Source organism: Aegilops tauschii, chromosome 7, assembly GCF_002575655.3.
Source record: "Aegilops tauschii subsp. strangulata cultivar AL8/78 chromosome 7, Aet v6.0, whole genome shotgun sequence".
NCBI classification, from domain to species: domain Eukaryota; kingdom Viridiplantae; phylum Streptophyta; class Magnoliopsida; order Poales; family Poaceae; genus Aegilops; species Aegilops tauschii.
Genome location: NC_053041.3, coordinates 564047776 through 564114919, shown reverse-complemented (window position 1 = coordinate 564114919; position 67144 = coordinate 564047776). Strand labels below are relative to the sequence as shown.

At 42.7% G+C, this 67144-nt stretch overlaps 2 long non-coding RNA genes across 2 annotated transcripts; one reads left to right on the top strand and one right to left on the bottom strand.

The window, feature by feature from the left end:
* Positions 1-47333: 47333 nt before the first annotated feature.
* LOC120968175 (uncharacterized) lies at positions 47334-49812 on the bottom strand. The gene is made up of 2 exons (XR_012189693.1): positions 47801-49812; positions 47334-47477 (listed from the first exon to the last, which is right to left on the bottom strand). It is a non-coding gene; the product is annotated as an uncharacterized lncRNA (long non-coding RNA).
* Positions 49813-55771: 5959 nt separating this feature from the next.
* Positions 55772-58442, top strand: LOC141027782 (uncharacterized). Its single transcript, XR_012189692.1, has 4 exons — positions 55772-56234; positions 56435-56515; positions 57467-57590; positions 58216-58442. It is a non-coding gene; the product is annotated as an uncharacterized lncRNA (long non-coding RNA).
* Positions 58443-67144: the final 8702 nt, after the last annotated feature.

Genomic DNA, 67144 nt, shown 5'->3' with positions numbered 1-67144 from the left:
CTCGTGAGAGTACTTCCGTTGATGAAGGAAGAAGCCATCCGGACGGCGCACCACCTCGACACCGAGGAAGTAGTGCAAAGGACCCAAGTTTTGATGGCGAACTCAGCGCGAAGACGAGCCGTGAGCTGACTGAGGAGACCAGCCGTACATGCCATCAGGATGATGTCGTCGACATAGAGCAGCAAGTAGGCCATGTTAGAGCCCTGATGATAGACGAAGAGCGAGGCGTCCGAGCGGGCAGAGCGGAACCCAAGCTGGTGGAGAAACGCCACGATGTGCTGGTACCAAGGGTGCGGAGCCTACTTGAGTCCGTACAAGGACCGCGAAAGCAGGCACACGTGGTTGGGAAGCGCCGGGTCAACAAACCCGGTGGGCTACTGGCAGAAGACCTGCTCCTCGAGGTGACCATGGAGGAAGGTGTTGGAGACGTCCATCTGGTGCACCGGCCAAGCACGGGAGACCGCAAGGTGGAGAACCGTGCGTATCGTGCCGGGCTTGACGACCGTAGCGAAGGTGTCCGTGAAGTCGATGCCAGCACGTTGTCGGAAGCCACGAACAACCCAGCGCGCTTTATAGCGATCAAGGGTACCATCAGGATGGAGCTTGGGTTTGAAGATCCACTTCCCGGTAATCACGTTGGCGTGCCGGGGACGGGGAACAAGCTGCCACGTCCAGTTGCGCAACAGGGCATCAAACTCCTTTTGCATCGCAGCCATCCAGAGCGGTTCACAAAGAGCGACTCGAACGGAGGACGGCAACGGCGACGGCTCAGAGGTGGACGCCGCATGGACGTAGTCATCTGAGGCGTAGCGCGAGCTCCGGTGAAAAACGCGCGTACGGGCACGGGTGACCGGACCGGCCATAGTCGCAGGGGGCCGCGGGCGCCGGGGGAGGGGGCGAGGGCACCGGGGGCGCCAGCGCCGCGGCTGTAGGAGGCGCCGCATGTGGGGGGCGCGCCTCAAAGCCAGGGGCAGGCCAAGAGAGGCGCGCGAACGCCCTGGGAGAGGCGTCGAGGAGCCTGCGTCGTCGGTGGCGGGAGGAACAGCCGGGGGTACCTGCTGAAACGGAAACACATGCTCATCAAAGTAAACATGCCGGGAAGTGAACACACGGTGGGAGACAGGATCGTAGCACCGATATCCCTTGGAGTTAGAGGGGTAGCCAATGAAGATGCAAGCGACAGAACGAGGTGCGAGTTTGTGAGGTGCGGAGTCGGTAGTGCATAGTTAGATGGGGGCGTACCGAAGAGAAGATGATGAGGTGCATAGTTCCACCGTGGGCGGCAGGGGCCAGGGTTAAGGAGAAGTGAAGGAGTAGCGAGTGCGTCTGGCCAGAAACGAGGCGGCACATTAGCATGGAATAGGAGCGTGCGTACGCAGCCGTTCAGAGTGCGACGGACGCGTTCAGTTCGACCGTTCTGCGGTGAAGTATACGGGCATGTGAGACGAAAAACTGTGTCGTGGTGCGACAGGAAAGTGCGGAAAGCAAGGTTGTCGAACTCTTTTTCATTGTCAGTCTGAAGAGCAAGGATGGGATGTCCAAACTGCGTGCTGACATAGGAGTAAAAAGCCTTCAAAGTGGAGAGTGCATCCGACATTCATCGTAACGGAAACATCCACACATGGTGAGAATAATCATCAAGGATAACCAGATAATATAAATAGCCCGAATTACTAGGAACCGGAGAGGTCCACATATCGCTATGAATCAACTGAAAAGGAAAACAAGCTATGGTGGTGGATGATGACCCACAAGTATAGGGGATCTATCGTAGTCCTTTTGATAAGTAAGAGTGTCGAACCCAACGAGGAGCAGAAGGAAATAATAAGCGGTTTTCAGCAAGGTATTCTCTGCAAGTACTGAAATTAGTGGTAACAGATAGTTTTGTGATAGGATAATTTGTAACGAGCAACAAGTAACAAAAGTAAATAAAGTGCAGCAAGGTGTCCCAATCCTTTTTGTAGCAAAGGACAAGCCTGGACAAACTCTTATATAAAGGAAAACGCTCCCGAGGACACATGGGAATTATCGTCAAGCTAGTTTTCATCACGTTCATATGATTCGCGTTCGGTACTTTGATAATTTGATATGTGGGTGGACCGGTGCTTGGGTGCTGTTCTTACTTGAACTAGCATCCCACTTATGATTAACCTCTATTGCAAGCATCCACAAGTACAACAAAAGTATTAAGGTAAACCTAACCATAGCATGAAACATATGGATCCAAATCAGCCCCTTACGAAGCAACGCATAAACTAGGGTTTAAGCTTCTGTCACTCTAGCAACCCATCATCTACCTATTACTTCCCAATGCATTCCTCTAGGCCCAAATAATGGTGAAGTGTTATGTAGTCGACGTTCACATAACACCACTAGAGGATAGACAACATACATCTCATCAAAATATCGAACGAATACCAAATTCACATGACTACTAATAGCAAGACTTCTCCCATGTCCTCAGGAACAAACGTAACTACTCACAAAGCATATTCATGTTCATAATCAGAGGGGTATTAATATGCATATAGGATCTGAACATATGATCTTCCACCAAATAAACCAACTAGCATCAACTACAAGGAGTAATCAACACTACTAGCAACCTACAAGTACCAATCCCAGACTTAGAGACAAGAATTGGATACAAGAGATGAACTAGGGTTTGAGAGGAGATGGTGCTGGTGAAGATGTTCATGGAGATTGGCCCCCTCCCGATGAGAGGAGCGTTGGTGATGACGATGGCGATGATTTCCCCCTCCCGGAGGGAAGTGTCCCCGGCAGAACAGCTCTGCCGGAGCCCTAGATTGGTTCCGCCAAGGTTCCTCCTCGTGGCGGCGGAGTCTCGTCCCGAAAGGTTGCTTATGATTTTTTCCTCGACGAAAGACTTCATATAGCAGAAGATGGCCACCGGAGAGCCAACAGGGTGCCCACGAGGCAGGGGAGCACGCCCTGGGGGGTAGGGGGAAATGTCAAGGGTAATGTCAACAATAATAACTCATGATGACTTACATCCAATTAGATATATCTATCAAGATCTTTCCAACATCCCGTGCTTGCCACAGGATAAAATGTAAAAAGGAAAGGTGAAGATCACCATGACTCTTGCATAAGGTAGAAGATAATAGTAACAGATAGGCCCTTCGCAGAGGGAACCAGAGGTTGCCATGCGCTTTCAGGGTTGGATGCACAAAATCTTAATGCGAAAGAACTTCACTTTATATTGCCCCTTGTGATATGAACCTTTATTATGCAGTCTCTCGCTTTTATTTCTTCCACATCACAAGATCGTATAAAGCTTATTTCCTCCACGCCAATCAATCATACATATTTAGAGAGCAATTTTTATTGCTTGCACCGATGACAACTTACTTGAAGGATCTTACTCAATCCGCAGGTAGATATGGTGGACTCTCATGGAAAAACTGGTTTAAGGGTTTTTGTAAGCACAAGTAGTATCTCTACTTGGTGCAAAGAATTTGGCTAGCATGAGCGGGAAAGGCAAGCTCAACATGTTGGATGATCCATGACAATATACTTTATCTCAGATATAAGAAAACATAACCCATTACGTTGTCTTCCTTCTCCAACATCAACTCTTTAGCATGTCATATTTTAATGAGTGATCCCAATCATAAAAGACGTCCATGATAATATATTTATATGTGAAACCTCTCTTTATTTATTACTTCCTATTAATTGCAACGATGACCAAAGCTATGTTTGCCAACTCCCAACAACTTTTTATCATCATACCCTTTATATGTGAAGTCATTACTCTCAATAAGATCAATATGATCTCTTTATTTCTTTTTATTCTTTTTCTCTTATTCACTCAAGATCATAGCAAAATAATCAAGACCTTGACTCAACACTAATCTTTATTATATATAGCTCACGGACTCGATTACATAGGGAGATCATAAAGCAAAATTCAAAACTAGATCATACCATAAACTTTATTCTACTAGATCAAGACACTACTAATAGGATCGAACTAACAAAAACGGTAAAGATAGGAGTGTGAGGGTGATACGATACCGGGGTATCTCCCCCAAGCTTGGCAGTTGCCAAGGGGAGTGCCCATACCCATGTGATTCTGTCTCCTCTGCTGGTGAAGAAGGTGGTGGTGTTGTTGATGATGCGGGCTTGTCGTCCATCTTCCAAGGCATATGCTCACCATCATAGAAGGATGATCGAGTCTCCGCGATCCTCAAATCTGCAGCCAAACTCATCCTTTTGAATCTATATTCATACTCACAGTTTTGGTTTTGCAGGTCATAGATTTGGGCTTGAAGGTGTTCGATCTTCTCGTGAAGCTTGAAGATGGTCTCCCCGATGTTGTCGGCATCCAACTTGTGGTTGTTGGTGAACTCCGCGATCATCATGTGGTTGGAGTTGAGTCCACGTTCCACCATCCCCTGGCACTTGAAAACTTGTTGCTCCATTGCTTCGAGCCTCGTCTCCACTCTTCCGGTCCCCTTCGGTCCCTCAACATCACGTATCTGCAGCAACCCATCACGCATCTCAATGGTTTGAGGGTGTCGCAGCACCTCCGCGAGGTAAGCGTTGATGACCTTCTCAAAGAACATGTCCTTGGGGGCACTTGGAGACGTCATGATAATCTAGATCTGTCAGAAAAACAGCTCGAAACAAGAACAGAGAATATTTGTGTGATACATGAGTCAAAACTTTTGGGAGAATATATAATGATTTTTTACCGACCAAAATACGTAACGTGCAAGAAAACGGAGTCCGGAGAGCACACGAGGTGCCCACGAGGTAGGGGGGCGCGCCCAGTAGGGTAGGGCGCGCCCTCCACCCTCGTGGAGGCCACGTGTCCTTCCCGGACTGCTTCCTATTTTTCTATTTTTCTAAATATTCCAAAACGGAGAAATATTGCCATAAAGTTTTGAAGTCGGTTTACTTACCGTACCACATACCTATTCCTTTTCGGAGTCTGAAATGTTCCGGAAAGTGTCCCTTATGTATTCATCCGGGGTTACGGTTTCAATAACATTGGTTTCAACATTTATGGGATTACGTGAGATATAATGTTTGATTCTTTGACCATTCACCACCTTCGGATTTGTGCCTTCGAAATTGTTGATTTTTATGGCACCGGAACGATAGACCTCCTCGATAACGTAAGGGCCTTCCCATTTAGAGAGAAGTTTTCCTGCAAAAAATCTTAAATGAGAGTTGTATAGTAATACATAATCACCTACGTTAAACTCACGCTTTTGTATCCTTTTGTCATGCCATATTTTAACTTTTTCTTTAAACAACTTGGCATTTTCATAGGCTTGGGTTCTCGATTCATCGAGTGAGCTAATGTCAAATAACCTATTCTCACCGGCAAGTTTGAAATCATAGTTGAGCTCTTTAATAGCCCAATAAGCCTTATGTTCTAGTTCGAGAGGTAAGTGACATGCTTTTCCATAAACCATTTTATACGGAGACATACCCATAGGATTTTTATATGCAGTTCTATAGGCCCATAATGCATCATCAAGTTTCTTGGACCAATTCTTTCTAGATCTATTAACAGTCTTTTGCAAAATTAATTTGAGCTCTCTATTACTCAATTCTACTTGACCACTAGACTGCGGGTGATAAGGAGATGCAATTCTATGATTAACATCATACTTAGCAAGCATTTTTTGGAAAGCACCATGAATAAAATGTGAACCACCATCAGTCATCAAATATCTAGGGACTCCAAACCTCGGAAAATAACTTCCTTAAGCATCTTAATAGAAGTGTTATGATCAGCACTACTAGTTGGAATAGCTTCTACCCACTTAGTAACGTAATCAACAGCAACTAAAATATGTGTATAGCCATTAGAGGCAGGAAAAGGTCCCATATAATCAAAGCCCCAAACATCAAATGGTTCAATAATGAGTGAATAGTTCATAGGCATTTCTTGACGTTTACTAATATTACCAATTCTTTGACATTCATCACAAGATAAGACAAACTTACGGGCATCCTTGAAGAGAGTAGGCCAATAAAAACCGGATTGCAATACCTTATGTGCAGTTCTGTCTCCAGCGTGGTGTCCTCCATATGCCTCGGAGTGACACTTGCGTAGGATCCGTTCCTGTTCATGCTCAGGTACACAACGTCTAATAACACCATCTACTCCTTCTTTATAAATATGTGGGTCATCCCAAAAGTAATGTCTCAAATCATAGAAACCCTTTTTTCTTTTGCTGGTATGTGATACTAGGTGGTATAAATTTAGCAACAATGTAATTAGCATAATCAGCATACCATGGAGTACTACGAGAAGCATTTATGACATTTAATTGCTCACCAGGAAAGCTATCATCAATAGGTAGTGGGTCATGAAGAACATTTTCTAACCTAGACAAGTTGTCTGCAACGGGGTTCTCAGCTCCCTTTCTATCAACAATATGCAAATCAAATTCTTGTAGCAAGAGAACCCATCTAATAAGTCTAGGTTTAGCATCTTTCTTTTCCATAAGATATTTAACAGCAGCATGATCCGTGTGAATAGTTACTTTAGAATCAACAATATAAGGTCTGAACTTATCAGAAGCAAATACAACTACTAAAAATTCTTTTTCAGTAGTAGCATAATTTCTCTGAGCATTATCTAGAGTCTTACTAGCATATTGAATAACATTTAATTTCTTATCAACTCTTTGCACTAGAACAGCACCTACAGCATAATCACTAGCATCACACATAATTTCAAAGGGTAAATTCCAATCAGGTGGCTGAACAATAGGTGCAGAGATCAATGCTTTCTTAAGTATTTCAAATGCTTCTACACAATCATCATCAAAGACAAATGGTATATCTTTTTGTAATAAATTAGTCAGAGGCCGAGAAATTTTTGAGAAGTCCTTAATGAACCTCCTATAAAAACTGGCGTGACCAAGGAAACTTCTTATACCTTTGATGTCCTTGGGACATGGCATCTTCTCAATAGCATCAACCTTCACTTTGTAACCCTCAATACCTCTTTCAGAAACTTTATGCCCCAAGACAATACCTTCATTAACCATAAAGTGGCACTTATCCCAATTCAAGACAAGGTTAGTTTCTTCACATCTCTGCAAAACTCGATCAAGGTTGCTCAATCAATCATCAAAAGAGGATCCATAGACGGAAAAGTTGTGCATGAAAACCTCACAAATCTTTTCACAAAAGTCAGAGAATATAGCCATCATGCATCTTTGAAAGGTAGCAGGTGCATTACATAAACCAAAAGGCATACGTCTATAAGCAAAAGTACCAAAAGGGCAAGTAAAAGTAGTTTTTGATTGATCATTGGCTGACACAGGTATTTGAGAGAAACCAGAATAACCATCTAGAAAGCAAAAATGTGTATGTTTGGATAATCTTTCTAGCATTTGATCGATAAAAGGTAAGGGGTAATGATCTTTCTTAGTAGCCTTATTTAATTTGCGGAAATCAATTACCATCCTATAACCTGTAATAATTCTTTGCGGAATCAATTCATCTTTATCATTCGGAACGACAGTAATACCTCCCTTCTTAGGGACATAATGGACAGGACTTACCCACTGACTATTAGCAACGGGATAAATTATACCTGCCTCCAGGAGCTTTAGTATTTCTTTTCTTACCACTTCTTTCATCTTAGGATTCAGTCGTCGTTGATGATCACGAACTGGTTTGGCATCTTCTTCCAAATTTATTTTATGTTGACATAGAGTGGGACTAATGCCCTTAAGATCATCAAGAGTATCTCCAATAGCAGCACGGTGCTTCTTCAGAGTTTTCAATAATCTCTCTTCTTCATGCTCTGAAAGGTTAGCACTAATAATAACAGGATATATCTTTTTCTCATCAAGATAAGCATATTTAAGAGTATCAGGCAACGGTTTAAGCTCAAACACGGGATCATCCTTGGGTGGAGGAGGATCCCCTAGGATTTCAACAAGCAAATTGTGTTTCAGGATAGGTTCCTGTTTAAAGAATACTTCATCTATTTCCCTTCTTTCATTCATAAACATATCATTTTCATGGTCTAGCAAATATTGTTCTAAAGGATCACTAGGAGGTACGACAATAGAAGCAATACCAATAATTTCATCCTTACTAGGCAATTCTTCTTCATGGTGTTGTCTACTAAATTTAGAGAAATTAAACTCATTAGACATATCACCCAAGCCAATAGTAACAACACTCTTTTCGCAGTCTATCCTAGCATTAACTGTGTGCAAGAAGGGTCTACCAAATATAATGGGACAGAAGCTATCTTGTGGGGAACCAAGAACAAGAAAATCAGCAGGGTATTTCGTTTTCCCACACAAGACATCAACATCTCTAACAATTCCAATGGGTGATATTGTATCTCTATTAGCAAGTTTGAAGGTAACATCAATACCTTCTATCTCAGCAGGTGCAATTTCATGCATAATTTCTTTGTATAAGTCATGAGGTATAGAACTAACACTAGCACCCATATCACACAAGCCATGATAACAATGATCTCCTATTTTAACAGAAATAACAGGCATGCCTACCACAAGTCTATGTTTATCTTTAGCACAAGGTTTGGCAATTCTAGAAGTTTCACCACAGAAATAAATAACATGCCCATCAATATTATCAGCCAAGAGATCTTTAACAATAGCAATATTAGGTTCAACTTTAACTTGCTCAGGAGGTGTATAAGTTCTAATATTGCTTTTACGAACCACAGTTGAAGCTTTAGCATGATCCTTTATCCTAACAGGGAAAGGTGGTTTCTCAACATAAGAAGTAGGAACAATAGGATCATTATAAGTGATAGTCTTTTCTTCAACTTTAGTAGGTGCAGCTACTTTTACTTCTATGGGAGGATGATATTTAAACCACTTCTCCTTGGGGAGATCAACATAAGTAGCAAAAGATTCACAGAAAGAGGCTACTATCTCGGAGTCAAGTCCATATTTGGTGCTAAACTTACGGAAAACATCGGTATCCATAAAAGATTTAACACAATCAAACTTAGGTGTCATACCTGACTCCTTACCTTCGTCGAGATCCCAATCTTCTGAGTTGTGTTTAATTCTATCCAATAAATTCCATTTGAATTCAATAGTCTTCATCATAAAAGAGCCAGCACAAGAAGTATCGAGCATGGTGCGATTGTTATCAGAAAGCCGAGCATAAAAACTTTGAAGAATTATTTCACTTGAGAGCTCATGATTGGGGCATGAATATAACATTGATTTAAGCCCCCCCCCCCCAAGCTTGAGCAATTCTTTCTCCTTCGTGAGGCCAAAAATTATATATATAATTGCGATCACAATGAACAAGATGCATAGGATAAAATTTCTGATGAAATTCCAATTTCAATCGTTTGTAGTTCCATGATCACGTATCATCACATAGCCTATACCATGTCGATGCATATCCCTTCAAAGATAAAGGGAAGACCTTCTTCTTAACAACATCACCGGGTATACCTGCAAGCTTAAATAATCCACAAACTTCATCCACATATATTAGGTGCTCATCAGGATGCTTTGTTCCATCTCCTGCAAAAGGATTAGCTAGCAGTTTTTCTAACATACCCGAAGGAACTTCAAAGGGGACATTTTCATTTTCAATAGGTTCAGTAGGTTGAGGAGCAACTCTTTGCTCTACTGGTCGGGGTGAAGATACACCAAACAAGCCCCTCAGAGGATTACTTTCCATAGTAACAAGTGGCAGTAAATTTCAGCACACTATATAAATTTTTCCTTACCAAATTCCACCTACCAAAGGCGCTTCACTCCCCGGCAACGGCGCCAGAAAAGAGTCTTGATGACCCACAAGTATAGGGGATCTATCGTAGTCCTTTCGATAAGTAAGAGTGTCAAACCCAACGAGGAGCAGAAGGAAATGATAAGTGGTTTTCAGCAAGGTATTCTCTGCAAGTACTGAAATAAGTGGTAACATATAGTTTTGTGATAGGATAATTTGTAACGAGCAACAAGTAACAAAAGTAAATAAAGTGCAGCAAGGTGGCCCAATCCTTTTTGTAGCAAAGGACAAGCCTGGACAAACTCTTTTATAAAGGAAAATGCTCCCGAGGACACATGGGAATTATCGTCAAGCTAGTTTTCATCACGTTCATATGATTCGCGTTCGGTACTTTGATAATTTGATATGTGGGTGGACCGGTGCTTGGGTGCTGTTCTTACTTGAACTAGCATCCCACTTATGATTAACCTCTATTGCAAGCATCCGCAACTACAACAAAAGTATTAAGGTAAACCTAAGCATAGCATGAAACATATGGATCCAAATCAGCCCCTTACGAAGCAACGCATAAACTAGGGTTTAAGCTTCTGTCACTCTAGCAACCCATCATCTACCTGTTACTTCCCAATGCATTCCTCTAGGCCCAAATAATGGTGACGTGTTATGTAGTCGACGTTCACATAACACCACTAGAGGATAGAAAACATACATCTCATCAAAATAACGAACGAATACCAAATTCACATGACTACTAATAGCAAGACTTCTCCCATGTCCCCTGGAACAAACGTAACTACTCACAAAGCATATTCATGTTCATAATCAGAGGGGTATTAATATGCATATAGGATCTGAACATATGATCTTCCACCAAATAAACCAACTAGCATCAACTACAAGGAGTAATCAACACTACTAGCAACCTCCAAGTACCAATCCCAGACTTAGAGACAAGAATTGGATACAAGAGATGAACTAGGGTTTGAGAGGAGATGGTGCTGGTGAATATGTTGATGGAGATTGGCCCCCTCCCGAAGAGAGGAGCGTTGGTGATGACGATGGCGATGATTTCCCCCTCCCGGAGGGAAGTGTCCTCGGCAGAACAGCTCTGCCGGAGCCCTAGATTGGTTCCGCCAAGGTTCCTCCTCGTGGCGGCGGAGTCTCATCCCGAAAGGTTGCTTACGATTTTTTCCTCGACGAAAGACTTCATATAGCAGAAGATGGACACCGGAGAGCCAACAGGGGGCCCACGAGGCAGGGGGGCGCGCCCTGGGGGGTAGGGCGCGCCCCCACCCTCGTGGACAGGTGGTGGCCCCTCTGATGTATTTCTTCCGCTCAGTATTTTTTGTTATTTCCAAAAATGACTTTCGTGGAGTTTCAGGACTTTTGGAGTTGTGTAGAATAGGTCTCTAATATTTGCTCCTTTTCCAGCCTAGAATTCCAGCTGCCGGCATTCGCCCTCCTTATGCAAACCTTGTAAAATAAGAGAGAATAGGCATAAGTATTGTGACATAACGTGTAATAACAGCCCATAATGCAATAAATATCGATATAAAAACATGATGCAAAATGGACGTATCAGTGGAGTTATTAAACGGGAGGCAAACATGTTTGCCGACACGACAGGCATGACATGTGTGATCCTCTATCTTATTACAACTGAAACTGAAACTCCTAAGAATATGACGAAGTGTGACGGGGTTTGGATGACCCAAACGAGCGTGCCAGAGATCGACGCCGGCGGAGAGAGCAACCGGTGCGGTGGTGGAGGTGGACGGCGGATGCACAGGATAGAGCTCGTCGAGGCTGTCACATCGGTGAAGTACCTGAAGGAAATATGCCCTAGAGGCAATAATAAAGTTATTATTTATTTCCTCATATCAGGATAAATGTTTATTATTCATGCTAGAATTGTATTAACCGGAAACATAATACATGTGTGGATACATAGACAAACATAGTGTCACTAGTATGCCTCTACTTGACTAGCTGGTTGATCAAAGATGGTTGAGTTTCCTAACCATAGACATGAGTTGTCATTTGATTAACGGGATCACATCATTAGGAGAATGATGTGATTGACTTGACCCATTTCGTTTTCTTAGCACTTGAATGTTTAGTTTACTGCTATTGCTTTCTCCATGACTTATACATGTTCCTACAACTATGAGATTATGCAACTCCCGAATACCGGAGGAACACTTTGTGTGCTACCAAACGTCACAACGTAACTGGGTGATTATAAACGTGCTCTACAGGTGTCTCAGATGGTGTTCATTGATTTGGCATAGATCGAGAATAGGATTTGTCACTCTGATTGTCGGAGAGGTATCTCTGGGCCCTCTCGGTAATGCACATCACTATAAGCCTTGCAAGCAATGCAACTAATGAGTTAGTTGCGGGATGATGTATTACGGAATGAGTAAAGAGACTTGCCGGTAACGAGATTGAGCTAGGTATGAGGATACCGACGATCGAATCTCAGGGAAGTGACATACCGATGACAAAGGGAACAACGTATGTTGTTATGCGGTTTGACCGATAAAGATCTTCGTAGAATATGTAGGAACCAATATGAGCATCCAGGTTCCGCTATTGGTTATTGACCGGAGACGTGTCTCGGTCATGTGTACATAGTTCTCGAACCCGTAGGGTCCGCACGCTTAAAGTTCTGTGATGATCGGTATTACGAGTTTTTGTGTTTCGATGTACCGAAGGTAGTTCGAAGTCCCGGATATGATCACGGACATGACGAGGAGTCTCTAAATGGTCGAGACATACAGATCGATATATTGGAAGCCTATATTTGGACATCGGAATAGTTCCGGGTGAAATCGGGATTTTACCGGAGTGCCGGAGGGGTTACCGGAACCCCACAGGGATTAATGGGCCTTGTTGGGCCCTAGTGGAGAGAGAGAGGGGCCGGCCAAGGCAGGCCACGCGCCCCCTCCGCTTGAGTCCGAATAGGACAAGGAAGGGGGGCAGCGCCCCCCTTGCCTTCCCCCTCTCCCACTCCTTCCTTCCCCCTCCTAGTGGGACTAGGAAAGGGGAGCCCTACTCCCACTAGGAGGAGGAATCCTCCTGGCGTGCCCTGCTAGGGCCGGCCGGCCTCCCCCCTTGCTCCTTTAAATACGGGGGCAGGGGGCACCCCAGGACAAACAAGTTGATCATTGATCTCTCTTAGCCGTGTGCGGTGCCCCCCTCCACCATAGTCCACCTCGGTCATATTGTAGCGGTGCTTAGGGGAAGCCCTGCGTGGGTAACTTCATCAACACCGTAACCACGCCGTCGTGCTCATGAAGCTCTTCCCCGAAGCTCTACCGGATCGTGAGTTCGCGGGACATCACCGAGCTGAACGTGTGCTGAACGTGGAGGTGCCGTACGTTCGGTACTGAGGATCAGTCGATTGTGAAGACGTACGACTACATCAACCGCGTTATCATAACGCTTCCGCTTACGGTTGATAAACCACAAGTATAGGGGATCGCACTAGTTTTCGAGGGAAGAGTAGTCAACCCAAATTTATTGATTCGACACAAGGGGAGCCAAAGAATATTCTCAAGTATTAGTAGTTGAGTTGTCAATTCAGCCACACCTGGATAACTTAATATCTGCAGCAAAGTATTAAGTAACAAAGTAGTATGGAAGTAACGGTAACAGTAGCAAAAGTAATATTTTTGGGTTTTGTAGTGATTGTAACAGTTGCAACGGAAAAGTAAATAAGCGAAGAACAATATGTGAAAAGCTCGTAGGCATTGGATCGGTGATGGAGAATTATGCCGGATGCGATTCATCATGTAACAGTCATAACATAGGGTGACACAGAACTAGCTCCAATTCATCAATGTAATGTAGGCATGTATTCCGAATATAGTCACACGTGCTTATGGAAAAGAACTTGCATGACATCTTTTGTCCTACCCTCCCGTGGCAGCGGGGTCCTATTGGAAACTAAGGGATATTAAGGCCTCCTTTTAAGAGAGTACCGGACCAAAGCATTAACACATAGTGAATACATGAACTCCTCAAACTACGATCATCACCGGGAGTGGTCCCGATTATTGTCACTTCGGGGTTGCCGGAGCATAACACATAGTAGGTGACTATAGACTTGCAAGATAGGATCAAGAACTCACATATATTCATGAAAACATAATAGGTTCAGATTTGAAATCATGGCACTCAGGCCCTAGTGACAAGCATTAAGCATAGCAAAGTCATAGCAACATCAATCTCAGAACATAGTGGATACTAGGGATCAAACCCTAGCAAAACTAACTCGATTACATGATAAATCTCATCCAACCCATCACCGTCCAGCAAGCCTACGATGGAATTACTCACACACGGCGGTGAGCATCATGAAATTGGTGATGGAGGAAGGTTGATGATGACGATGGCGACGGATTCCCCTCTCCGGAGCCCCGAACGGACTCCAGATCAGCCCTCCCGAGAGAGATTAGGGCTTGGCGGCGGCTCCGTATCGTAAAATGCGATGAATCTTTCTCTCTGATTTTTTTCTCCCCGAACACGAATATATGGAGTTGGAGTTGAGGTCGGTTGAGCTCCAGGGGGCCCATGAGGCAGGGGGCGCGCCCAGGGGGGCAGGCACGCCCCCACCCTCGTGAAAGGGTGTGGGCCCCCTGGCCTTGGTTCTTTCGCCAGTATTTTTTATTATTTCCAAAAATAATCTCCGTGAAGTTTCAGGTCATTCCGAGAACTTTTGTTTCTGCACATAAATAACACCATGGCAATTCTGCTGAAAATAGCGTCAGTCCAGGTTAGTTCCATTCAAATCATGCAAGTTAGAGTCCAAAACAAGGGCAAAAGTGTTTGTAAAAGTAGATACGACGGAGACGTATCAACTCCCCCAAGATTAAACCTTTGCTTGTCCTCAAGCAATTCAGTTGATAAACTGAAAGTGATAAAGAAAAACTTTTACAAACTCTTAGGTCTCATGCTTACTCATATCAATGGCATAATCAACTAGCGAGCAATAATAATAAATCTCGGATGACAACACTTTCTCGAAACAATCGTAATATGATATAACGAGATGCTGTCTCGCTAGCCCTTTCTGCAACCGCAAAACATAAATGCAGAGCACCTTTAAAGATCAAGGACTGACTAAACATTGTAATTCATGGTAAAAGAGATCCAGTCATAGTCATACCCAATATAAATTAATAGTAATGGATGCAAATGACAGCGGTGCTCTCCAGCTGGTGCTTTTTAATAAGAGGGTGATGGCTCAACATAAAACTAACTAGATAGGCCCTTCACAGAGGGAAGCAGGGATTTGTAGAGGTGCCAGAGCTCGATTTTGAAATAGAGATAAATAATATTTTGAGCGGCATACTTTCATTGTCAACATAACAACCGAGAGATGGCGATATCTTCCATGCTACACACGTTATAGGCGGTTCCCAAATAGAATGGTAAAGTTTATACTCCCCCTCCACCAACAAACATCAGTCCATGGCTTGTCCGAAACAACGGGTGCCTCCAACTAACAACAGTCCCAGGGGAGTTTTGTTTGCAATTATTTTGATTTGATTTGCATAAAGCATGGGACTGGGCATCTCGATGACCAGCCATTTTCTCATGAGTGAGGAGCGGAGTCCACTCCTCTTGAGAATAACCCGCCTAACATGGAAGATACAGACAGCCCTAGTTGATACATGAGCTATTCGAGCATACAAAACAGAATTTCATTTGAAGGTTTAGAGTTTGGCACACACAAATTTACTTGGAACGGCAGGTAGATACCGCATATAGGAATGTATAGTGGACTCATATGGAATAACTTTGGGGTTTAAGGGATTGGATGCACAAGCAGTATTCCCGCTTAGTACAAGTGAAGGATAGCAAAAGATTGGGAAGCGACCAACTAGAGAGCGAGAACAGTCATGAACATGTATTAAAATTAATAAACATTGAGTGCAAGCATGAGTAGGATATAATCCACCATGAACATAAATATCATGAAGGCTATGTTGATTTGTTTCAACTACATGTGTGAACATGTGCCAAGTCAAGTCACTTGAATCATTCAAAGGAGGATACCACCCTATCATACCACATCACAACCATTTTAATAGCATGTTGGCACGCAAGGTAAACCATTATAAACTCATAGCTAATTAAGCATGGCATAAGCAACTATAATCTCTAATTGTCATTGCAAATATGTTTATTCATAATAGGCTGAATCAGGAACGATGAACTAATCATATTTACAAAAACAAGAGAGGTCGAGTTCATACCAGCTTCTCTCATCTCAACCAGTCCATCATATATCGTCATAATTGCCTTTCACTTGCATGACCGAACGATGTGAATAATAATAATAGTGCACGTGCATTGGACTAAGCTGGAATCTGGGAGCATTCAATAAACAGGAGAAGACAAGGTAATATGGGCTCTTGGTTAATTCAACAATAATGCATATAACACTACTAGGAAAAGGGCTATAGCTAATATGGCCATTAATGACGCACCACATATGTGGTGCGCCCCTGCTATATAGCAGTGGCGCACCATGTGTAGGTACGCCATTAGTGTCCATATCACTAATGGCGCACCACACCCATGATGTGCCACTACTAACAATTTTTTTTATTTTTTCAAAACTAGTAATGGCGCACCAGGGCATAGTGCGCCATTACTAGTTCTAACTAGTAATGGCGCACCACACACTCTGTGCGCCACTACTAACAAATTGTTTTTTACTTTTTTTTTCAAAACTAGTAATGGCGCACCAGGGTATAGTGCGCCATTACTAGTTCAAACTAGTAATGGCGCACCACAACCACGGTGCGCCACTACTAACAATTTTTTTAATTTTTTTTGCAAAACTAGTAATGGCGCGCCATGTAATAGGTGCGCCATTAGTAACCAGGGTTACTAATGGCGCATTGGTAGGTGGTGCGCCATTGGTAGCTTTGACCAAATGCACCCCCCCCCCCCCTCGTGGACCGCCTTTTCAGTTAAAAAAATAAAACAAAATGATGGGAATGTCAAAAAAATAAAAGAAAATAAGTTTCCCACATGATATGTGGTCTAGTTGTTGGGAAAATTTACAAATATGAAATTCGACTTTATTTGCAAAATCTCTCTGGAATTTAGTAAAATGGGCATAACTTTTGCATACGAACTCGGATTAAAAAGTTTTTTATATGAAAAATCATCTACTTGAAATGTTACATCCGAATTCAACCGGGGGAACCTAGTTGAACATTTTCAAAATCCCCAAAAACCTAACAGAATGAAAGATACGGGGCTTTTAAGATCTAGAGGGGGAAAATGGAAAATAATTCAAACTTACTAGTGGCGCACCATTTGCTAGTGGTGCACCATTTGCTAGGTGCGCCACTAGTAACAGAAAAAAAATTGGTTTTGATTTTTTTGGACATGTTTTTCAAAATATGATACGTAATATGACCGGGAAGTTTGAAATATTTTTTCTAAATTTCATCACACTCATGAACATGAACAAAGTCCTAGACATCAACAAGGTTTAATAGGATTGATATGATAGATATACCAACAAGTGTCTGTTAAGTGAGGTGGTGCTGGGGTTGGATAGAATTGCGAAGTTAAGCATGCTCGAGCTGGAGTAGTATGAGGATGGGTAACCTTCCGGGAAGTTTGACCACTAAGTGCGATTTGACTTGAGATTAAGCGTATTGACCCGAGATTAAGAAAAAAGCGAAAAAAATTGAAAACAAAAAATTTGAAAAATTTTGTTAGTAATGGCGCACTTCTATGTGGTGCGCCATTACTAAGTCAGATAGTAATGGCGCACTTCTACGCATACTAATGGCGCACTATAGGTGCGCCATTAGTATTTATTACTAGTGGCGTGATAATAGTGGTGCACCTATAGTGCGCCATTAATGGCAAAAACAGGTGCGCCACTAATTAGCCTTTTCCTAGTAGTGTAAGAGCCACTTTAACCATTTCATCATGGTCCTCTCCTATCGACCCCCAAAGAAAAGAAAAGAAATAAAACTATTTACACGGGAGAGCTCCCAACAAGCAAAAGAAGAACAGGAAATATTTTTGGGTTTTCTTTTAGTTATTACTACTACAAGCAAGAAAGTAAACTAGCTAAATGGTACGTCTCCAACGTATCTATAATTTTTGATTGCTCCATGCTATATTATCTACTGTTTTGGACATTATTGGGCTTTATTATTAACTTTTATATTATTTTTTGGGACTAACCAATTAACCGGAGGCCCAGCCCAGAATTGTTGTTTTTTTGCCTATTTCAGAGTTTCCAAGAAAAGGAATATCAAACGGAGTCCAAACGGAATGAAACCTTCGGGAACGTGATTTTTAGGAAGATTATGATCCAGGAGACATGGACCATACGTCAAGAAACAAAAGAGGAGGCCACGAGGTAGGGGGGCGCGCCCACCCCCCCAGGGCGCGCCCTCCACCCTCGTGGGCCCCATGATGCTCCACCGACGTACTCCTTCCTCCTATATATACCTACGTACCCCCAAACGATCAAATACGGAGCCAAAAACCTAATCCCACCGCCGCAACCTTCTGTACCCACAAGATCCCATCTTGGGGCCTGTTCCGGAGCTCCGCCGGAGGGGGCATCCATCACGGAGGGCTTCTACATCATCATCATAGCCTCTCCGATGAAGTGTGAGTAGTTTACCTCAGACCTTCGGGTCCATAGTTAGTAGCTAGATGGCTTCTTCTCTCTTTTTGGATCTCAATATAATGTTCTCCCCCTCTCTCATGGAGATCTATTCGATGTAATCTTGTTTTGCGGTGTGTTTGTTGAGACCGATGAATTGTGGGTTGATGATCAAGATTATCTATGAACAATATTTGAATCTTCTCTGAATTCTTTTATGTATGATTGGTTATCTTTGCTAGTCTCTTCGAATTATCAGTTTGGTTTGGCCTACTAGATTGATCTTTCTTGCAATGGGAGAAGTGCTTAGCTTTGGGTTCAATCTTGCGGTGTCCTTTCCCAGTGAGAGTAGGGGCAGCAAGGCACGTATTGTATTGTTGCCATCGAGGATAACAAGATGGTTTTTTTTATCATATTGCATGAATTTATCCCTCTACATCATGTCATATTGCTTAAGGCGTTACTCTATTTTCATGAACTTAATACTCTAGATGCATGCTGGATAGCGGTCGATGAGTGGAGTAATAGTAGTAGATGCAGGCAGGAATCGGTCTACTTGTCTCAGACGTGACGCCTATATACATGATCATACCTAGATATTCTCATAACTATGCTCAAATCTGTCAATTGCTGAACAGTAATTCGTTCACCCACCGTAAAATACTTATGCTCTTGAGAGAAGCCACTAGGGAAACCTATGGCCCCCGGGTCTATCTTCATCATATTAATCTTCCAATACTTAGTTATTTCCTTTGCTTTTTACTTTGCTTTTATTTTACTTTGCATCCTTATCACAAAAATACCAAAATATTATCCTATCATATCTAATCAGATCTCACTCTCGTAAGTGACCGTGAAGGGATTGACAACTCCTTATCGCGTTGGTTGCGAGGATTTATTGGTTTTGTGTAGGTGCGAGGGACTCGCGCGTAGCCTCCTACTAGATTGATACCTTGGTTCTCAAAAACTGAGGGAAATACTTACGCTACTTTGCTGCATCAGCCTTTCCTCTTCAAGGGAAAACCAACGCAGTGCTCAAGAGGTAGTAAGATGGATTTCTGGCGCTGTTGCCGGGGAGGTCTACGCAAAAGTCAACATACCAAGTACCCATCACAATCCCTTATCTCCCACATTACATTATTTGCCATTTGCCTCTCGTTTTCCTCTCCCCCACTTCACCCTTGCCGTTTTATTCGCCCTCTCTTTTCCGTTTGCCTTTTTTCGCTTGCTTGTTGTTATGGCTAGTCCTCTATCTTCTCTGTTGTCTCCCGAGAATGAAGTTCTAAATTTTAAACAAAGGGAGGGAGAAAATCTAAAAGACGCTTGGTTTAGAATTTGCAATGCTCAAAAGAGATCTGCCAAGAAGCAATCTACTTCCGTTCTTCTCCGCAATTTTTATGTAGGCGCTAATCCTTGGTATAGATATATTCTTGATACCATTACCGGAGGGAATTTCTTGGGTAGCCACACTTTTGACTCTTATAATGCTATGATAGATTTATTTGGATCACCACCTCTTTTGGTTAATGGAACTATGTTAACTTTGGAGCATGTAATGCAAACACTTGAAATTATTGAAAATAAAGTTCCTACCGTAGAGTTAATTGAAAATCTGGATAAAAAGATCCACAACCAAATTACCCAATATGGATCTAAGCTAGGAGTCACTTTGAAAAATATTAAGGAGAAGGAACCCATAGTTAATGAGAGAATAAATCAAGATTCCACTAGAATCGATAAACTTGAGGGTATCATTACCAACTTGGGAACCGCTTTTTCTTCTGTAAAGAATACTCCAGATCCTCCAACTAAAATTCCCAAGCTTATGTATGTTCCTAAAAATAAGGGTGAATCCTCTAGTAAGGAAACTGCGGATCTCAAATCTATAAGTATTCATCCCAATCTTTTTGCCTTCATTAAGGAACCATTTGCTACAAATGAATTTTTCGATCTTGTGCCTAAAAGTTTGAAAATTACTAAAAATAAAGAAATTCCTAAGGATGATAGATGTCTCATTGAAGAATTGCCTACCAAAGATGGCAATACCTAGATCTATCATTGCTTTTATGCCTAGCTAGGGGCGTTAAACGATAGCGCTTGTTGGGAGGCAACCCAATTTTATTTTTGGTTTTTTGCTTTTTGCTTCTGTTTAGGAATAAATATTTGATCTAGCCTCTGGTTAGATGTGTTTTTGTGTTTTAATTAGTGTTTCTGCCAAGTTAAACCTATAGGATCTTCTTGGATGATAGTTATTTGATCTTGCAGAATTTTCCAGAAACTTTCTGTTCACGAAAATAATTGTTAAAAATCACCAGAACGTGATAAAATAGTGATTCCAATTGCTTCTGATCAATAGACAAATTGCCTACGTCTTCCTATTTTGGCTGATTTTTTGGAGTTCCAGAAGTTTGCGTTAGTTACAAATTACTACAGACTGTTTTATTTTTGACAGATTCTGTTTTTCGTGTGTTGTTTGCTTATTTTGATGAATCTATGGCTAGTAAAATAGTTTATAAACCATAGAGAAGTTGGAATACAGTAGGTTTAACACCAATATAAATAAAGAATGAGTTAATTACAGTACCTTGAAGTGGTCTTTTGTTTTCTTTTGCTAACGGAGCTCACGAGATTTTCTGTTGAGTTTTGTGTTGTGAAGTTTTCAAATTTTGGGTGAAAGATTTTGATGGATTATGGAACAAGGAGTGGCAAGAGCCTAAGCTTGGGGATGCCCATGGCACCCCCAAGATAATCTAAGGACACCATAAAGCCAAAGCTTGGGGATGCCCCGGAAGGCATCCCCTCTTTCGTCTACTTCCATCGGTAACTTTACTTGGAGCTATATTTTTATTCACCACATGATATGTGTTTTGCTTGGAGCGTCTTGTATGATTTGAGTCTTTGCTTTTTAGTTTACCACAATCATCCTTCCTGTACACACCTTTTGAGAGAGCCATACATGATTTGGAATTTGTTAGAATACTCTATGTGCTTCACTTATATCTTTTGAGTTATATAGTTTTGCTCTAGTACTTCACTTATATCTTTTAGAGCACGGTGGTGGATTTCTTTTATAGAAACTATTGATCTCTCATGCTTCACTTAGATTATTTTGAGAGTCTTAAATAGCATGGTAATTTGCTTAAATAATCCTAATATGCTTGGTATTCAAGATTTGTAAAAACTTTCTTAAGAGTGTGTTGAAAGCTAAGAAAAGTTTGATGCTTGATAATTGTTTTGAGATATAAAGATGGTGATATTAGAGTCATGCTAGTTGAGTAGTTGTGAATTTGAGAAACACTTGTCTTAAAGTTTGTGATTCCCGTAGCATGCACGTATGGTGAACCGTTATGTGATGAAGTCGGAGCATAATTTATTTATTGATTGTCTTCCTTATGAGTGGCGGTCGGGGACGAGCGATGGTCTTTTCCTACCAATCTATCCCCCTAGGACCATGCGCGTAATACTTTACTTTGATAACTTGTAGATTTTTGCAATAAGTATATGAGTTCTTTATGACTAATGTTGAGTCCATGGATTATACGCACTTTCTACCTTCCACCATTGCTAGCCTCTCTAATACCGTGCACTTTTCGCCGGTATCTTACACCCACCATATACCTTCCTCAAAACAGCCACCATACCTACCTATTATGGCATTCCCATAGCCATTCCGAGATATATTGCCATGCAACTTTCCAACGTTCCGTTTATTATGACACGCTCCATCATTGTCATATTGCTTTGCATGATCATGTAGTTGACATCGTATTTGTGGCAAAGCCACTGTTCATAATTCTTTCTAACATGTCACTCTTGATTCATTGCATATCCCGGTACACCGCCGGAGGCATTCATATAGAGTCATATTTTGTTCTAAGTATCGAGTTGTAATTGTTGAGTTGTAAGAAAATAAAAGTGTGATGATCTTCATTTTTAGAGCATTGTCCCAAGTGAGGAAAAGGATGATGGAGACTATGATTTCCCCACAAGTCGGGATGAGACTCCGAACGAAAAGAAAGAGGCCATAAAAAAAGAGAAAAGGCCCAAATAAAAAAATGATGAGAGAAAAAGAGAGAAGGGACAATGTTACTATCCTTTTACCACACTTGTGCTTCAAAGTAGCACCATGATCTTCATGATAGAGAGTCTCTCATTTTGTCACTTTCATTTACTAGTGGGAAATTTTCAATATAGAACTTGGCTTGTATATTCCAATGATGGGCTTCCTCAAAATGCCCTAGGTCTTCGTGAGCAAGCGAGTTGGATGCACACCCACTTAGTTTCTTTTGTTGAGCTTTCATACACTTATAGCTCTAGTGCATCCGTTGCATGGCAATCCCTACTCACTCACATTGATATCTATTGATGGGCATCTCCATAGCCCGTTGATACGCCTAGTTGATGTGAGACTATCTTCTCCTTTTTTTTGTCTTCTCCACAACCACCATTCTATTCCACATATTGTGCTATAATCATGGCTCACGCTCATGTATTGTGTGAAGATGGAAAAAGTTTCAAAATGTCAAAAGTATGAAACAATTGCTTGGCTTGTCATCGGGGTTGTGTATGATTTAAATATTTTGTGTGCTGAAGATAGAGCATAGCCAGACTATATGATTTTGTAGGGATAACTTTCTTTGGCCATGTTATTTTGAGAAGACATAATTGCTTTGTTAGTATGCTTGAAGTATTATTATTTTTTATGTCAATATTAAACTTTAGTCTTGAATCTTTCGGATCTGAATATTCATACCACAATTAAGAAGAATTACATTGAAATTATGCCACGTAGCACTCCGCATCAAAAATTATGTTTTTATCATTTACCTACTCGAGGACGAGCAGGAATTAAGCTTGGGGATGCCTGATACGTCTCCAACGTATCTATAATTTTTGATTGCTCAATGCTATATTATCTACTGTTTTGGACATTATCGGGCTTTATTATTCACCTTTATATTATTTTTGGGACTAACCTATTAACCGGAGACCTAGCCCAGAATTGTTGTTTTTTGCCTATTTCAGAGTTCCGCAGAAAAGGAATATCAAACGTAGTCCAAACGGAATGAAACCTTTGGGAACGTGATTTTTAGGAAGATTATGATCCAGGAGACTTGGACCCTACGTCAAGAAACAAAAGAGGAGGCCACGAGGTAGGGGGCGCGCCCACCCCCCAGGGCGCGCCCTCCACCCTCGTGGGCCCCCTGTTGCTCCACCGACGTACTCCTTCCTCCTATCTATACCTATGTACCCCCAAACGATCAGATACGGAGCCAAAAACCTCATTCCACCGCCGCAACCTTCTATACCCATGAGATCCCATCTTGGGGCCTATTCCGGAGCTCCGCCAGAGGGGGCATCCATCACGGAGGGCTTCTACATCATCATCATACCCTCTCCGATGAAGATTGAGTAGTTTACCTCAGACCTTCGGGTCCATAGTTAGTAGCTAGATGGCTTCTTCTCTCTTTTTGGATCTCAATACAATGTTCTCCCCCTCTCTCGTGGAGATCTATTCGATGTAATCTTCTTTTGCGGTGTGTTTGTTGAGACCGATGAATTGTGGATTTATGATCAAGATTATCTATGAACAATATTTGAATCTTCTCTGAATTCTTTTATGTATGATTGGTTATCTTTGCAAGTCTCTTTGAATTATCAGTTTGGTTTGGCCTACTAGATTGATCTTTCTTGCAATGGGAGAAGTGCTTAGCTTTGGGTTCAATCTTGCGGTGTCCTTTCCTAGTGACAGTAGGGGCAGCAAGGCACGTATTGTATTGCTGCCATCGAGGATAACAAGATGGGGTTTTATCATATTGCATGAATTTATCCCTCTACATCATGTCATATTGCTTAAGGCGTTACTCTGTTTTCATGAACTTAATACTCTAGATGCATGCTGGATAGCGGTCGATGAGTGGAGTAATAGTAGTAGATGCAGGCAGGAGTCGGTCTACTTGTCTCGGACGTGATGCCTATATATATGATCATACCTAGATATTCTCATAACTATGCTCAATTCTGTCAATTGCTCAACAGTAATTCGTTCACCCACCGTAAAATACTTATGCTCTTGAGAGAAGCCACTAGTGAAACCTATCGCCCCTGGGTCTATCTTCATCATATTAATCTTCCAATACTTAGTTATTTCCTTTGCTTTTTTACTTTGCTTTTATTTTACTTTGCACTAAACACTACAACTAATTTTTTTGGTTTTCTTAAGATTTTTTCAAACACACAAGAAGAAAGCAAGAAAAAGAAAATAAACTAGCATGGATATTACAGTGAAAGAGTATGAGCACCGACATCTAGCAATGAGTGTGCGAACATGAATGTAACGTCGGTGAGAAATACGTACTCCCCCAAGCTTAGGCATTTGGCCTAAGTTGGTCTATTGCCACGGCTGGCCTGGCGGATATCCAAAGTTGTAGTTGGGGTCGTATTGAGATGCAGCAGTCATTGCATTGTGGGCTGCAGCTTGGAGGCGAGCTATCTCAGCCCTCCTCTCGTACTCGTTCGCCTCCTCCCTGGTTATGAAATATCTCCCCTTTGCATATGCGTTAAATTCTTCCTTGATTCCTGCTTGATCCATGAAGTCCTCTGAAGGCCATTCACAAGCCCACACTGGAGCGTCCCTTGGTGGTTCATCATCAGCATCGCGCATTGCAAGCCTGGCTCCTTGCTTCCTTGAAGAACCACCTACATTTTCCTAAACATATTTCTTCCTCTGAAAAATTTCTGAAATTTTTAGTAACTTCAAATAAAAGTGAACCAAGCTCAACAAAATTGATAGCAACTACTCCTACAAGTGCCTAGAGCCTATATCATGCATTAGAACCACTTGGAACCATATAAATTTGACATGCAAGCTCAAGAACATGATCACCTCGGCAGCAAAAATTTGCAATGAATAAAGCACTAGAACAAAAACTAATTGGACCAATGGAGGAGTCACATACCAAGGAACAATCCCCCAAAGCAGTTTTGTGAAAGGTGCTTTAAGCAAGGAGATCGAAAATCGCAGCAAAATGAGCTAGAACTCGTGCTTGAGCTGGTTGGTGATTTTTTGGGAGGAAGGGGTGTGTGGGTGCCGGAATAAGTGGAGGGGAGCCACCATGGGCCCACGAGGCAGGGGCGCGCCCAGAGGGGTGGGTGCGCCCTGGACCCTCGTGGCTAGGTGCCAGCTCCCCCTACTGTGTTCTCAGTGCCAGATATTCTCAAATATTCCAGAAAAAATCATATTTCAATTTCGGGGCATTTGGAGAACTTTTATGTTCGGGGTATTTTTTTATTGCACGGATAATTCAGAAAACTGACAGAAAATACTATTTTTACTTTATTCGTTCTAAATAACAGAAAGTAAAAGGAGGGTACAGAATGTTGTGCCTTCTAACTTCATCCATCTCATGCTCATCAAAAGGAATCCACTAACAAGGTTGATCAAGTCTTGTTAACAAACTCATTCCGAATAACATGGAACCGGAGAAATTTCGAATAACACTATGTTACCTCAACGGGGATATGCACGTCCCCAATAATAAGAATATCATATTTCTTCTTGACAGTAGGAAGAGGAAATTCAAAACCTCCAAAAATAATCGATGGATTTTTCCAATAGAGTTGATACTGTGGACTTGAGGTTGTTTCCTCGGAAAGTGTACCGTATGCTCATTACCATTAACATGAAATGTGACATTGCCTTTATTGCAATCAACAACAGCTCCTGCTGTATTCAAAAAGGGTCTTCCAAGAATAATAGACATACTATCGTCCTCGGGAATATTAAGAATAACAAAGTCCGTTAAAATAGTAACGTTTGCAACCACAACAGGCACATCCTCACAAATACCGACAGGTATAGCAGTTGATTTATCAACCATTTGCAAAGATATTTCAGTAGGTGTCAACTTATTCAAATCAAGTCTACGATATAAAGAGAGAGGCATAACACTAACACCGGCTCCTAGATCACATAAAGCAGTTCTAACATAATTTCTTTTGATGGAGCATGGTATAGTTGGTACTCCTGGATCTCCTAACTTCTTTGGTATTCCACCCTTCAAAATATAATTAGCAAGCATGGTGGAAATTCCAGCTTCCGGTATCTTTCTTTTATTAGTAACAATTTCTTTCATATACTTAGCATAAGGATTCATTTTGAGCATATCTGTTAAACGCATACGCAAAAAGATAGGTCTAATCATTTCAGCAAAGCGCTCAAAATCCTCATCATTTTTTTCCTTGGTTGGTTTGGGAGGAAAAGGCATGGGTTTTTGGACCCATGGTTCTCTTTCTTTACCGTGCTTCCTAGCAACAAAGTCTCTCTTATCACAATGTTGATTCTTTGATTGTGGGTTATCAAGATCAACAGCAGGTTCAATTTCAACATCATTATCATTGCTAGGTTGAGCATCAACATGAACATGAACATCATCATTAACATTATCACTAGGTTCATGTTCATTTTTGGTATTATTATGATAAAGATGCAAAGTAAAGAAAGCAAAATAAAAACGGCGCCAGAAATAGCTTGTTGTCGGGATATTAAATATGACGGAAAATAGACCCGGGGGCCATAGGTTTCACTGGTGGCTTCTCTCGAGAGCATAAGTATTATGGTGGGTGAACAAATTACTGTTGAGCAATTGATAGAATTGAGCATAGTTATGAGAATATCTAGGTATGATCATGTATATAGGCATCACGTCTGCGACAAGTAGACCGACTCCTGCCTGCATCTACTACTATTACTCCACACATCGACTGCTATCCATCATGCATCTAGAGTATTAAGTTCATAAGAATAGAGTAACGCTTTAAGTAAGATGACATGATGTAGAGTGATAAACTCATGCAATATGATATAAACCCCATCTTGTTATCCTCGATGGCAACAATACAATACGTGCCTTGCTGCCCCTACTGTCACTTGGAAAGGACACCGCAAGATTGAACCCAAAGCTAAGCACTTCTCCCATTGCAAGAAAGATCAATCTAGTAGGCCAAACCAAACTGATAATTCGAAGAGACTTGCAAAGATAACCAATCATACATAAAAGAATTCAGAGAAGATTCAAATATTGTTCATCGATAAACTTGATCACAAACCCACAATTCATCGGTCTCAACAAACAAAACCGCAAAAGAAGATTACATCGAATAGATCTCCATAAGAGAGGGGGAGAACATTGTATTGATATCCAAAAAGAGAGAAGAAGCCATCTAGCTAATAACTATGGACCCAAAGGTCTGAGGTAAACTACTCACACATCATCGGAGAGGCTATGGTGTTGATGTAGAAGCCCTCCGTGATCGATGCCCCCTCCGGCGGAGCTCCGGAAAAGGCCCCAAGATGGGATCTCATGGGTACAGAAGGTTGCGGCGGTGGAATTAGGTTTTTGGCTCCGTATCTTGTAGTTTGGGGGTACGTAGGTATATATAGGAGGAAGAAGTATGTCGGTGGAGCAATGTGGGGCCCACGAGGGTGGAGGGCGCGCCTGGGGGGGTAGGCATCCCCCCCTACCTCGTGCCTTCCTGGTTGATGTCTTGACGTAGGGTCCAAGTCCTCTGGATCACGTTCGTTCTAAAAATCAGGTTCCCGAAGGTTTCATTCCGTTTGGACTCCGTTTGATATTCTTTTTCTGCGAAACTCTGAAATAGGCAAAAAAACAGTAATTCTGGGCTGGGCCTCCGGTTAATAGGTTAGTCCCAAAAATAATATAAAAGTGTATAATAAAGCCCATTAATGTCCAAAACAGAATATAATATAGCATGGAACAATAAAAAATTATAGATACGTTGGAGACGTATCAAGCATCCCCAAGCTTAATTCCTGCTCGTCCTCGAGTAGGTAAATGATAAAAACAGAATTTTTGATGTGGTATGCTACTTGGCATAATTTCAATGTAATTCTCTTAATTGTGGTATGAATATTCAGATCCGAAAGATTCAAGACAAAAGTTTAATATTGAAATAAAAATAATAATACTTCAAGCATACTAACTAAGCAATTATGTCTTCTCAAAATAACATGGCCAAAGAAAGTTATCCCTACAAAATCATATAGTCTGGCAATGCTCTATCTTCACCACACAAAGTATTTAAATCATGCACAACCCCGATGACAAGTCAAGCAATTGTTTCGTAGTTTTGATGTTCTCAAACTTTTTCAATCTTCACGCAATACATGAGCATGAGCCATGGACATAGCACTATATGTGGAATAGAATGGTGGTTGTGGAGAAGACAAAAAAAGGAGAAGATAGTCTCACATCAACTAGGCGTATCAACGGGCTATGGAGATGCCCATTAATAGATATCAATGTGAGTGAGTAGGGATTGCCATTCAACGGATGCACTAGAGCTATAAGTATATGAAGGCTCAACAAAAGGAACTAAGTGGGTGTGCATCCAACTCGCTTGCTCACGAAGACCTAGGGCATTTTGAGGAAGCCCATCATTGGAATATACAAGCCAAGTTCTATAATGAAAATTTCCCACTAGTATATGAAAGTGATATCATAGGAGACTCTCTATCATGAAGATCATGGTGCTATTTTGAAGCAAAAGTGTGGTAAAAGGATAGTAACATTGTCCCTTCTCTCTTTTTCTCTCATCATTTTTTTATTTGGGCCTTTTATCTCTTTTTTAGTTCGGAGTCTCATCCCGACTTGTGGGGGAATCATAGTCTCCATCATCCTTTCCTCACTTGGGACAATGCTCTAAAAAATGATGATCATCACACTTTTATTTACTTACAACTCAACAATTACAACTCAATACTTAGAACAAAATATGACTCTATGTGAATGCCTCCGGCGATGTACCGGGATATGCAATGAATCAAGAGTGACATGTATGAAAGAATTATGAACGGTGGCTTTGCCACAAATACGATGTCAACTACATGATCATGCGAAGCAATATGACAATGATGGAGAGTGTCATAGTAAATGAGACGGTGGTAAGTTGCATGGCAATATATCTCGGAATGGCGATGGAAATGCCATGATAGGTAGGTATGGTGGCTGTTTCGAGGAAGGTATATGGTGGGTGTATGATACCGGCGAAAAGTGCGCGGTATTAGAGAGGCTAGCAATGGTGGAAGAAAGAAAAGTGCGTATAATCCATGGACTCAACATTAGTAATAAAGAACTCATATACTTATTGCAAAAATCTACAAGTTATCAAAGTAAAGTATTACGCGCATGGTCCTAGGGGGATAGATTGGTAGGAAAAGACCATCGCTCGTCCCCGACCGCCACTCATAAGGAAGACAATCAATAAATAAATCATGCTCCGACTTCATCACATAACGGTTCACCATACATGCATGCTACGGGAATCACAAACTTTATCACAAGTATTTCTCAAATTCAAAACTACTCGACTAGCATGACTCTAATATCACCATCTCCATATCTCAAAACAATTATCAAGCATCTAACTTCTCATAGTATTCAACACACTCATAAGAAATTTTTACTAATCTTGAATGCCTATCATAATTAAAGCAAATTACCATGCTGTTTTGTAGGACTCTCAAAATAATCTAAGTGAAGCTTGAGAGAACAATAGTTTCTATGAAACAAATCCAGCACCGTGCTCTGAAGGATATAAGTGAAGCACTAGAGCAAAAACTATAACTCAAAAGATATAAGTGAAGCACATAGAGTATTCTAACAATTTCCGAATCATGTGTGTCTCTCTCAAAAGGTGTTTACAGCAAGGATGATTGTGGCAAACTAAAAAACAAAGACTCAAATAATACACGACGCTCCAAGCAAAACACATATCATGTGGTGAATAAAAATATAGCTCCAAGTAAAGTTACCGATGGAAGTAGACGAAAGAGGGGATGCCTTCCGGGGCATCCCCAAGCTTTGGCTTTTTGGTGTCCTTAGATTATATTGGGGTTCCATGGGCATCCCCAAGCTTAGGCTCTTGCCACTCCTTGTTCCTTAATCCATCAAAGCTTTTACCCAAAACTTGAAAACTTCACAACACAAAACTTAGCAGAAAATCTCGTGAGATTCGTTAGCGAAAGAAAACAAAACACCACTTCAAGGTACTGTAATGAACTCATTCTTTATTTATATTGGTGTTAAACCTACTGTATTACAACTTCTCTATGGTTTATAAACTATTTTATTAGCCATAGATTCTTCAAAATAAGCAAACAACACACGAAAAACAGAATCTGTCAAAAACAGAAAAGTCTGTAGTAATCTGTAACTAACGCAAACTTCCGGGACTCAAAAATTCAGACAAAATAGGAAGACCTAGACAATTTGTTTATTTATCAGCAGCAATTAGAATCAATATTTTATCACGTTCTGGTGATTTTTAACAATTATTTTCGTGAACAGAAAGTTTCTGGAATTTTCAGCATGATCAAATAACTATCATCCAAGAAGATCCTATAGGTTAAACTTGGCACAAACACTAATTAAAACATAAAAACACATCTAACCAGAGGCTAGATCAAATATTTCTTTCTAAACAGAAGCAAAAGCAAAAAAGTAAAAATAAAATTGGGTTGCCTCCCAACAAGCGCTATCGTTTAACGCCCCTAGCTAGGCATACGAGCAAGGATAGATCTAGGTATTGCCATCTTTGGTAGGCAATCCATAAGTGGCCCTCATAATAGATTCATAAGGTAATTTTATTTTCTTTCTAGGGAAGTTTTCCATGCCTTTCCTTAACGGAAATTGGAATCTAATATTCCCTTCCTTCATATCAATAATTGCACCAATCGTTCTAAGAAAGGTCTACCAAGAATAATAGGACATGAAGGACTGCAATCTTTATCAAGAACAATAAAAATCTACGGGCACATAATTCCTATTTGCCACAATAGGAACATCATTAATTCTTCCCATAGGTTTCTTAATGGTGTAATCCGCAAGGTGCAAGTTTAAAGAGCAATCATCAAAATCACGGAAACCTAGCAAATCGCACAAAGTTTTTTGGGATCATGGAAACACTAGCACCCAAATCACACAAAGCATAGCATTCATGATCTTTAATTTTAATTTTAATAGTAGGTTCCCACTCATCATAAAGTTTTCTTGGGATAGAAACTTCCAACTCAAGTTTTTCTTCATAAGATTGCATCAAAGCATCAACGATATGTTTAGTAAAGGCTTTATTTTGACTATAAGCATGTGGAGAATTTAGCACGGATTGCAACAAGGAAATAAAATCTATCAAAGAGAAATTATCATAACTAAATTCCTTGAAATCCAAAATAGTGGGATCATTAATATCTAGAGTTTTGATATCTTCACTCCCACTTTTACCAATTTTTGCATCAAGATCTAAAAACTCCGAATTTTTGGAACGCCTTCTAGGTAAAGGTGGATCATATTAAGCCCCATCATTATGAAGATTCATATTGCTAAAAAAAGATTTAATAGGGGACACATCAATAACTTTTAGATCTTCATCTCTATTTTCATAGAAACTAGAAGAACACGCTCTCACAAAATAATCTTTCTTAGCACGCATCCTAGTGGTTCTTTCTTTGCACTCATCAATGGAAATTCTCATGGCTTTGAGAGACTCATTGATATCATGCTTAGGTGGAATAGATCTAAGTTTCAAAGATCAACATCAAGAGAAATTCTATCAACGTTCCTAGCCAATTCATCAACTTTAAGCAATTTTTCTTCAAGCAAAGCATTGAAATTCTTTTGCGAATTCATAAATTCTTTAACACTAGTCTCAAATTCAGAAGGCATCTTATTAAAATTTCCATAAGAATTGTTGTAGGAATTACCATAATTATTAGAGCAATTACTAGGATACGGCCTAGGATTAAAGTTTCCTCTATACGCGTTGTTACCAAAATTATTCCTACCAACAAAATTCACATCCATAGATTCATTATTATTCTCAATCAAAGTAGACAAAGGCATATCATTAGGATCAGAAGAAACACTTTTATTAGCAAATAATTTCATAAGTTCATCCATCTTTCCACTCAAAACTTAATTTCCTCTATCGCATGCACTTTTTTATTAGTGGATCTTTCAGTGTGCCATTGAGAATAATTAACCATAATATTATCTAGGAGTTTAGTAGCTTATCCTAAAGTGATTTCCATAAAAGTGCCTCCCGCGGCCGAATCTAAAAGATTTCTAGAAGCAAAATTCAATCCGGCATAAATTTTTTGCATAATCATCCACAAATTCAAACCATGTGTAGGGCAATTACGTATCATTAATTTCATCCTCTCCCAAGCTTGTGCAACATGTTCATGATCAAGTTGCTTAAATTTCATCTTAGCGGGAGGAAAATACTTAGAGATAAAAGCATCTTTGCACTTATTCCAAGAATCAATACTATTTTTAGGCAAAGACGAAAACCAAGCTTTAGCACGATCTCTAAGCGAAAAAGGAAAAAAAATTCAATTTAACAATACCATTGTCCACATCTTTCTTCTTTTGCATATCACACAAATCAACGAAGCTATTTAGATGGGTAGCGGCATATTCACTAGGAAGGCCGGCGAATTGATCTTTCATGACAAGATTCAACAAAGCAGCATTAATTTCACAAGATTCAGTATCGGTACGAGGAGCAATCGGAGTGCTAAGGAAATCATTGTTGTTGGTAATGGCAAAGTCACACAATTTGGTATTATCTTGAGCCATCGTGACAAGCAAGCAATCCAACACACGAGCAAGCAAGAAGCAAGCGAAAAAGAGGCGAACGGAAAAGAGAGGGCAAATAAAACGGCAAGGGTGAAGTGGGGGAGAGGAAAACGAGAGGAAAATGGCAAATAATGTAATGCGGGAGATAAGGGTTTGTGATGGGTACTTGGTATGTTGACTTTTGCGTAGACTCCCCCGCAACGGCGCCCGAAATCCTTCTTGCTACCTCTTGAGCACTGCGTTGGTTTTCCCTTGAAGAGGAGAGGGTGATGCAGTAAAGCGGCGTAAGTATTTCCCTCAGTTTTTTGGAACCAAGGTATAAATCCAGTAGGAGGCCACGCACGAGTCCCTCGCACCTACACAAACAAATAAAATCCTCGCAACCAACACAATAAACGGGTTGTCAATCCCTTCACGGTCACTTACGAAAGTGAGATCTGATAGATATGATAAGATACTATTTTTGGTATTTTTATGATAAAGATGAAAAGTAAAGAGAGCAAAATAAAAACGGCGCCAGAAATAGCTTGTTGTCAGGAGATTAAATATGATGGAAAATAGAACCGGGGGCCATAGGTTTCACTAGTGGCTTCTCTCGAGAGCATAAGTATTACGGTGGGTGAACAAATTACTGTTGAGCAATTGATAGAATTGAGCATAGTTATGAGAATATCTAGGTATGATCATGTATATAGGAATCACGTCTGCGACAAGTAGACCGACTCCTGCCTGCATCTACTACTATTACTCCACACGTCGACCGCTATCCAGCATGCATCTAGAGTATTAAGTTCATAAGAACAGAGGAACGCTTTAAGTAAGATGACATGATGTAGAGGGATAAACTCATGCAATATGATATAAACCCCATCTTGTTATCCTCGATGGCAACAATATAATACGTGCCTTGCTGCCCCTACTGTCACTACGAAAGGACACCGCACGATTGAACCCAAAGCTAAGCACTTCTCCCATTGCATGAAAGATCAATCTAGTAGGCCAAACCAAACTAATGATTCGAAGAGACTTGCAAAGATAACCAATCATACATAAAAGAATTCAGAGAAGATTCAAATATGGTTCATAGATAAACTTGGTCATAAACCCACAATTCATCGGTCTCAACAAACACACCGCAAAAGAAGATTACATCGAATAGATCTCCACGAGAGAGGGGGAGAACATTGTATTGAGATCCAAAAAGAGAGAAGAAGCCATGTAGCTAATAACTATGGACCCGATCGAAGGTCTGAGGTAAACTACTCACACATCATCGGAGAGGCTATGGTGTTGATGTAGAAGACCTCCGTGATCGATGCCCCCTCCGGCGGAGCTCTGGAAAAGGCCCCAAGATGGGATCTCACGGGTACAGAAGGTTGCGGCGGTGGAATTTGGTTTTTGGCTCCGTATCTGGTAGTTTGGGGGTACGTAGGTATATATAGGAGGAAGAAGTGCGTCGGTGGAGCAACATGGGGCCCACGAGGGTGGAGGGCGCGCCTGGGGGGGGTAGGCGCACCCCTACCTCGTGCCTTCCTAGTTGATGTCTTGACGTAGGGTTCAACTCCTCTGGATCACGTTCGTTCCGAAAATCACGTTCCCGAAGGTTTCATTCCGTTTGGACTCCGTTTGATATTCTTTTTCTGCGAAACTCTAAAATAGGCAAAAAAACAGCAATTCTGGGCTAGGCCTCCGGTTAATAGGTTAGTCCCAAAAATAATATAAAAGTGTATAATAAAGCCCATTAATGTCCAAAACAGAATATAATATAGCATCGAACAATCAAAAATTATAGACACGTTGGAGACGTATCATGTATTTCTTCAATAGGTGGTAAATGCTTAACATCTTCAGCTTTAATACCCTTTTCTTTCACGGATTTCTTTGCCTCTTGCATATCTTCAGGACTGAGAAATAGAACACCCGTTTTCTTTGGAGTTGGCTTAGGAGTTGGTTCAGGAATTATCCAATTATTTTCATTGGTCAACATATTATTCAATAGAATTTCAGCTTCATCTGGTGTTCTTTCCCTTAAAACAGAACCGGCACAACTATCCAGGTGGTCTCTTGAAGCATCGGTTAGTCCATTATAAAAGATATCAAGTATTTCATTTTTCTTAAGAGGATGATCAGGCAAAGCATTAAGTAATTGGAGAAGCCTCCCCCAAGCTTGTGGGAGACTCTCTTCTTCAATTTGCACAAAATTATATAGTTCCCTTAAAGTAGCTTGTTTCTTATGAGCAGGGAAATATTTAGCAGAGAAGTAATAAATCATATCCTGGGGACTACGCACACAACCAGGATCAAGAGAATTAAACCATATCTTAGTATCACCCTTCAATGAGAACGGAAATATCTTAAGGATATAATAGTAGCGAGTTTTCTCATCATTACTGAATAGGGTGGCTATATCGTTTAATTTAGTAAGATGTGCCACAACAGTTTCAGATTCATAGCCATAAAAAGGATCAGATTCAACCAAAGTAATTATATCAGGATCAACAGAGAATTCATAATCCTTATCAGTAAAAAAGATAGGTGAAGTAGCATAAGCAGGATCATATTTCATTCTAGCATTCAGCGTTTTTTGTTTCAGCTTAGCTAATAATTTCTTAAGATCACTTCTATCATTGCAAGCAAGAAAGTCTCTAGCAGTTTCTTCATCCATAAGATAGCCCTCAGGCACAACAGGCAATTCATATCTAGGGGGAGAATCTTCATCATCACTTTCATCAATATTATCAGTTTCAATAATTTCATTCTCTCTAGCCCTAGCAAGTTGTTCATCAAGAAATTCACCAAGTGGCATAGAAGTATCAAGCATAGAAGTAGTTTCATCATGAGTATCATGCATAGCAGAAGTGGCATCATCAATAACATGCGACATATCAGAATTAATAGCAGAAGCAGGTTTAGGTGTCGCAAGCTTACTCAAAACAGAAGGTGAATCAAGTGCAGAGCTAGATGGCAGTTCCTTACCTCCCCTCGTAGTTGAGGGATAAATTTTGGTTTTCGTGTCTTTCAAGTTCTTCATAGTGACCAGCAGATATAAATCCCAAGTGACTCAAAGAATAGAGCTATGCTCCTCGGCAACGGCACCAAAAAATAGTCTTCATAACCCACAAGTATAGGGGATCGCAATAGTTTTCGAGGGTAGAGTATTCAACCCAAATTTATTGATTCGACACAAGGAGAGCCAAAGAATATTCTCAAGTATTAGCAGTTGAGTTGTCAATTCAACCACACCTGGATAACTTAATATCTGCAGCAAAGTATTTAGTAGCAAAGTAGTATGGAAGTAACGGTAACAGTAGCAAAAGTAATATTTTTGGGTTTTGTAGTGATTGTAACAGTAGCAACGGAAAAGTAAATAAGCGAAGAACAATATGTGAAAAGCTCGTAGGCATTGGATCGGTGATGGAGAATTATGTCGGATGCGGTTCACCATGTAACAGTCATAACATAGGGTGACGCAGAACTAGCTCCAATTCATCAATGTAATGTGGGCATGTATTCCGAATATAGTCATACGTGCTTATGGAAAAGAACTTGCATCACATCTTTTGTCCTACCCTCCCGTAGCAGCGGGGTCCTATTGGAAACTAAGGGATATTAAGGCCTCCTTTTAATAGAGTACCGGACCAAAGCATTAACACATAGTGAATACATGAACTCCTCAAACTATGATCATCACCGGGAGTGGTCCCGATTATTGTCAATTCGGGGTTGCCGGATCATAACACATAGTAGGTGACTATAGACTTGCAAGATAGGATCAAGAACTCACATATATTCATGAAAACATAATAGGTTCAGATCTGAAATCATGGCACTCGGGCCCTAGTGACAAGCATTAAGCATAGCAAAGTCATGGCAACATCAATCTCAGAACATAGTGGATACTAGGGATCAAACCCTAACAAAACTAACTCGATTACATGATAAATCTCATCCAACCCATCACCGTCCAGCAAGCCTATGATGGAATTACTCACGCACGGCGGTGAGCATCATGAAATTGGTGATGGAGGAGGGTTAATGATGACGATGGCGACGGATTCCCCTCTCCGGAGCCCCGAACGGACTCCAGATCAGCCCTCCCGAGAGAGTTTAGGGCTTGGTGGCGGCTCTGTATCGTAAAACGCGATGAATCTTTCTCTCTGATTTTTTTCTCCCCGAACACGAATATATGGAGTTGGAGTTGAGGTCGGTGGAGCTCCAGGGGGTCCACGAGGTAGGGGGCGCGCCCAGGGGGCAAGCACGCCCCCCACCCTCGTGGAAAGGGTGTGGGCCCCTTGGCCTTGATTCTTTTGCCAGTATTTTTTATTATTTCCAAAAATAATCTCCGTGAAGTTTCAGATCATTCCGAGAACTTCTGTTTCTGCACATAAATAACACCATGGCAATTCTGTTGAAAACAGCGTCAGTCCGGGTTAGTTCCACTCAAAGCATGCAAGTTAGAGTCCAAATAGATACGATTGAGACATATTAACGGTCTACGAGGGTACGTAGACGACACTCTCCCCTCTCGTTGCTATGCATCACCATGATCTTGCATGCATGTGCGTAGGAATTTTTTGAAATTACTACGTTCCCCAACAGTGGCATCCGAGCCAGGTTTATGCGTAGATGTTATATGCACGAGTAGAACACAAGTGATTTGTGGGCGATACAAGTCATACTGCTTACCAGCATGTCATACTTTGGTTCGGCGGTATTGTTGGATGAAGCGGCCCGGACCAACATTACGCATACGCTTACGCGAGACTGGTTCTACCGACGTGCTTTGCATACAGGTGGCTGGCGGGTGTCAGTTTCTCCAACTTGAGAAGGTTAAAACAGCACTAACTTGACGAAATATCGTTGTGGTTTTAATGCGTAGGTAAGAACGGTTCTTGCTCAGCCCGTAGCAGCCACGTAAAACATGCAACAACAAAGTAGAGCACGTCTAACTTGTTTTTGCAGGGCATGTTGTGATGTGATATGGTCAAGACATGATGCTATATTTTATTGTATGAGATGATCATGTTTTGTAACAGAGTTATCAGCAACTAGCAGGAGCCATATGGTTGTCGCTTTATTGTATGCAATGCAATCGCCCTGTAATTGCTTTACTTTATCACTTAGCTATAGCGATAGTCGTAGAAGCAATAGTTGGCGACACAACAACGATGCTACGATGGAGATTAAGGTGTCGCACCGGTGATGATGGTGATCATGACGGTGCTTTGGAGATGGAGATCAAAGGCACAAGATGATGATGGCCATATCATATCACTTATATTGATTGCATGTGATGTTTATCCTTTATGCACCTTATTCTGCTTTGTTTGACCGTAGCATTATAAGATGATCTCTCACTTAAAAATTTCAAGGTACAAGTGTTCTCCCTCAGTATGCACCATTGCCAAAGTTCATCGTGCCGAGACACCACGTGATGATCGAGTGTGATAAGCTCAACGTTCTTATACAACGGGTGCAAGCCAGTTTTGCACACGCATAATACTCGGGTTAAACTTGACGAGCCTAGCATATGCAGATATGGCCTCGGAACACTGAGACCGAAAGGTCGAACGTGAATCATATAGTAGATATGATCAACATAGTGATGTTCACCATTGAAAACTACTCCATTTCACGTGATGATTAGTTGATTTCGATCACGTGATCACTTAGATGATAAGAGAGATGTCTATCTAAGTGGGAGTTCTAAAGTAATATGATTAATTGAACTTAAATCTATCATGAACTTAGTACCTGATAGTATTTTGCTTGTCTATGTTGTTGTAGATAGATGGCCCGTGCTGTTGTTCCGTTGAATTTTAACACATTCCTTGAGAAAGCAAAGTTGAAAGATGATGGTAGCAATTACACGGACTGGGTCCGTAACTTGAGGATTATCCTGATTGTTGCACAGAAGAATTACGTCCTGGAAGCACCGCTGGGTGCCAGGCCTGCTGTAGCTGCTACTGATGATGTTAAGAACGTCTGGCAGCGCAAAGCTGATGACTACTCGATAGTTCAGTGTGCCATGCTTTACGGCTTATAACCGGGACTTCAACGACGTTTTGAACGTCATGGAGCATATGAGATGTTCCAGGAGTTGAAGTTAATATTTCAAGCAAATGCCCGGATTAAGAGATATGAAGTCTCCAATAAGTTCTACAGCTGCAAGATGGAGGAGAATAGTTCTGTCAGTGAACATATACTCAAAATGTCTGGGTATAATAATCACTTGATTCAACTGGGAGTTAATCTTTCGGATGATAGTGTGATTGACAGAATTCGTCAATCACTGCCACCAAGCTATAAGAGCTTCGTGATGAACTATAATATGCAAGGGATGGATAAGACAATTCCCGATCTCTTCGCGATGCTAAAAGCTGCGGAGGTAGAAATCAAGAAGGAGCATCAAGTGTTGATGGTCAACAAGACCACCAGTTTCAAGAAAAAGGGTAAAGGGAAGAAGGGGAACTTCGAGAAAAACGGCAAGCAAGTTGCTGCTCAAGTGAAGAAGCCCAAGTCTAGACCTAAGCCTGAGACTGAGTGCTTCTACTGCAAAGGGACTGGTCACTGGAAGCGGAACTGCCCCAAGTATTTGGCGGATAAGAAGGATGGCAAGGTGAACAAAGGTATATGTGATATACATGTTATTGATGTGTACCTTACTGAAGCTCGTAGTACCACCTGGGTATTTGATACTGGTTTTGTTGCTAATATTTGCAACTCGAAACAGGGACTACGGATTGAGCAAAGATTGGCTAAGGACGAGGTGACGATGCGCGTGGGAAATGGTTCCAAAGTCATTGTGATCGCCGTCGGCACGCTACCCCTACAACTACCTTCGGGATTAATTTTAGACCTGAATAATTGTTATTTGGTGCCAGCGTTAAGCATGAGCATTATATCTGGATCTTGTTTGATGCGAGACAGTTATTCATTTAAATCTGAGAATAATGGTTGTTCTATTTATATGAGTAATATCTTTTATGGTCATGCACCCTTGAAGAGTGGTCTATTTGTGTTGAATCTCGATAGTAGTAGTACACATATTCATAATGTTGAAGCCAAAAGATGCAGAGTTGATAATGATAGTGCAACTTATTTGTGGCACTGCCGTTTAGGTCATATTGGTGTAAAGCGCATGAAGAAACACCATACTGATGGACTTCTGGAATCACTTGATTATGAATCACTTGGTACTTGCGAACCATGCCTCATGGGCAAGATGACTAAAATGCCGTTCTCCGGAACAATGGAGTGAGAAACATATTTGTTGGAAATCATACATACTGATGTATGTGTTCCAATGAATGTTGAGGCTCGCGGCGGGTATCGTTATTTTCTCACCTTCACAGATGATTTGAGCAGATATGCGTATATCTACTTAATGAAACATAAGTCTGAAACATTTGAAAAGTTCATAGAATTTCAGAGTGAAGTGGAAAATCATCGTAACAAGAAAATAAAGTTTCTACGATCTAATCGTGGAGGAGAATATTTGAGTTATGAGTTTGGTCTACATTTGAAACAATGCGGAATAGTTTCGCAACTCACGCCACCCGGAACACCACAGCGTAATGGTGTGTCCGAACGTCGTAATCGTACTTTACTAGATATGGTGCGATCTATGATGTCTCTTACTGATTTACCGCTATCATTTTGGGGTTATGCTTTAGAGACGGCTGCATTCACGTTAAATAGGGCACCATCGAAATCCGTTGGGACGACGCCTTATGAACTGTGGTTTGGCAAGAAACCAAAGTTGTCATTTCTTAAAGTTTGGGGCTGCGATGCTTATGTGAAAAAGCTTCAACCTGATAAGCTCAAACCCAAATCGGAGAAATGTGTCTTCATAGGATACCCAACGGAAACTGTTGGGTACACCTTCTATCACAGATCCGAAGGCAAGACATTCGTTGCTAAGAATGGATCCTTTCTAGAGAAGGAGTTTCTCTCGAAAGATGTGAGTGGGAGGAAAGTAGAACTTGATGAGGTAACTGTACCTACTCCCTTATTGGAAAGCAGTTCATCACAGAAATTTGTTCCTGTGACTTCTACACCAATTAGTGAGGAAGCTAATGATGATGATCATGTAACTTCAGATCAAGTTACTACCGAACCTCGTAGGTCAACCAGAGTGGTACGGTAATCCTGTTCTGGAGGTCATGTTACTTGACCATGACGAACCTACGAACTATGAGGAAGCGATGATGAGCCCAGATTCCACGAAATGGCTTGAGGCCATGAAATCTGAGATGGGATCCATGTATGAGAACAAAGTGTGGACTTTTGTTGACTTGCCCGATGATCGTCAGGCCATAGAGAATAAATGGATCTTCAAGAAGGAGACTGACGCTGACAGTAATGTTACTGTCTACAAAGCTCGACTTGTTGCGAAAGGTTTTCGACAAGTTCAAGGGGTTGACTACGATGAGACTATCTCACCCGTAGCGATGCTTAAGTCTGTCCGAATCATGTTAGCAATTGCTGCATTTTATGATTATGAAATTTGGCAAATGGATGTCAAAACTGCATTCCTGAATGGATTTCTGGAAGAAGAGTTGTATATGATGCAACCAGAAGGTTTTGTCTATCCAAAGGGTGCTAACAAAGTGTGCAAGCTCCAGCGATCCATTTATGGACTGGTGCAAGCCTCTCAGAGTTGGAATAAACGTTTTGATAGTGTGATCGAAGCATATGGTTTTATACAGACTTTTGGAGAAGCCTGTATTTACAAGAAAGTGAGTGGGAGCTCTGTAGCATTTCTAATATTATATGTGGATGACATATTGTTGATTGGAAATGATATATAATTTCTGGATAGCATAAAAGAATACTTGAATAAGAGTTTTTCAATGAAAGACCTCGGTGAAGCTGCTTATATATTGGGCATCAAGATCTATAGAGATAGATCAAGATGCTTAATTGGACTTTCACAAAGCACACACCTTGATAAAATTTTGAAAAATTTCAAAATGGATCAAGCAAAGAAAGGGTTCTTGCCTGTGTTACAAGGTGTGAAATTGAGTCAGACTCAATGCCCGACCACTCCAGAAGATAGAGAGAAAATGAAAAGTGTTCCCTATGCTTCAGCCATAGGCTCTATCATGTATGAAATGCTGTGTACCAGACCTGATGTGTGCCTTGCTATTAGTTTAGCAGGGAGGTACCAAAGTAATCCAGGAGTGGATCACTAGATAGCGGTCAAGAACATCCTAAAATACCTGAAAAGGACTAAGGATATGTTTCTCGTTTATGGAGATGACAAAGAGCTCGTCGTAAATGGTTACGTCGATGCAAGCTTTGACACTGATCCGGACGATTCTAAATCGCAAACCGGATACGTGTTTATATTAAACGGTGGAGCTGTTAGTTGGTGCAGTTCTAAACAAAGCGCCATGGCGGGATCTACTTGTGAAGCGGAGTACATAGCTGCTTCGGAAGCAGCAAATGAAGGAGTTCATATCCGATCTAGGTGTCATACCTAGTGCATCGGGTCCAATGAAAATCTTTTGTGACAATACTGGTGCAATTGCCTTGCCAAAGGAATCCAGATTTCACAAGAAAACCAAGCACATCAAGAGACGCTTCAATTCCATCCGGGATCAAGTCTAGGTGGGAGACATAGAGATTTGCAAGATACATACGAATCTGAATGTTGTAGACCCGTTGACTAAGCCTCTTCCACGAGCAAAACATGATCAGCACCAAGACTCCATGGGTGTTAGAATCATTACTGTGTAATCTAGATTATTGACTCTAGTGCAAGTGGGAGACTGAAGGAAATATGCCCTAGAGGCAATAATAAAGTTATTATTTATTTCCTCATATCATGATAAATGTTTATTATTCATGCTAGAATTGTATTAACCGGAAACATAATACATGTGTGAATACATAGACAAAACATAGTGTCACTAGTATGCCTGTACTTGACTAGCTCGTTGATCAAAGATGGTTGAGTTTCCTAACCATAGACATGCGTTGTCATTTGATTAATGGGATCACATCATTAGGAGAATGATGTGATTGACTTGACCCATTTCGTTAGCTTAGCCCTTGATCGTTTAGTTTACTGCTATTGCTTTCTCCATGACTTATACATGTTCCTATAACTATGAGATTATGCAACTCCCGAATACTGGAGGAACACTTTGTGTGCTACCAAATGTCACAACGTAACTCGGTGATTATAAAGGTGCTCTATAGGTGTCTCCGATGGTTTTTATTGAGTTGGCATAGATCGAGATAGGATTTGTCACTCCGATTGTCGGAGAGGTATCTCTGGGCCCTCTCGGTAATGCACATCACTATAAGCCTTGCAAGCAATGCAACTAATGACTTAGTTGCGGGATGATGTATTACGGAACGAGTAAAGAGACTTGCCGGTAATGAGATTGAGCTAGGTATGAGGATACCGACGATCGAATCTCGGGCAAGTAACATACCGATGACAAAGGGAACAACGTATGTTGTTATGCGGTTTGACCGATAAAGATCTTCGTAGAATATGTAGGAACGAATATGAGCATCCAGGTTCCGCTATTGGTTATTGACCGGAGACGATCGCGGTCATGTCTACATAGTTCTCGAACCCGTAGGGTCCGCACGCTTAAAGTTCTGTGACGATCAGTATTATGACTTTTTGTGTTTTGATGTACCGAAGGTAGTTCGGAGTCCCGGATATGATCACGGACATGACGGGGAGTCTCTAAATGGTCGAGACATAAAGATCGATATATTGGAAGCCTATATTTGGACATCGGAATAGTTCCGGGTGAAATCGGGATTTTACCGGGGTGCCGGAGGGGTTACCGGAACCCCCCAGGGGTTAATGGGCCTTGTTGGGCCCTAGTGGAGAGAGAGAGGGGCCGGCCAAGGCAGGCCGCGCACCCCCTCCCCTTGAGTCCGAATAAGACAAGGAAGGGGGGTGACGCTCCCCTTGACTTCCCCCTCTCCCACTCCTTCCTTCCCCCTCCTAGTGGGACTAGGAAAGGGGAGTCCTACTCCCACTAGGAGGAGGAATCCTTCTGGCGCGCCCTGCTAGGGCCGGCCGGCCTCCCCCCTTGCTCCTTTATATACTGGGGCAGGGGGCACCCCAGGACAAACAAGTTGATCATTGATCTCTCTTAGCCGTGTGCGGTGCCCCCCTCCACCATAATCCACCTCGGTCATATCGTGGCGGTGCTTAGGCGAAGCCCTGCGTCGGTAACTTCATCAACACTGTCACCACGCTGTCGTGCTGACGAAGCTCTTCCCCGAAGCTCTACTGGATCCTGAGTTCGCGGGATGTCATCGAGCTGAACGTGTGCTGAACACGGAGGTGTCGTACGTTCGGTACTGAGGATCGGTCGATCGTGAAGACGTACAACTACATCAACGGTGTTGTCATAACGCTTCCGCTTACAGTCTACGAGGGTACGTAGACGACACTCTCCCCTCTCGTTGCTATGCATCACCATGATCTTGCATGTGCGTAGGATTTTTTCTGAAATTACTACGTTCCCCAATAATACCATCCTGGTTCGAGCGTCCTTGACACAAAAACCAAGCTCGTCAAATTCAATAGTAATAGGATTTTCACAAGTTAAACAACGAATGGAAACACGGTTCTTAATAAGATGAGGTGACACAGGTATGTTAGACAAAGTAATAGGCATGGAATTAGAAGGAAACGAAGTGTGTCCAACATGTGTGATAGGGACTGTGGAACCGTTGCTGACACTGATGCGGCGGTCGGTGGTGACGGGAGTGAAGGAGGCAAGATTACATTGATGAGCAAACATGTGAGCCGTAGCCCCGGTGTCCATGTAACAATCACCGCCTCCAGTGTAGTTGTTCGGCGTAGGCGCGGTGTGCAGCACGGCGCGGAGCGCCGGATCCCAAGGCGCCGGTGACAGGGCCGGCGAGCGCGGCGGCGGGGCCGTAGGGAGACCATAGACGCCGCTTAGCTACGACGGTGGGTATCCTCTGTGCTGCTACGGAGCCGCGTAGTACGCCTGATGCGCCGGTGGGCGCAGCACGAGAAGGGTCGGTGCAGGAGCCCGTGGAACCGGCATGGTGTAGGAATGGACAACACTGGTCCATGGGTTGTACCCGGAGGCCCACGGAGGGGGCACTTGGAACGGCTGCTGCTGCTGCTGACGGGGCGGGCCGACGCCCTGCGGCTGGTGCTGCTGACCGCCATGGCGGCCCCCACCGCGCCGGCCCCCGCTACGCCGTCCGGCGGGAGGGGCGGGGGGAGCGGGCGGCCCATAGGGCAGTGGGAGCAGCCCCGGCTGCTGGGTGGCCGGGTACGGCGGTGGCGCCGGGAATGGCGCCTGGTGGCGCTGCGGCGGGGGCGCGGCTGGGGCCGCTGGTGGCGACGAGGGCGGTGTGGATGGCCTGCGCCTTCACCTGCTTCATCCACCGCTCCTCCAAGCTGAGGTACGCAACGAACCTGGCGAAGGACGGGTTGGGGATGAGACTGAGGTTCGCTGCGGCATTGCCGAAGTCCTCGTTGAGCCCGGCGGTGAGCGTGCTGAGGAGGAGGTCATCATCGATCTTCGCGCCAATATCACGGAGCTCGTCAGCGAGAGTCTTCAGGCGGTGACAATAGTCGTCGATGGAGGTGTTGTTCTGGTGACACCTAAAAAACTCTTGCTGCAAAAAAAATGCGACGCTGGAGCTGGTTGTCGGTGAAGAGCCCGTTCAGCTTGGTCCACACGGCGCAGGCATCGTCACCATCCTGCACGATGATGACACACAAGTATAGGAGATCTATCGTAGTCCTTTCGATAAGTAAGAGTGTCGAACCCAATGAGGAGCAGAAGGAAATGATAAGCAGTTTTCAGCAAGGTATTCTCTGCAAGCACTGAAATTATCGGTAACAGATAGTTTTGTGATAAGGTAATTTGCAACAAGTAACAAGTAACGAGTGTAAATAAAGTGCAGCAAGGTGGCCCAATCCTTTTTGTAGCAAAGGACAAGCCTGGACAATTTCTTATATGAAGTAAAACACTCCCGAGGACACATGGGAATTATCGTCAAGCTAGTTTTCATCATGTTCATATGATTCACGTTCGGTACTTTGATAATTTGATATGTTGGTGGACCGGTGCTTGGGTGTTGTCCTTTCTTGGACAAGCATCCCACTTATTATTAACCCCTATTGCAAGCATCCGCAACTACAAAAGAAGTATTAAGGTAAACCTAACCATAGCATGAAACATATGGATCCAAATCAGCCCCTTACGAAGCAACTCATAAACTAGGGTTTAAGCTTCTGTCACTCTAGCAACCCATCATCTACTTATTACTTCCCAATGCCTTCCTCTAGGCCCAAACAATGGTGAAGTGTCATGTAGTCGACGTTCACATAACACCACTAGAGGAGAGACAACATACATCTCATCAAAATATCGAACGAATACCAAATTCACATGACTACTAATAGCAAGACTTCTCCCATGTCCTCGGGAATAAACGTAACTACTCACAAATCATATTCATGTTCATAATCAGAGGGGTATTAATATGCATAATGGATCTGAACATATGATCTTCCACTAAATAAACCAACTAGCATCAACTACAAGGAGTAATCAACACTACTAGCAACCCACAGGTACCAATCTGAGGCTTTGGGACAAAGATTGGATACAAGAGATGAACTAGGGTTTTAGAGGAGATGGTGCTGGTGAAGATGTTGTTGGAGGTTGACCCCCTCCTGATGAGAGGATTGATGGTGATGACGATGGCAATGATTTCCCCCTCCCGGAGGGAAGTTTCCCTGGCAGAACAGCTCTGCCGGAGCCCCAGATTGGTTCTGCCAAGGTTCCGCCTCGTGGCGGCGGTGTTTCGTCCCGCAAGGTTGCTTATGATTTTTTCTCGGATGAAATACTTCATATAGCAGAAGATGGGCACCGGAGGCCTGCCAGGGGGCCCATGAGGCAGGGGGCGCCCCCTGGGGGTAGGGCGTGCCACTACTAGGAAAAGACCTACTAGCGGCGCACCAGTTTTGCCTACTAATTGCGCACTACTGGTGCGCCACTAGTACCACACCACTAGTAATTAATACCAATGGCGCACCTCTGGTGCGCCACTACTAACCCTTAGGTGCTCCACTGGTATTCCCTCTAAGTGCGCCACTAATAGCGTTATAGGTGCGCCACTAGTAATAAAGGAAGGTGCGCCACTAATAAGGGCTGAAATGTGCCACTAGTAATGTATTTGGAAAACAAAAAAAAAATCCAAATTTACAGAAAACAACCTATAAGGAAAAATAATTTAAAAACAAAAAATGAAATAGAATCATAATTTTTATTATAGTAAGAATATTACAATGTCTTTACAAGTATCCAATAAAAGAAAAATTACAAGGAAATAAAAGAAAATTCTAAAACTAATCTTCTAGTAATCTTTTCTTCTTTTTCTTTACTTTATCCCTGCAAAGAATGATAGAAATATGTGAGAATGAACATTGCAGAGAAGTGAAATTGAGTGAAACAAAATTGACATCCATACTTAGCACACACAAGGATTTTATCGACAAATGGCTAAGTCTACTGCCTACTGCCAATGCATAATTTGCACACACAAGGATTTTATTGAGTGAAACAAAATTAACATCCATACTTCCTCTACTGCCTACACATCCAACAGGATAAAAAGAAACATTTTTCAGCAAAATCGAGTTAAATAGATGGATTTCCATCTTGCATACATGTGTGCTTAGCAAATAGATGGAGGGGGAGAAGAGAGAGCTTACCAACAGCATCTGGTTGGGGAGGTGGTCATGAGCAGCATGTCGGAGAGGTTGCCGGCTAATGTTTCAAAATGAAGAATAGTCAAGTTAAGTGTTAACCAACATTGTACAAAATACACTAATTCACCGTTTTGATAACTCACTTAACATTGTGCAAGTTGAGGTAACTAAAGATAAAATGGAGCTTACGGAAACAATATTCAGAGAGTAGGAGAGTAGATCCTAAATTAAAAGGATCCACTAAGTTGCGCCATTGCTACACACAGGACTTGGAGGCGCGGGAGTGACATGCCATGCCATCCAGCAACGCTGACCGTGTCGACCCACAAGTTGATTAAACAAAAACTTGGAAAACCAGCAAGTTGAATATGCATGCATCTTACCTCCCTCGGTTGCTTCCAGTCACTCACTTGCGATCAAGATGTCCCTTCCTCCTTCCATGGAGAAATGGATCTTTCTTTCTTTCTTCCTTTCTTTGTTGACAACCTTCAATCCCTGATTAGATTAGTAAAGGAAGCAGGTCAGCAGGGGGGGTCTGAGTAGGAACGACAAGACGAAGTGCTATAGTTTATCAACATGGTCTGCTCACAAAATCAATTTGGAATTCTCCAAGTATATTACTAAAATAAAGCTTCAGACTACCACAAGTAAATTTCCAAGTACTACAAATTACAGTGAGTGATTCAGATAAACAAAGAATGACTGGAAGATGGCATTGATTGATGACTTTGCTCTGTGCCAGCCAACTTTGAAAACATAGTAAGTGTACCTACACATACATAGGAAACAGGTCGTGCATCCGCCAAGAAAAGGAAACGAATCAAAATCAATACAGATCGTCTTTAAAAAAAAACTAAAATCAATACAGATGGCAGCTAGTACAGATTGTCGCGAGAACGCCAGAGGCAAACTGAAACACACGCGAGAACTCTTGTTGCGAGAACGCCGTCGAGGGTGGGCGTCTTGAGGAAGAACTCAGAATGGTGCTGGTGATGCCCTGTGAGTCGTTCGACCACTCAAACGTGACCCGGAAAAACCGACTCCCCTGCCATCGTTGATTGCATCTCCCTTTTGGAAATATAAAAAATGTATAAATTACAAATATTGTCTCCGGCAAGAAAAGAAAAGGAACCAAATCTGCACTGCTTGTTCTTTTATTTTGGATTGAAATCAACAGTACAGATTGCAATGGCAAAGAGGAAAACTAAAACGCACGCGGTGTAGGGAAGGAGACGGCGTGGTGAGTTCAGAGATGCAGGGCAGGGGTGAGAGGAAGGGAGAGGAGGCGACTGCTTATGGGGGTTGGGTGCGGTGGCGCTGACGAGATGGAAGGAGACGCCATCGTCCTTGGCCGTCGAGGATCTTGTGGACGTCGTCGAGGACGGATGAGTTGAAGTCGCCGAGGTCGAGCACGCCGCTCTTGACCAGCACCGCCGTGCCGCGGATCTTGCCCTCCTTCCACGCCTGCTTGTTCTTCCCCGTCAGCCCGTGCAGCAGCAGCATCTCCGCCTCCTCTCCCCTCCTCTCTGGTTGTGGGGGCGCACGACCAACACGACTGAATTGCCGTCCAGGAGAAGGGAGGTGCTGAAGTCGCCCTGGCCTGCTGCCTGCGTTTTGGTCTTGGAGGAGAGGGTCCTGAGCTCGGTCGACATGGCTGCGGGCGCGAGGAGGGAGGGAGGGACGGAGAGCTGTGGAGGTGAAGGGCGGCTAGGTGGGGTGGAAGGAGTAGGACGCGGTGGCGGTGGTTGCCGCGGCCTGTGGATCTGAGGCCTCACTCCCTCCTAGGAAGAGACGGAGAGGGGAGAGGGTGGGGGCGCCGGCGACGGGATGCAGGGCAGGGCGGGAGGTCGACGGTGAGGCTAGAGGAGACGAGAACGCTGGTGGGGATGGGGATAGGAGGTCCACGCCGGCGGCGGCGGGTTTGGAGGGGATCGATTCGAGGGGAGAGGAGGAGGAAGCGTTGTGTTGTGTTGTGTTGCTTTGGTTGGATTGGATTCTCTCGAATCAGGGCCGGTCGGTGCAGCACATAGCAATGGCGCACCACCTGGTGCGCCATTGCTACAAAAAAAAATGCCCACCTCCCCTGGCTTACCAATGGCGCACCTTTGCTAGATGCGCCGTTGCTATCTAAAATAGCAATGGCGCACCTGGCAAAGGTGCGCCATTGGTAAACCTGGAGAAGGGGGTGGACCCGGGGAAAAAATAGCAATGGCGCATTGGACTAAAGGTGCGCCACTACTAGAAAAATAACAATGGCGCACCTGCTTCTGGTGCGCCACTGCTATATATATATAGCAGTGGCGCACCACCACCATGGTGCGCCACTAATAGGGATATTGGCTATAGCCATTTTTCTAGTAGTGCGCCCCCATTCTCGTGGCTAGGGTGTGGGCCCCCTCTGGTATTCTCTTCGCTCGGTATTTTTTATTATTTCCAAAAATGACTTCCGTGGAGTTTCCGGACTTTTGGAGTTTTGCAGAATAGGTCTCTAATATTTGCTCCTTTTCTAGCCCAGAATTCCAGCTGCTGGCATTCTCCCTCGTCATGTAAACCTTGTAAAATAAGAGAGAATAGGCATAAGTATTGTGGCACAACGTGTAATAACAGCCCATAATGCAATAAATATCGATATAAAAGCATGATGCAAATGGACGTATCAACTCCCCCAAGCTTAGACCTCACTTGTCCTCAAGCGGAAGCCGATAACGATAAATATGTCCACATGTTTAGAGATAGAGGTGTCGCTAAAATAAAATATGGACATGAGGGCATCATGATCATTCTTATAACAGCAACATACACATATAATCATATGATTTCTTATGCTCAAGTAATAATCTATTCACAATGTAAAATATGAATCGGAAACTTCATTGAAAACCAACAAACTATAATCTCATTCATTGAGGCAATTGCAATTTATCATAACATCGGAAAGAGTCAATATAAGATCTTTTCAGCAAGTCCACATACTCAACTATCATTTAGTCTTTCACAATTGCTAACACTCACGCAATACTTATGGGCATGGAGTTCTAATCGGACACAGAAAAATATAGGGGCTCATAGTGTTGCCTCCCAACCTTTTACCTCAAGGGTAATGTCAACAATAATAATTCGTGCTAACTTACATCCAATTGGATATATATATGAGGATCTTTCCAACACAATGTGTTTGCCAAAGGATAAAATGTAAAAAGGTAAGGTGAAGATCACCATGACTCTTGCATAAGGAATAATACAAAAGTAAAAGATAGGCCCTTCGCAGAGGGAAGCAGAGGTTGTCATGCGCTTTCATGGTTGGATGCATGAAATCTTAATGCAAAAGAACGTCACTTTATATTGCCACTTGTGATATGGACCTTTATTATGCAGTCCGTCGCTTTTATTTCTTCCACATCACAAGATCGTATAAAGCGTATTTTCTCCACACTAATAAGTCATACATATTTAGAGAGCAATTTTTATTGCATACACCGATGACAACTTACTTGAAGGATCTTACTCAATCCATAGGTAGGTAAGGTGGACTCTCATGGCAAAACTAGTTTTAAGGGTATTCGGAAGCACAAGTAGTATCTCTACTTGGTGCACAGAATTGGCTAGCATGAGGGGGAAAGGCAAGCTCAACATGTTGGATGATCCATGACAATATACTTTATTTCGGATATTAGAAAACATAACCCATTATGTTGTCTTCCTTGTACAACATCAACTCTTTAACATGTCATATTTTAATGAGTGCTCACAATCATAAAAGATGTCCAAGATAGTGTATTTATATGTGAAAACCTCTCTTTTTCTATTACTTCCTATTAATTGCAACGATGACCAAAACTGGGTTTGTCAACTCTCAATAAATTTTATTCATCATACTCTTTATATGTGAAGTCATTACTCTCCATAAGATCAATATGATCTCTTTATTTCTTTTTATTCTTTCTTTTTATTTTATTCCCTCAAGATCATAGCAAGATAATCAAGCCCTTGACTCAACACTAATCTTTATTATATATAGCTCACGAACTCGATTACATAGAAGGGATCATAAGGCAAAACTCAAAACTAAATCATACTAAAACTTTATTCTACTAGATCAAGATATTGCCAAAAGGATCGAACTAAGAAAAACGGTACACATAAGAGTGTGATGGTGATACGATACCGGGGCACCTCCCCCAAGCTTGGCAGTTGCCAAGGGAAGTGCCCATACCCATGTGATTATGTCTCTTTCTTCGGGGGTGGTGATGTGTATTCTTGGCTATGATACCCCTGAGGATACGATTCTCCTCCTCGAGCTTGTTGAGTTGCCTCTTAAGATCCATTATTTCCTTACGGAGCTTACCCGTGATGGTTAAAGCTCCTTGCACCCATGGATGCTGCATAGCTGCGGGAGAACAAGTAACACTCTTTTTCATATTTTCATAAGAGAGAAATTTAACACTGGAGGGGATGACCGAGTTTGGGATAGCTGAGCTCTGTAGTTCCCCCATCGTGAATCCTGCCCGGAAACGAGAAGTAACCTCTTGATCCTCCTCCATGGCATCTATCCTTTTTAAGTCAGCTTCCATCTCTTCCTCCGTTGAGGGCCCAAAGTGATAGGGATCACTATTTGCCCCTGGACCTAGTGTCGGATGAGACACCCGACTCTCCCCGACTGACTCTTGAGAAGACATCTTGCTCTAATCTGCGGCAGAAATAGCTTGAAACAAAAACAGAGGATATTTGCGTGGTACGGTGGTCAAAACCTTTGGGAGATTATATAATGAATTTTTACCGACCAAAAGAAGTATCGTGCAAGAAAACGGAATCCGGAGAGCACACGAGGTGCCCACGAGGCAGGGGGCGCGCCCAGGGGGGTAGGGCGCGCCCTCCACCCTCGTGGACGCCTCGTGTCCTTCCCGGACTACTTCTTAATTTCCCAAAACGGAGAAAAATTGCCATTAGAACTGTTTTGGAGTCGGTTTACTTACTGTACCACGTACCTATTCCTTTTCGGAGTCTAAAACGTTCCGGAAAGTGTCCCTTATGTATTCCTCCGGGGTTACGGTTTCAATAATATTGGTTTCAACATTTATAGGATTACCTGAAATATAATGTTTGATTCTTTGACCCTTCACCACCTTCGGATTTGTGCCTTCGAAGTGGTTTATGGCACCGTAATGATAGACCTCCTCGATAACGTAAGGACCTTCCCATTTAGAGAGATGTTTTCCTGCAAAAAATCTTAAACGAGAGTTGAATAGCAACACATAATCACCTACATTAAACTCACACTTTTGTATCCTTTTGTCATGCCATCTTTTAACGTTTTCTTTAAACAGTTTGGCATTCTCGTAGGCCTGAGTTCTCCATTCATCAAGTGAGCTAATGTCAAATAGCCTCTTTTCACCGGAAGTTTGAAATCATAATTGAGCTCTTAAATAGCCCAATATCTCTTATGTTCTAGTTCGAGAGGTAAGTGACATGCTTTTCCATAAACCATCTTATACGGAGACATACCCATAGGATTTTTATATGCAGTTCTATAGGCCCATAATGCATCATCAAGTTTCTTGGACCAATTCTTCCTAGATCTATTAACAGTCTTTTGCAAAATTAATTTGAGCTCTCTATTACTCAACTCTACTTGACCACTATACTGTGGGTGATAAGGGGATGCAATTCTATGATTAACATCATATTTAGCAAGCATTTTACGAAAGGCACCATGAATAAAATGTGAACCACCATCAGTCATTAAATATCTAGGGACTCCAAACCTCGGAAAAATAACTTCTTTAAGCATCTTAATAGAGGTGTTATGATCAGCACTACTAGTTGGAATAGCCTCTACCCACTTAGTAACATAATCAGCAGCAACTAAAATATGTGTATATCCATTAGAGAAATGAAACGATCCCATATAATCAAAGCCCCAAACATCAAATGGTTCAATAACAAGTGAATAATTCATAGGGATTTCTTGACGTCTACTAATATTACCAATTCTTTGGCATTCATCACATGATAAGCCAAACTTACAGGCATCCTTGAAGAGAATAGGCCAATAAAAACCGGATTGCAATACCTTATGTGCAGTTCTATCTCCAGCGTGGTGTCCTCCATAAGCTTCGGAGTGACACTTGCGTAGGATCTGTTCCTGTTCATGCTCAGGTATACAACGTCTAATAACACCATCTACTCCTTCTTTATAAAGATGTGGGTCATCCCAAAAGTAATGTCTCAAATCATAGAAAAACGTTTTCTTTTGCTGGTATGTGAAACTAGGTGGTATAAATTTAGCAACAATGTAATTAGCATAATCAGCATACCATGGAGTAGTGCGAGAAGCATTTATGACAGCTAATTGTTCATCAGGAAAGCTATCATAAATAGGTAGTGGGTCATCAAGAACATTCTCTAACCTAGACAAGTTGTCTGCAACGGGGTTCTCAGCTCCCTTTCTATCAATAATATGTAAATTAAATTCTTGTAGCAGGAGAACCCATATAATAAGTCTAGGTTTAGCATCTTTCTTTTCCATAAGATACTTAATAGCAGCATGATCAGTGTGAATAGTTAGTTTAGAATCAACAATATAAGGTCTGAACTTATCACAAGCAAAAACAACTGCTAAAAATTCTTTTTGGGTAGTAGCATAATTTCTCCGGGCATTGTCTAGAGTTTTACTAGCATATTGAATAACATTTAATTTCTTATCAACTCTTTGCCCTAAAACAGCACCTACAGCATAATCAGTAGCATCACACATAATTTCAAAAGGTAAATTCCAATCAGGTGGCTGAACAATAGGTGCAGAAATCAAAACTTTCTTAAGTATTTCAAATGCTTCTACACAATCATCATCAAAGAATAAAGGTATATCTTTTTGTAAGAGATTAGACACAGTCCAAGAAATTTTTGAGAAGTCATTAATGAACCTCCTATAAAAACCGGCATGACCAAGAAAACTTTTTATACCTTTGATGTCCTTAGGACACGACATCTTTTCAATAGCATCAACTTTAGCTTTATCAACTTCAATACCTCTTTCAGAAATTTTATGTCCCAAGACAATGCCTTCATTAACCATAAAGTGGCATTTCTCCCAATTCAAGAAAAGATTAGTTTCTTCACATCTCTGCAAAACTCGATTAAGGTTGCTCAAGCAATCATCAAAAGAGGATCCATAAACGGAGAAATCATCCATGAAAACCTCACAAATCTTTTCACAAAAGTCAAATAATATAGCCATCATGCATCTTTGAAAGGTAGCAGGTGCATTACATAAACCAAAAGGCATACATCTATAAGCAAAAGTACTGAACGGGCAAGTAAAAGTGGTCTTTTCTTGATCCTCAACTGACGCAGGTATTTGAGAGAAACCAGAGTAACTATCTAGAAAGCAAAAATGTGTATGTTTGGATAATCTTTCTAGCATTTGATCAATAAAAGGCAAAGGGTAATGATCTTTTTAGTAGCTTTATTTAGTTTGCGGAAATCAATTATCATCCTATAACCTGTAACAATTCTTTGTGGGATCAATTCATCTTTATCATTAGGAACGATAGTAATACCTCCCTTCTTAGGGACACAATGGACATGACTTACCCACTGACTATCAGCAACGGCATAAATTATACCTGCCTCAAGGAGCTTTAATATTTCCTTTCTTACCACTTCTTTCATCTTAGGATTTAGCCGTCGTTGGTGATCAATAACTGGTTTGGCGTCTTTCTCCAAATTTATATTATGTTGGCATAGGGTCACTACAACAAAAACCCACTTTTAACAACGGATATGTAGCAACGAAAGATAACATGTGTTGTCGGTGGTCCACCTCCCACCTCCTTCGAAGACATAACCTCCCCGTACTCATCTCCACGTTATCTGGAAGTACCACCCCGCCCAAATATCACGCAACAAAAAAGAGTTCTTTTTGCGGGTGACAAAAAAAGAGTTAAATCTCTTATTATATCAACCACCTCTCTCATGAGCTTCGTGACCACAAAGCTGCCGCCACAACCGCGGACTCCGGCTAGATCCAGTGCTCTTCTGCGCCGCCGCTCACCAGCCCATCCCCCCTTACTGTTTTCCTCTGTTCCTTTGCCACGGCGAGTTCCTCCGCGCCGCCGCCCAACCTCCCGGCTGCTCGTTACTGCTCTCCTTCGATCCCCAACTGCCGCAACGTCCTCCGCTCCCCTGCGCACCCACTCATGGTCTCAGGAACCCCTCACTGCTCTCGTCCGATCCATTGCCGCGGCGACATCATCCACGCCCCTGTACGCGCCCCCACAGGAACCCTAGCCGCCACGGTTTGCTAGCGCGGCTCCCACGTCTCCTCCCGTTTGTCTGCCCACTACCCCGCGTATGCGCGCGCGCGCCTGCCGGCTCAGGCTAGACCGTGATGTTCCACATCGAGTCCTCGACTTCTCGACCGATGCCAGATGGTTCAGTAAGGACCTCATCCTTCGAATAATGTTTGTACAATGACGAGATAATGGCAACTGTCCCGGATCGAAAAATCATTTTGAAGCAGCATACATCATTTAGACTTATCGACGACTTCTTTCATTTTCTGCTAGATTTTTTCAGCATATTTTTGACAAATTTACCCTGTTTCCTAAAGATTATAACACGGTAAGTTTTATGTAGGAAGTTCACATTCCAATGGGTTTATCTACAACCTGCAGAGACAACAACGCTTATGTGGTTACAGGCTCAAAATTACCACCTGTAAGATCCCTTGTGTTATTACTATATCTGCTACCTTTATGTTGCACCAGAGTTCTTCTCTAATTGCAGACAATTACAACAATTTGCAATCAATCATCAATGTAACATCTAGAAGCATATTGTCACCCCAGTTTGAGATGTTCATAGGTAGAATTTTTTCTTCTGTGGTTGAGCGATTCACCATTTGCCTGTGCTCTGTACCTGTTCATTCAGGAATAATTTTTGTAGCTTTTCATCAATAGTTCTTTCTTGTGATGCATTAGGCTCTAATTTTATTGATTCTACGTGTGTGGATAATTAATTAATTTTTGTGAGGAGGATCATGGTAGATTAGTTAAATAAGTCGACAGTACCTGCAGATATCCTAGTTAATAGCCTATGACCATGTCATCAGAGAACATTTTTTCAAGTATCAGTTAATAGGTCAGCACTATTATGTATAACATCATGATTTTCAAGAGACAAAAAATCTCCTTACCAGTGTTATGAATCCTTACTGATATCTGCCACACGCTTCTGTAGTACTATAGGAATAAGCCCACATGCATCTATATCTCATAATATTTCTTTTTATTGTATAATCTTTAGTTTCATCTTCCCTCATAGGGTTCCGAAGTTGACTATGTGCTTCAGCCAACATGTGTTTGTTTGTTCTTTATCTTAACAGGTATATCTTCTGGACTTGTGCATACTGCAATTAGGAGATATAAAAATCAACACTTACATAAAGAGCCCCTAAAAAAGAAATTGAAGCCTTTAGGAAATTGAAATATTCAACTATATATAATCAAGATTATTGGTTACCTATTGTCACTCAGTTGGTTCCAGAATTCATATCATTGTTAATATATATAATGTTTGGATAATCATTACTATAGTAAATACATGCTGATGGTTCAAAATTAATAGCCCCATGCAATTGTTCAAAGATCTCAGTGTTTTACTATGCAGATTCTGAGCTGAACGAGCTGTGGGTATTCAGAACTTGTGCAAGCCGCAATTGAGAGAATAGAATGTTGTCAGTTTACAGAAATGTTCAAGACTTGAAGTCTCTATGTTTGTACTTCATAGCATGGTGATGTCCCTTCTGCTAGTGTTTATTATGATGATTCATATAGTAAGTTGATGCAGATGCAAAAAAAATAAAAAATTAGTACACAGATATAGGCTGCATCTGAATTTTTACTAATAAACTCCTATTGAAAAAGTTTTGTATTCACATTATTAGTTAGCCCCACATGTATATATAAATCAATGTCTTGGTAAGTCATATTTGTGAGCATGTATCACAATACCTAATTTAGACACAGCTAAATTTAGCCTAGTGTGAATTACTTTATTTAACTACAGTATTTTTGATTTGTTGAAATCTTGCATCTACTTTTATTTTGTGGAGAACTGTAGATCTTTCTTACCAAACGAAAGATGTGTGGTATGTCATTACATGATTTTATTTCCAAGGGGGTACCTCATGTCTTAGTATGCATTTGAGGTTTATGTTACTCAATCGACACATAGCATTTTGTTCAGATGAAAACAAGGATCAATAGTGATTGTCATATGTAGGCTAGTACTCCCCTTTTCTACATACAGAGCTACTAATGTCATGACCCTCAACCTTTCTTTGGTTCCTCCATAACTTTCTGCTTTGTTGTAATTCTCTATCATAGGTTACTAATCTCATTCCTTTGTTGTTCTAGACTGCCAAGATAAATTCAAGATGCATGGATGTTGATTGCAAGGTCAAGAATGGCGATTTTACTAGATAATTAGAATGTCATTTTGAAGTGTAATGTTTCAAACACTATAGTTGATTGAATGATCAAGAATTAGGCCAGTACTAGATGGTTTCACATATGTAATATTTGTATCGTGTTCTTTGTAATGCAACACATCCTGTTTAATATATTATGAGGATTCCTACTTATTGTATTGTCGCTCCTATCCATTGGCATTGGAATAATATTTTTGGTTCACAGTATATAAAATACCATTAAGTTGTTCATATATGTCAAAGCATCTAGTCGTGGAAATGATATGGTATGTCCATTTGAAACTTGTTTGTGTGTGGTAGCCACCAACGCATATGAAGCGTTGTTACGCTTCAGCTCTATACATTGCTATTTTGCAATACTTCTGCACGTGGTTTACCAACGGATGTATATACGTTGTTGTAGACCCTTGCAACACCACCAACGGCAATGCATGGTAATCCGTTGGTGTAGACCTTAGCAACGCACATATGGACATACGACAATGCATGGATGCATTGCTGAAGGTGGGTTCCTGTTGTAGTGAGTGGGACTAATGCCCTTTAGATCATCAAGAGTATATCCAATAGCAGCTCGGTGCTTCTTCAGAGTTTTCAATAATTTGTCTTTCTCCTTCTCTGAAAGGTTAGCACTAATAATAACATGATATATCTTCTTTTCATCAAGAAGAGTATCAGGTAATGGTTTAAGCTCAAACACGGGATCACCCTTGGGTGGAGGAGGATCCCCTAGAATTTCAACAGGCAAGTTGTGTTTCAGAATAGGTCCCTGTTTAAAGAATACTTCATCTATTTCCCTTGTTTCATTCATAAACATATCATTTTCATGGTCGAGCAAATATTGTTCTAAAGGATCATTGGGAGGCACGGCAATAGAAGCAAGACCAATAATTTCACCTTTACTAGGCAATTCCTCATGAGACATATCACCAAACCAATAGTAACAACATCCTTTTCACAGTCTATCCTAGCATTAACAGTGTTCATGAAGGGTCTACCAAATATGATGGGAAAAAAGCTATCTTGTGGAGAACCAAGAACAAGAAAATCAGCAGGATATTTAACCTTCCCACAGAAGGCTTCAACATCTCTAACAATCCCAGTCGGTGAAATAGTATCTCTATTGGCAAGCTTAATGGTAACATCGATATCTTCTATCTCAGCAGGTGCAATATCATGCATAATTTCTTCGTATAAAGAATGAGGTATTGCATTAGCACTAGCACCCATATATAACACACAAGCCATGATAACAATGATCTCCTATTTTAATAGAAATAACAGGCATTCCTACCACAGGTCTATGTTTATCTTTAGCACAAGGTTTAGCAATTCTAGCAGTCTCATTACAGAAGTAAATAACATGCCCATCGATATTATCAGCCAATAGATCTTTAACCATAGAAATTTTAGGTTCAACTTTAACTTGCTCAGGGGGTTTGTGTGTCCTAATATTACTTTTGTTGACTACAGTTGAAGCTTTAGCATGATCCTTTATTATAACAGGGAAAGGTGGTTTCTCAACATAAGCAGTAGGAACAATAGGATCATTATAAGTGATAGTCTTTTCTTCAACTTTAATAGGTGCAACTACTTTTACTTCAATGGGAGGATTATATTTAAACCACTTCTCCTTAGGGAGATCAACATGAGTAGCAAATGATTCACAGAAAGAAGATACTATCTCAGAGTCAAGTCCATATTTAGTGCTAAACTCACGGAAAGCATCGGTATCCATAAACGATTTAACACAAACAAACTTAGGTGTTATACCTGTCTCCTTACCTTCGTCGAGATCCCAATCTTCAGAGTTGCATTTAATTCTCTCCAATAAATCCCATCTGAATTTAATAGTCTTCATCATAAAAGAACCAGTACAAGAAGTATCGAGCATGGAGCGATTATTGAGAGAAAGCCGAGCATAAATTTTTTGAATAATCATTTCTCTTGAGAGCTCATGATTGGGGCATGAATATAACATTGACTTAAGCCTCCCCCAAGCTTGAGCGATGCTTTCTCCTTCGTGAGGCCAAAAATTATATATAAAATTACGATCACGATGAACAAGATGCATAGGATAAAACTTCTGATGAAATTCCAATTTCAATCGCTTGTAGTCCCATGATCCCATATCATCACATAGCCTATACCATGTCAATGCCTCTCCCTTCAAAGATAAAGGGAAGACCTTCTTCTTGATAACATCATCGGGCATACCTGCAAGCTTAAATAATCCACAAACTTCATCCACATAGATTAAGTGTAAATCGGGATGCAATGTTCCATCTCCTACAAAAGGATTAGCTAGCAGTTTCTCTATCATACCCGAAGGAATTTCAAAGTAAACATTTTCAGTAGGTTCAGTAGGTTGAGGGGTGGCTAATTGTGGTTTCGGACGGGGTGAAGTTACCCCGAACAAACCCCTCACGGGATTGTTTTCCATAGTAACAAGTGACAGTAAATTTCAGCACACTATATAAATTTTTCCTTACCAAATTCCACCTACCAAAGGCGCTTCACTCCCCGGCAATGGCGCCAGAAAAGAGTCTTGATGACCCACAAGTATAGGGGATCTATTGTAGTCCTTTCGATAAGTAAGAGTGTCAAACCCAACGAGGAGCAGAAGGAAATGATAAGCAGTTTTCGGCAAGGTATTCCCTGCAAGCACTGAAATTATCGCTAACAGATAGTTTTGTGATAAGGTAATTTGTAACGAGTAACAAGTAACAAGTGTAAGTAAAGTGAAGCAAGGTGGCCCAATCCTTTTTGTAGCAAAGGACAAGCCTGGACAATTTCTTATATGAAGGAAAACGCTCCCGAGGACACATGGGAATTATCGTCAACCTAGTTTTCATCACGTTCATATGATTCGCGTTTGGTACTTTGATAATTTGATATGTGGGTGGACCGGTGTTTGGGTGCTGTCCTTTCTTGGACAAGCATCCCACTTATGATTAACCCCTATTGCAAGTATCCGCAACTACAAAAGAAGTATTAAGGTAAACCTAACCATAGCATGAAACATATGGATCCAAATCAGCCCCTTACGAAGCAACTCATAAACTAGGGTTTAAGCTTCTGTCACTCTAGCAACCCATCATCTACTTATTACTTCCCAATGCCTTCCTCTAGGCCCAAACAATGGTGAAGTGTCATGTAGTCGACATTCACATAACACCACTAGAGGAGAGACAACATACATCTCATCAAAATATCGAACGAATACCAAATTCACATGACTACTAATAGCAAGACTTCTCCCATGTCCTCAGGAACAAACGTAACTACTCACAAATCATATTCATGTTCATAATCCGAGGGGTATTAATATGCATAATGGATCTGAACATATGATCTTCCACCAAATAAACCAACTAGCATCAACTACAAGGAGTAATCAACACTACTAACAACCCACATGTACCAATCTGAGGCTTTGGGACAAAGATTGGATACAAGAGATGAACTAGGGTTTTAGAGGAGATGGTGCTGGTGAAGATGTTGATGGAGGTTGACCCCCTCCTGATGAGAGGATTAACGGTGATGACGATGGAGATGATTTCCCCCTCTCGGAGGGAAGTTTCCCCGGCAGAACAGCTCTGCCGGAGCCCTAGATTGGTTCCGCCAAGGTTCCGCCTCGTGGCGGTGGTGTTTCGTCCCGCAAGGTTGCTTATGATTTTTTCTCGGATGAAAGACTTCATATAGCAGAAGATGGGCACCGGAGGCCTGCCAAGGGGCCCACGAGGCAGGGGGCGCGCCCAGGGGGTAGGGCGCGCCCCCCACCCTCGTGGCCAGGGTGTGGGCCCCCTCTGGTATTTTCTTCGCTCGGTATTTTTTATTATTTCCAAAAATGACTTCCGTGGAGTTTCAGGACTTTTGGAGTTGTGCAGAATAGGTCTCTAATATTTGCTCCTTTTCCAGCCCAGAATTCCAGCTGCCGGCATTCTCCCTCGTCATGTAAACCTTGTAAAATAAGAGAGAATAGGCATAAGTATTGTGGCATAACGTGTAATAACAGCCCATAATGCAATAAATATCGATATAAAAGCATGATGCAAAATGGACATATCACACGACCGTCTGGAAGAGCTCCGGCGTTATGGTGAGGAAGAACCAGCGGATGATCGTGGTGTCGATGGTGGACTAGTCATGGAACTCGGGGACGAGGCTGGAGTCGACGGTGCCATCCACGTGGTCGATGGGATGATACTCCCGGAACACGAAGGAAAAATACGTCCTTCACGTGTAGTACGAGGAGTCCGCCTGCGAGGGACGAACCGGCACCCGCTCAAAGATGTGGAGGTTGCGGATGTCGGTGACGTCGGGAGGGTTGGCGTCGGCGAATGGGTTGGAGTTGGTGGACGCGAAGGAGGTGACGGACGACATGGCAGAAATGGGACGGTGCGGGCGACTCGGCTAGAGCGGCGGCAGCAGGCGCAGGACCGGGCGTGGGCGGCGGGATCGCCTGGAGGCGGCTCGCCTGAAAGCGGCTGGCGGCTCGGCTGAAAGCTGCTGGCGGCGCGGCTGGAAGCGGCTCGGCGGGCAGGCGACGGGAGGAGCGGCTGGCGGGCGCCTGGCGACCGGGTTAGCGGGCAGGAGCGGGTAGCGGGCATGAGAAGCGGGCGGGAGCGGGTAACGGGCGGGATCGATCGGAGGCGACGCGGTTGGCGGGCGAGATTGAGGGAGCGGGCAGGAGCGATCAGGGCGAGATCGCGCGTGAGGCAGGGAGCGACGGCCGGCGCGGAGGTTGAGGGAGTCCTGGACTAAGGGGTCCTCGGGTGTCCGGACTGTTATCTGTTGGGCCGGACTGATGGGCTATGAAGACATGAAGGCCGAAGACTATACCCGTATCCGGATTGGACTATACTTGGCGTGGAAGGCAAGCTAGGCGACCGATTGTGAAGATTTCCTCCTATGTAACTGACTCCATATAACCCTAGATATCTCCGGTGTCTATATAAACTGGAGGGCATAGTCCGGATAGGACAAATTCATTACCATATACTCATAGGCTAGACTTCTAGGGTTTAGCCATTACGATCTCGTGGTAGATCAACTCTTGTAACACTCATATTCATCAAGATCAATCAAGCAAGAAGTAGGGTATTACCTCCACAGAGAGGGCCCGAACCTGGGTAAAACATTGTGTCCCCCGTCTCCTGTTACCATCGATCCTAGACGCATAGTTCGGGACCCCCTACCCGAGATCCGCCAGTTTTGACACCGACATTGGTGCTTTCATTGAGAGTTCCACTGTGCCGTCGACAGAAGGCTCGATGGCCCCTTCAATCGTCGGTAATGGCGTCGTTCTGGGAGAAATCTTTCTCCCCGGAATTTTTTTTGTATTCGGCGGCTTCGTACTGCAGGCCAACTCACTTGGCCATCTGGAGCAGTTCGATAGCTACACCCCTGGCCATCAGGTCAGATTTGGAAGCTTGAACTACGTCGCGGATATCCGTGGAGACTTGATCTTCGATGGATTTGAGACCGCGGCGATCGCTCCCTTTCTCTCGGATGAACATGACTCAAATCTGTCACCGGAGCACACCCAGGAGATGAATCCTGTGGCTGCAACGGCCCCAGTACCGAAGCACATCATCCCCTCCGAAACCATAAAGTCCGCGGCGTTGGAGCCGCACACGGACTCGACATCCTGTAATGCTTGTGTCAATGGAACTCCAGACTCGTCCCCGGCTACACGTTCCGGATCAAGTGCGCTTGCGGACACCGAGCTGGATCGGTTATCGATTTTCGAATTTAGCACCGCAGACATCTTCCAGCATTCTCCTTTGGGTGATGTACTAAATTCTTTGAAGAACTTGTCCTTGGAGGATGACTCACAGCTGAACTATGTTCGGTTCGAGCTAGAAGCGGACGACGAGGAATTTTTCCTCCCACCCGCCACCCACTTCAAAGCCAACGTCGACGACTTAACCGACGTGCTTGACTATGGCTCCGAAGACATCACCGGTATGGACGATGATGCCGACAATGAGCAAGGCCAAGACCCGCCATCCACTGGGCGTTGGACGGCCACCACCTCGTACGATGTTTACATGGTTGATACACCCAAAGGATCTGGCGACGACAAAGAAGAGCCAGATAAGAACAAACACTCCGAGACGCAGTCCAAGCGCCGACGCCCCAAACGCCATCCTAAGCCTCGTCGGTCAAAGGATGGAAACAACGGCACCGGAGAAAAAAGTACTCCGGGCGACGCCGAAAACAATGATCCAGTCGGCGCTGCATCCGAACAGGAGGAACATGACAACACGCAAGACAACCCTGATGAACAGGCCATAGAAGATAACTCGGAGGACGATAGTTACCATACACCCTCCGAAGAGGAGACAAGCCTCGGCAATGAAGACATCATTGTGCCGGAGGACCCTCTCGAGCAGGAGCGCTTTAAGCTTCAGCTCATAGCCACTGCAAGGAGCTTGAAAAAGAAACAGTAGCAGCTTCAAGCCGAACAAGACTTGCTCGTCGACAGATGGACCGACGTCCTGGCAGCCGAAGAATACGGCCTCAAGCGCCCAGCCAAAAGCTACCCGAAACGCAGACTGCTACCTCAATTCGATGAGGAGGCACCGGAACACATATCTCCCTCGCATAATGCGGAACGACCACCGCGTGGTCGAGACAGGGCGGCCGACCGGCCACTGCGCGGTCGGGATAAAGCGGCAACTCAGGCCGAACAGCAACCTACCTCACGACCCCAAAAAAATAAAGACAAAATAGTTCGGGGTCACACATACGACCTTCGGCAGACCCTGGACAATAAAGCAGGACATACAAGATCGATCTATGGATCGCGCGGACGTGCCTCAAGGCACGACGATGGCTACCTATTCGGACGTGACAAACCTAACCATGCCCGGACCGAATGCCGCAGACGAACACCATCAGAGCTACGCCGAGACGCAGCCCAGTACAGAGGTGCCGCACACCCTCTCTGCTTCACGGACGAGGTACTGGATCACGAATTCCCCGAGGGATTCAAGCCCGTCAATATTGAATCATACGACAGCACAATCGATCCCGCAGTATGGATCGAGGATTTCATCCTCCACATCCACATGGCTCGAGGAGATGACCTCCACGCCACTAAATACCTCCCACTCAAGCTCAAAGGGCCAGCTCGGCACTGGCTTAACAGCCTGCCTGAAAATTCTATCGGCAGCTGGGAGGACTTGGAGGAAGCTTTCCTAGACAACTTCCAAGGAACATATGTCCGGCCACCAGACGCTGATGATCTAAGCCACATAGTTCAACAACCTGGAGAATCAGCCAGAAAATTCTGGACTAGGTTCCTAACCAAAAAGAACCAGATCGTTGATTGTCCGGATGCCGAGACCTTGGCAGCCTTCAAACACGGCATCCGGGACGAATGGCAGCCGTGACGGCACTCATGACCCGCTTTTGCGCGGGAGAGGACAGTTGGTTGGCCCGTAGTAACAACACAGCCAGCGAGACAGACCCCTCGGAGGCCAAGAATAGCACTGGCAAGATCCGGCGCAACAGACACAAACACCGAAGCAATGACAACAACACCGATGACGCAACAATCAACGCCGGATTCGCTGGCTCCAATTCCGGCAAGCGGAAGAAGCCCTATAAAAGAAATAATGAAGGACCTTCCAGCCTAGACCGCATACTCGACCGTCCGTGCCAGATACACGGCACCCCGGACAAGCAAGTCAATAATACCAACAGGGATTGTTGGGTTTTCAAGCAGGCTGGCAAGTTAAATGCCGAAAACAAACAAAAGGGATCACAAAGTGAGGACGAGGACGAAGAGCCCCGGCAGCCGAACACTGGGGGGCAGAAGAAGTTTCCCCCTCAAGTCAAAATGGTGAACATGATATACGCTACACACATCCCCAAAAGGAAGCGTAAGCGTGCACTCGGGGACGTCTACGCGGCAGAGCCAGTCGCCCCCAAATTGAATCCATGGTCGTCATTTCCGATCACCTTTGATCGTCGTGACCATCCAACTAGTATCCGTCATGGCGGTTCGGCCGCATTGGACCTCGACCCAATCATCGACGGATTTCACCTAACACGAGTCCTAATGGATGGTGGTAGCAGCCTCAACCTGCTCTATCAAGACACAGTTCGGAAGATGGGCATTGACACCTCACGAGTCAAACCAACAAAGACTACCTTCAAAGGAGTCATACCAGGCGTCGAGGCCCGCTGTACGGGCTCAATCACGCTGGAAGTGGTCTTCGGTTCTCCGGACAATTTCCGAAGCGAGGAGTTAATCTTCGACATCGTCCCATTCCGCAGCGGCTACCACGCACTGCTCGAACGAACAACGTTTGCTAGATTCAATACAATGCCACACTACGCTTATCTCAAGCTCAAGATGCCCGGTCCACGCGGTGTCATAACAGTCAATGGCAACACGGAACGCTCCCTCCGAACAGAGGAGCACACCGCTGCCCTAGCAGCAGAGGTACAGTGCGGCCTTCTCAAACAACACCATAGTGCGGCTGCCGAGCCCCCGGACACCGTCAAGAGGTTCCGAACTACACTGGAGCAGGACAGCAAGGCTCGTCAAGAGCTCGACTAGCAATTCGGCCTCCGTCCCAGTCCCGATGAAAAAGTGGAATTCATACCACGCATACATAATTATGCACTCGAAATTGCATGGACATCGACGGAGGCACATGCTAACCGGGATCTACAGTTCGGCTAGACCGACCCCGGACACACGTTTTCCTTTCTGTTTCAAGTTCCTTTTTCCCGCGAGCCAGATCACCAGCCCCTTCGAAGGATCGGCATACAAGGGGGCCATGCAGCATAGGTGCGTACGGTAACCTCCATACGTTCTTCTTGACGGTATTTTTACT